General features: G+C 53.2%; 3 protein-coding genes across 5 annotated transcripts; 1 reads left to right on the forward strand and 2 right to left on the reverse strand.

Annotated features, from left to right (window-relative positions):
- Positions 1-15,916: 15,916 nt before the first annotated feature.
- Ccdc8 (coiled-coil domain containing 8) lies at positions 15,917-18,405 on the forward strand. Of its 3 annotated transcripts, none has more exons than XM_042700283.1 (3): positions 15,917-16,142; positions 16,344-17,741; positions 17,790-18,405. In XM_042700283.1, exons 2-3 carry the CDS (start codon positions 16,402-16,404, stop codon positions 18,073-18,075), a joined length of 1,626 nt encoding a protein of 541 aa, XP_042556217.1. In that variant the 5' UTR covers positions 15,917-16,142; positions 16,344-16,401; the 3' UTR covers positions 18,076-18,405. The 3 variants fall into 3 exon arrangements, with proteins under 3 accessions (XP_042556217.1, XP_042556219.1, XP_042556216.1); XM_042700285.1 differs by having other exon boundaries at positions 16,344-17,724; positions 17,797-18,405; XM_042700282.1 differs by having other exon boundaries at positions 16,344-18,405.
- Positions 18,406-21,723: 3,318 nt separating this feature from the next.
- Positions 21,724-35,359, reverse strand: Ppp5c (protein phosphatase 5 catalytic subunit). The gene is made up of 13 exons (XM_042700288.1): positions 35,138-35,359; positions 30,335-30,576; positions 26,874-27,021; positions 25,867-25,988; positions 25,638-25,703; positions 25,240-25,338; positions 24,544-24,649; positions 23,652-23,794; positions 23,478-23,565; positions 23,015-23,055; positions 22,756-22,934; positions 22,334-22,415; positions 21,724-22,252 (listed from the first exon to the last, which is right to left on the reverse strand). Exons 1-13 carry the CDS (start codon positions 35,256-35,258, stop codon positions 22,190-22,192), a joined length of 1,500 nt encoding a protein of 499 aa, XP_042556222.1. The 5' UTR covers positions 35,259-35,359; the 3' UTR covers positions 21,724-22,189.
- Positions 35,360-38,751: 3,392 nt separating this feature from the next.
- On the reverse strand, positions 38,752-59,208 carry Hif3a (hypoxia inducible factor 3 subunit alpha). The gene is made up of 15 exons (XM_042700280.1): positions 59,182-59,208; positions 53,684-53,874; positions 52,430-52,575; positions 52,067-52,151; positions 51,689-51,801; positions 51,259-51,467; positions 48,899-49,005; positions 48,595-48,742; positions 46,423-46,541; positions 45,893-46,083; positions 44,357-44,461; positions 43,043-43,314; positions 42,120-42,231; positions 39,821-39,902; positions 38,752-39,004 (listed from the first exon to the last, which is right to left on the reverse strand). Exons 1-15 carry the CDS (start codon positions 59,205-59,207, stop codon positions 38,889-38,891), a joined length of 2,022 nt encoding a protein of 673 aa, XP_042556214.1. The 5' UTR covers position 59,208; the 3' UTR covers positions 38,752-38,888.
- Between the last annotated feature and the right edge of the window lie 8,836 nt (positions 59,209-68,044).

Genomic DNA, 68,044 nt, shown 5'->3' on the forward strand with positions numbered 1-68,044 from the left:
ATTATAAAAAAAAAGAAATCTGGTAGATGGCTCCTACTGATAGATTTAAGAGTAGCAAACTCCCCTATGGTAACCATGGGAGCCACAGTTGGGCCTTCCTAACCTCACAGCCATTCCTAAATTGGCTACTTTTTTATTTTATTTATTTATTTATTTATTTTTGGGTCTGGTCGTGGGGCCTGAACTCCGGGCCTGGGCGCTGTCCCTCAGCTCTTCAGCTCAAGGCTAGCGCTCTACCACTTGAGCCACAGCGTCACTTCTGGCTTTTTTGTTTTTGCTTATGTGGTGCTGGGGAATCGAACCCAGGCCTCAGGCATGCAAGGCAAGTGCTCTACCACTGAGCCACCTTCCCAGCCCCTTGGCTACTTTTTTGTTTTGGATTTAAAGGATTGTTTTCCCACGATACCTATTCACCCTTTAGATAAGTGTGGGAGGCATTGGCTTGCAAGACCCCATCTGAGCTCCTGTGTGCTGGGAGGGTGCATGCTGGCATGCATTCCTCTGCGGAGGGGAGGGAGGGGATGAGGATGCCCCTTCCTCCTCCATGCGGGGCAAAGGCCCTGAGCCCAGTGCCAGGCTCGGGTGGTGTTTTGCTGTGTGAACAGCAACAAGTGGTGGAAGTAGAGGAAGTTCTGCTAGAAGGACTCCGTGGCCCCACAGAAGGAGGTATATAAGTGGAGTTTATACCAGAAAGTCCAGCTCAGCCGTTTGTCAATTGAGTATATTATTCTCTGGCGTTGTCCAAGAAACAACTTCTAGAACGTCTCAGTACAGTTTGTAAATACTAAATCCTTGGTTCCCTAATGAAGGAACTTTGGATGAAGAACTATGGCAGGAAGTTAAAAATAGTGTAGGGAGAGCTCACAGGCAGGGAGAGCACATTGACCCTGTTTTGGGTGGCATGGCTCTCACTCCTGCCAACACAGAGGTGATAGAAGAGGAGAAAGAAACTGTTGGTTTGGGGCTGGGAAGGTGGCTCAAGTGGTAGAGCGCTAGCCTTGAATGAATGAGGCCCTGGGTTTGATTCCTCAGCACCACATAAGCAAAAAGAAAAAGGCAGGAAGTGGCGCTGTGGCTCAAGTGGTACAGTACTAGTTTTGAGCTGAAGAGCTGAGGGATAGCGCCCAGGCCCAGAGTTCAGGCCCCACGACCGGACCCAAAAAACAAACAAAAAAAAAAAAACCTGTTGGTTTGAAACAAAGGGTAAAAGGATTACTGCGTCATTTTAAGGGGAAAAAACATAGCTAAAAGGTTTTCTGTTTTCGTGATGGCATGCTACATGTCTCTGTGTTTGTGTCCCATCTCCTGTCTGCTGAAAAGTTTTTTGTTGCTGGTGAAGTTCTGCTTTTATAACTGACCACGGGGTTCTATTATAATTAGGCAAAATATCACAGCTAAAATTCCAAAAAAATCTTCAACGGCCAATATTAAAATCTAGGCACGCTCTATGATCTGTGCACAAACATGTCTGTCTGCTGTCTATATGTAAAATGTGTAAAACAGTCACGGTTTTAAGGTTTTTAAGTATTTTGCTTGTTGAAAGATCTTTGTCCACGGGAGCTGTGTTTCAATCCGAGTTGTCTTGAAAATTCTGAGATCACCTAAATACAAGCATATTAGGCTGCATCTTCTCCCTGTGGAGGCTGCCAGAGAGAAGGGTGTGAATTTGACTCAGATGTTTGGCTGATCCTGGTGGTGTAAGAAAGTTGTAAAGTGCTCTTGTCTAAGATTGGGTAAAAGACAGAGCCAGGCTAGCTCAGTTTCAAGTGACCTTAGCCCTCCTCCAAATGAAGGTACTCAAAAAGCTAATTGGTAAGATGCCTGGCAAAATGAACAAGCCCTGGAAAAACTTAGGGCCTCGAAAAAGTATTTTGTTAAAAGGTTTCATCTTAAACTTTTGCCATCTGCAAGAGTAAGAATGGAAAAAGGTCTCTTGCTACTGAAAATTTCAGAAAGTGTACGTACAACTAATTTTCATTCTTGTGCGCTTTAAAATCTGTGTGTGTGTCTGAGTGTGTGCGTGTGAACATATTTAAGATAAAAATCTGTCAGCATGCTGTAAAATAATTGGGTGAGTCTAAGTTTAAAATTCAAAAAGTTATGAGGATTAGATATTGCCAAACATCCTAAAAATTATTGCATTGTTTGAAAGGCTTTTTGCGGATTCTTTAAATTGAAAATTAGAAATCTGGTATTCTGAAATCTGGTGTTTTGAAATGCATAATGTTGGTTATACTGTAATCAAGTCATCTGGCTTAGCAAAAAGACATGAGGGATTTGATATTTATTTTCCTTTGTCTAAAATTTGGGGATAACTATTAGAAGTCTAAGTGTGAAGGTTTGCTTACCACTGCTAAAGACTTTACCTGTTCTGTCTGTCTACAGCTGTTTGGGTATTTCAGTTAAGAACCAAGAACTAAGGAAAGGAAAAAGTTAGCCAATAAAAGATCTATCTTTGGCAGCAGGAGAGCAGCTCAGCCAGTCTACACATGGTGGGAAGGGCAAGCTGGCACAAAGGCAGCTCATCTAACCCTAAAGAGTCAGACAGGAGCCGGGTGCCAGTGGCTCACACCTGTAATCCTAGCCAGCCCGGGCAGGAAAGTCCATGAGACTTTTATCTCTATTAAAGCACTAGAAAACTGGAAGTAGTGCTGTGTCTCAAGCGGTAGAGCGCTCTCCTTGAGCTGAAGAGTGCAAGGAAAGCGCCCAGGCCCAGAGTTCAAGCCCCACGACCAACAACAACAAAAAAAGAGTCAGACAGGAAGAAGCCTATTCCATAGGAGGGGCCGAGTGGCCTATCTTTTTTTTTTTTTGTCGGTTGTGGGGCCTGAACTCTGGGCCTGGGTGCTGTCCCTCAGCTCTTCAGCTCAAGGCCACCACTCTACCACTTGAGCCACAGTGCCACTTCTGGCTTTTTCTGTTTATGAGGTGCTGAGGAATCGAACCCAGGGCCTCACGCATGCAAGGCAAGCGCTCGACCACTAAGCCACCTTCCCAGCCCTGAGTGGCCTATCTTTGTCCTGTTTCTTCTCCTTGGAGCTGGACACTGGAAACCTGATGGTAAAGTGATTTGTAAGATGATGTGATTGGCATTGCCAAAAGTTTATTTGTGTGACAAAATTTAGTTTTAAAGATTTGTTTTCTAGGGAGTGTGCCTAGTGCCTTAAGATTTTTAAAGGATCATTCGAATACAAACAAAAACTAAAGTATAAAGTATTAAAGCAGGGGTTAGTAGCTGGGCACCAGTGGCTCATGCCTGTAATCCTAGCTACTCAGGAGGCTGAGATCTGAGGATCACAGTTCAAAGCCAGCCTGGGCAGGAAGGTCCGTGAGACTCTTATCTCCAATAAACCACTTGAAAACCGTAAGTGGTGCTGTGGCTCAAGCAGTAGAGTGCTCGCCTTGAGCTGAAGAGCTGAGGGGTAGTGCCCAAGCCCTGAGTTCAAGTCCCACGACCGACAGTAAATAAATAAATAAATAAAGCAGGGGTTAGTAAAAGGCTTTTTATTTATTTATTTTTGGGTCTGGTCATGGGGCCTGAACTCTGGGCTTGGGCGCTATCCCTCAGCTCTTCAGCTCAAGGCTAGGGCTCTATCACTTGAGCCACAGTGCCACTTCCGGCTTTTTTCTTTTTGTTTATGTGGTGCTGAGGAATAGAACCCAGGGCCTCATGCATGCAAGGCAAGTGCTCTACCACTGAGCCACCTTCCCAGCCCCATCTTTGTTGCTTTTAATTGGAGTAAAAGTGGCCATTTGTAAAAACTTGTTGATCTGGGAACTGCAGTTAGAAGCCAGCCCGGGCAGACAAAAGTCCCTGTGAGATTGTTATCTCTAATCTGCCAGCAGAGTGCTCAAAAGCAATTCTGCAGAGTACTAGCCTTTAGCTGAAGAACTGAGGGACCCTAAGTTCAAGTCCAGCAACTAACCAAAGGAAATGCCAAGGGTGCACTTACCCCAGCCTGGAGAAAGGCACTCCAGGGATCTTGGCGATAATATGCTGGGCCCTTCTAAAATTGATCAGAGCTGGAGGCCATGGGAAGATAGTTTATAAGCATGCATAATTGGGCAAGAACTTGTCAATCATTTGTCATAATGGGCAGTAAAAGGCTAAGGTTGTAAAATCTGGGAAATAGTTTAAATCCAAACCCGCTCTGTATTTGCTTAAAGCCCTAATTGGCAGTATCTTTTGGGCTAGCAACAGCTATGTAAAACTCATCTGTTTCAGGAAAGAAAGTTTATTCCTTCTGTCTGAGAGTGTAGAGTGTGTTCTTTCCGTCTGAAGGCCTGCATAGGTAATTTAGGTATTGTTACAGTCACAGAGATTAGGTTCCTCAGCCAGCCAGAAAAATGCTTTTGCTTAAAACAGTGTAAAGGAAGACTTTGGAAAGAGAATTGAGGAACCATAACAATGGTTTCCATTAGATTAGAAAGGATTTGGAAAGAAAGAAAGAAAGAAAATTAAGACAGACCACAGAATGTTCAAAGTAAGATGTAGAGTAAGTAGAAGATGGTATGAGTGTGTGCTGAGTTTGAAAATAGAACTTATCCTTGAAAAAGACCTAGTGAGGGCCCGAGGAGACTAAGGCCACATCTGATGTCCATGTCTATGACTAACACCAAGGCAGTTGAGACCTCAAACTTTGCTCATCTACAGGTCTGTCAGTCTTTTTGCCTGATCTCACCAATCCTTGCCTGAAGTTTCTAAATTCATGGTGCTACATACTGAGGCTTGTCATACACCCCTGGCTAGAGAAAAAGATGAAACATTTCAAAGGTTTGAAATGTATAAGGCAGACTGTTAACTCCATTGGTCACCTGCGTGTGGCCAGGCTTGACTGCCTGGATTTTGCCTTTAAAACCCCTAGCTTCTGGGCCGTTTTGGGGCTGGCGCCAGCCACATAAATTCATTTGTTTAAGGAAAGGACGTTTGTGGACTGTGATGATCCCCCCATAAAGAAAGAATATAAAATGTGAAATTGTTAGGATCAGATCCAAATTAAGCATGTAGGGTATTATTAATTAGACCAAGAAAGGAGGAAATTTAACTGGGACAAACGAGTCCTAGGTATGCAGAGAAACATAGGTATAGACCCTGGGAATAGAACAAGACAGTGGTCTGATAATTACTGGAACTTGGCCATTTGTATTGATTACGATTTTGGCCAAATAAAGGCTTGAGAAGAGAGTTGAGTACCAAGACAGCTGCACTAGACATCTGTGTTCCAAAGGATGGCCTGTCCCACCTCTAGGCCATCTGAGGAGCTAAACAATGCTTTCCCCCATTTGGGGAGGTAATGTTTTCCTAGGACGGCAAGGGAAGACTTGTCCAACCTCCAGGGAGCTGGTACACTGCCCCCTTCCCCTGCCTAGGTACCAGGATATCTGCAGGAAATTGTTCGGGCTCAACCATCCTACTTTGCCTTGATGCCATTTGTAATCACTAACTGCTAGTTCTGCTGCTGTAACTTGTTTGCCAATTAGGAAACTGCCACTGACCACCTGCAAGTGGGCCCTGCTTATGGATCTTGCCTTTAAATATCCGGAGCTATTGGAATCTTTTGCAAACCAAAGTACTATATAGGCTGTACGGCTGCAGCCCAAGAAAAGGTCCGTACAATTATTAAAAGCTAAAAAGTTATGCCTAATTTCTAGTTTGGAGTAAAATCTGATTAGTAAAAAGCTGTCATGCTGATAAACTCTCCCACGCCATGCTTTTATAAAAGTCAGTGTAGGGCTGGGAAGGTGGCTCAGTGGTAGAGTGCTTGCCTTGCATGCATGAGGCCCTGGGTTCCATTCCTCAGCACCACATAAGTAGAAAAAGCTCAAGTGATAGAGCGTTAGCCTTGAGCTGAAGAGCTGAGGGACAGCGCCCAGGCCCAGAGTTCAGGCCCCACGACTGACCCAAAAATAAATAAATAAATAAATAAAAGCCAGTGTAGTACCAGGAAAATATTAGGGGAGTTTACTGAAGTCAGGCCCTGGGTAAAACTTCTTTAATCAATCTATGAAGAAATTTACAGACTGCTAATGCCAACTATTGACACACCCATAAAACACTTAAACTTTGGGCTGGGAAAGTGGCTCAGTGGTAAAACGCTTGCCTTGCATGCATGAGACCCTGGATTCAATTCCTCAGCACCACATAAGCAAAAAGCAAAAAGCCGGAAGTGGCACTGTGGCTCAAGTGGTAGAGCGCTAGCCTTGAGCTGAAGAGCTGAGGGACAGCACCAAGGCCCAGAGTTCAGGTCCCACGACTGGACCCCCCCAAAAAAAAACAAACAAAAAAAACCCCACTAACTTCAATTGTTAAAAAACAAAAAAATAGGGGGAATTCCCAAGGGAATCTTGTCTGAACCTTATTTACTTTACATTAAAAAAAAAAATCGGGCTGGAAAGGTGGCTCAGTGGTAGAGCGCTTGCCTTGCATGCCTGAGGCCCTGGGTTCGATTCCTCAGCACCACATAAGCAAAAAGAAAAAAGCCAGAAGTGGCGCTGTGGTTCAAGTGGTAGAGTGCTAGCCTTGAGCTGAAGAGCTGAGGGACAGCGCCCAGGCCCAGAGTTCAGGCCCCACGACCAGATCCCCCCCCCAAAAAAAAAAATCACCTCAAGGTGATCCTTACCCTGGAGCAAAAAGCATTTTCCCTCTCCAGCACCACCCACTACCATAGTCCCATATCGTTTAAAGAATTTAATCAATGCAAACCAAGACTAATGACCTGTAAGGAGAAAGGGTATGCTTCTAGCATTCCAGATGGATCTACCAACAACATGGGTTCCTCTTCCACTCTTCGGACCCCCGGAGAGATGAATGCAGTACAACCTAAAGCCGAGAAGAATTAGCACGCTGCTTTGCAGGCCTACACTTGAAGACTCCATGGCACCATTGGCCTTATCATAAAACCAGCCAGATACTGCCAACGTGGGGTCAGATTAAAAGCGCTGTCAGACAAATCAGAAGCCATTATGGGCCTACTCCCTGCCTGACGATGAGAGCACCAATCACATGGGGCTATTCAGCATGCTTTCCTTCAATTTTATTGGTCAGAATCATTCTTATACAAATAAGATTGGGCGACCCACTAACCCTGTGTCCCAGCGCATTAATTATTAGACTCAGGCTTAGGTTCTTATTCGATGGTCTCAGGGCACAGCCCTAGAGGAAAGGTTAAACGGCATAATGATAGCATCTCATTTATAGATTGGGGTCTCCATGGGCGTTCCATCGCCAATTGTTCTGAAAAGCATGTTGATGATGGGTGTACTAGTAATTCTTCTGTTAGGTGGTGTTCGTACAGTGGCGTTATCAGTCATGTAGAACCCACTGGCTTGCTCACCTGGAATGATGGAGGTCTGGCATCTCCTAGGCCACGTGTAAGTTTCAAGGGATGCCTGGCCCCTGGACAGTAGCATTTATGGAAACTAACTGCCCCATTTTATGCAACTCAGACTTGGATTGGTCATTTTACTAGAGCCCATGAGGCAAATTATACACTTTTTAGGAATCATTCTTCTACTGTACAGGCTTATGTTAAAACTCCCCTATGTGTTGGCTATAGGAACTGTGTCAATTAAAGAAGCCCTACATAGTAGCCTGGATTGTTTTGATTGTCCACTCTTTACATCTTTGAATCGTACTATTCCTTTTAATGTGTCTTTTCAGTCTTTCCTGATATTAAGATCTCGCTTAGGGGTCTGGGTGCCCGTTAACCTCACCTGATCTTGGCAGGAGAGCCCCAATATTGGTTTGTTGACAGGAGTCTTCCAGTGACTGCTGAAGAGATCTAAGAGATTCCTGGACCTGATTACAGCTGCAATCCTTGGACTGATCGCCATCACCGCAACCACTGTGGTTGCTGCATTCCACCGTCCAAATCAAGGACTTTGTAGAGAAGTGGCAACAGGATTCCCATCAGCATGGACTGGTCAGCTAAATATGGAACAGGACATTGAGTCCCGCCTGAACATCTTACAGCACATGGTGCAGTGGATGGGAGACCAGATAATTGATCTGCAGAAACAGCTAACCTTCAAATTTGACTTTGGGACCTATACCAGTTGCAGCAGGAAGTCATTGAGACTTTCTCTGCACAGCTCCCTGGGGTGGAATAGGAGGATCTGGCTGAGGGAATTGCATCTAGCCTAAACCAAATTGGACCCCGTACCTGGTGGCAGAGTTTTACCCATAGTGTTTCCACAGGATTGAGTGTGTTTCGTCTTACGATGTTTGCGTTCTTGGCAGGATATTGCTGTCTCTGCTCCAGAATAGCTAAGGTGTGTCTTCCCCAAAAGGATCTCATGCTTGCTGTTCTATGCTTAAAAAAAAAAGGGGGGGGTGGAGATGTCGGAGTCATTGATTCCCAAGACCTCATCTGAGTTCCTGTGTGCCATGAGGATGCATGCATTCCTCTGGGGGGGGGGGGGAGAAGGGGGCACCTCTTCCTCCATTCAGGGCAAAGGTCCTGCGCCCCATGCCAGGCTCAGGTGGTATTTTTCAGGCTATGCCATTCCTGCTCTTCCTAGTTAGTTGTGTAGAACTATGCATCAAGATTTCTTTGTGTTTTTTAAATAGATCTCCACGTACACCTTGCTTCCTCTTTTGTTACCCTGAATGACTCTTTTCAGTCATGGATTAAAAGTTGAGAATCCTCCATATCTAAGTGTATGATGTGTCAATAAACTTTGTCTATACCCGCATGGTATTGTCCCTTTCTACCTACCAGACACGGAGTTCCCAGGTCTCCCGTGAGAACAGCCACAGATAAAGAGCCTGCTGCATTTTCTGTTCCCTCCCTTAACCTTAAGAACCTCACTCACCATATCAATGGAAGGTTTTGCCACAAGTTGTGACTAATTCCCCCACTAAGTACCTGTTCTTTGTAGAACAGGCAATTGCTCCAACTAGACAAAAGTATCCCTCTGCACATCTTATTCACTATTTGGATGTGTCCCAAAGTGATTTTCATTTACAACAGCATCTATAGACCCACAAGGTAATGATAGCGTCTGACTCTGTGATATACTTAGGTCACGTTGAGGGACCACCAGATGCCCCCCCCCCAACTTATATAAAAATGGAATCATTTACAGATATTGAATGATTACCAGAAACTTGTGGGCAATGTTAATTGGCTTCACTCTTCCTTGGGGATCCCCAATTATAAACTTGCCAATATGTTTAAAACCCTAGAGGGGGACCTTGCTTTGGATAGCCCCTGGCAACCGTCTGCATTAGCGGAGTGTGACCTTCCTTTTTCTTAGTTTTTCTTTTCTTTTCTCTCTGTCTCTCTCTCTGTCTCTCTCTCTCTCTTTTTTGTTAGTTGTGAGGCTTGAACTCTGGACCTGGACGCTGTCCCTTAGCTCTTCAGCTCAAGGCAAGTGCTCTACTACTTGAGTCACAGCGCCACTTCCGGCCTTTTCTGCTTATGTGGTGCTGAGGAATGGAATCCAGGGCCTCATGCATGCAAGGCAAGCACTCTACCACTAAGCCACCTTCCCAGCTCAACCTTCCTTTTTTTTTTTTTAACAGCGATTACAAGAGGCCTTTGCTGTTCACTAGGACCCTCCTTTGCCGTTAGTATTGATAATTACACCCATTTTAATTAATCCCACCAGTGTTTTAACCCAAAATTCCCACCCTTTAGAGCGATTTACATCATAAAAGTCATAAGGTAGTGTCCTCTTATATAGATCAGATTGCTGCTGTGGTAACTAAGGTTAGCAAGGCTTGAGCCTAGTGTATGGATTTGACCCTGATGGAATTATTTTACTATTAACAAGTCAATAATTTAAGGACACATTTACATTGTCTTCCGCCTTGTGGTGCACATTAGCAGAATACTATGAAATTATCCGTAATCATTACCCCCCAGGAAAGCTATGGGATGTAACATCTTTTTAGCTGGCTCATGGCTGTAATCCTACCTATTCTACAGGCCAAGATCTGAGGATCATGGTTCGAAGCCAGCCCAGGTAGGAAAGTCCATGAGACTGTTATCTCTAATTAATTATCAGAAAACTGGAAGTGGCGCTGTGGCTCAATTGGTAGAGCGCTTTCCTTGAGCTGAAGAGCAGAGGGACAGCTCATAGGCCCAGAGTTCAAGCCCCAGGACCGACAAAAACAAAAAAATAGATAATGGTCCTGCTTATACAAGCACAAGTTCTGCTGCATTCTTCAGGGAATGGAAAATTACACAGATTACTGGCATTCCATATAATACTAGGGCCAGGCCATAATGGCAGCTTAAAATACTTTTTTTTTTTTTTTTTTTCGGCCGTGGGGCTTGAACTCTGGGCCTGGGTGCTGTCCCTCAGCTCTTCAGCTCAAGGCGAGCGCTCTACCACTTGAGCTACAGTGCCACTTCCGGTTTTCTGGTGGTTTATTGGAGATAGGAGTCTCACGGTCTCTCCTGCCCAGGCTGGCTTTGAACCGCGATCCTCAGATCTCAGCCTCCTGAGTAGCTAGGATTACAGGCGTGAGCCACCAGCGCCCGGCTTAAAATACTTTTGAAATACTAATTGAAGCTTAAAATACTTAAGTTTCAATTATTAGAAAACAAAGGAGGGGAATCCCAAGGGAAACTCTTGCCTTAACCTTATTTACTCTAAAATTTTTTAATTTACCTCAAGGTGGACCTTACACTAGAGCTGAAAAGCACTTTACCTCTATAGCCCCATAGTAATATTCCCATATGGTTTAAAGAATTTGAGTCAGGCACCAGTGGTTCACGCCTGTAATTTTAGCTACTCAGGAGGCTGAGATCTGAGGATCAAAGTTCAAAGCCAGCCTGAGCAGGAAAGTCTGTGAGACTCTTATCTCCAATAAACCACTAGAAAACCGGAAGTGGTGCTATGGCTCAAGTGGTACAGCTCTCGCCTTGAGCTGAAGAGCTGAGGGACAGCGCCCAGGCCCAGAGTTCAAGCCCCATGCACGACTGACAAGAAAAAAATTTTTTTCTTGATCAATGGAAACCAGGACTAATGACCCCTAGTGGGAAAGGGTATGCTTCTATCATTCCAGATGGTTCCACCAGCAACATAAGGGTTCCTCTTTGGCTCATCCAACCCAGAAGGATGAGAACAGCACAACCTAAACCTGAGGAAGAAGAATTAGCACACCGCTTTTCAGGCCTGAACATGAAGACACAATGACGAGATCATCCTGACAACAAGAAAACTAGAGAGATGCTGCCAATCTGGGTCAGATTAAGGCATTGTCAGATAAGGGAGTTGCCATACTGGTCAGTACTAAAAGCCCTAGAACATCCTGCACATCTGTTGTTGTTGTTGTTTTTCTTTTGCTGGTTTTGGGCCTTGAACTCAGGGCCTGGGTACTGTCCCTGAGGTGCTTTTGCTCAAGGCTAGCACTCTACCACTTGAGCCACAGCACTACTTCCAGCTTTTTCTGAGTATGTGGTACTAAGGAATCGAACCCAGGGCTTCATGCATACAAGGCAAGCACTCTACCACTGAGCCACATTTCCAGCCCCAAACATCTGTTCTTTGGCCATGGTCGCACTGCTTACCTGTACCTGTGTGGTAAGTAGTGAACATGGGTATTGGGCCCATGTTCCTCACCCACCATTGTTAAGATTAGTGGACAGGCTAGATCCTGGTATATACTAATGACCTCCACCGTGGGACCATGCAGGCCCCACTCATCCAGCGGTGGAAGGAATACACTACAGCATATCCTTAGAACTGTGTTTGGGAGTAGCCCCTTATTCACTAGTCAGAAGACAGGTATGGGCAAACATTTTGCCTGATCATATGGGGTTATTCAATATGCTTTCCTTGGTCAGAATCTTTTTTTTGGGGGGGGGGTGGTCATGGGGCCTGAACTCTGGGCCTGGGTGCTGTCCCTCAGCTCTTCAGCTCAAGGCTAGCACTCTACCACTTGAGCCACAGTTCCACTTTCAACTTTTTCTACTTATGTGGTGCTGAGGAATTGAACCCAAGGCCTCATGCATGCAAGGCAAGCGCTCTACCACTGAGCCACCTTCCCAGCCCCAGAATCATTCCTATACAAATAAGACTGCACGACCAGCCAACCCTATATGCCAAATCATTAAATATTGGAACTGGTTTTACACGCCTATTCAGTGGTCTCAGTGCTGCAGCCCTAGAGGAAATTTTTTGTTGGTTCTGGGGCTTGAACTCTGGGCCTGGGCCCTGTCCCTCAGCTCTTCAGCTCAAGGCAAGCACTCTACCACTTGAATCACAGCCCCACTTCCATTTTCTGAGTGATTTATCAGAGATGAGTCTCACGGACTTTCCTGCCCAGGCTGGCTTTGAACCGTGATCCTCAGATCTCTGCCTCCTGAGTAGCTAGGATTATAGCAGTGAGCCACTGGCACCGGCAGATTGCTAACTTTTATTGTCTACATTCCCCAAAAGTTGTTTAAGGTCAACTGGTGTTTAAGATGACTGTCCCATAATTGTCCCGTGACTACAGATTTACCTTCTATGCCCCTATGCAGTATATAAGCATATGACGTGTTAATAAACTTTGTCCATACCTGCATGGTATGATCCCTTTCTGCCTATCGGACGCTGCATTCCCGGGTCTTGCTGTGTGAACAGCAATAACACTCCTATTTCATGGTCTCCGTGCTGCAGCCCTAGAGGAAAAAATTATACAGCATAATAATATTTCATTTATAGATTGGGCCCCCCACAGGCGTTTCATTGCTAGTTGTTCTGGAAAACATGTTGATGATTGGTGCACTAGTAATGTGTCTGTTTGATGGCGTCTATACAATGGAACCATAAATTATGTAGAATCCACTGTTTGTAATGGGGGCCTTGTACCCCTTGGTTATGTATAAATTTTAAGAGACATTTGGGCCCTGATAATTGCATTTATGGAAACCTGCTGCCCCGTTTCCTACTGCTCAAAATTGGGTTGGTCAATTGACTAGAGCCTACGAGGTAAAGTATACATTTTATAGGAATCACTCTTCTTTTGCACAGCCTTGTGTTAGACTTCCTTATGTATTAGCCATAGGAACTGTGTCCATTGATGAAACTTTGCAAAGCTTGGATTGTTGTGATTGTCGACTTTTTTACACGTTTTCATTGTTCTGTTCCTCTGAATATGTCTTCTCGCTCCCTCCTGATATTACAATCTCGCTGTGGGGTCTGGGTGCCTGTTCACTGCCCCCGATCTTGGCCCAGAGGTTTGCGGATGGGAATCCAGCGACTGTGGAAAAGAACTGAGGTTTCTGGGCGTGATTCTCGCCGCAGTCCTGGAACTGACTGCTGTCGATGTGACCACTGGAGGGGCTCTGCACCCCGTCGTCCCAGCCCAGGGCTTTGTATAGAGTAGCAGCGGGATTCTCATCAGTGGTGAACTCGTCAGATAAATAACACACAGGACGTTGAGTCCCACAGAAACCAGCTGTCAGAGGTACAGAGCTGTGTGACCCTTCCTCAGGCTTTGTGTGCTGTACGAGGCTATGCGTGCTAGAAGGTGAGGAGAAAACAACTCCACAGTCCTGGCAAGGGTCGGGGCGCCTGGCCGCAGCCTCAGGGCGGGTGGTGAAAACTCCTTCTGATTCTGAGCAAAAGTTTGGACAGCCCGGCCACGACCTCATGGAAGGCGCCCGGATGTGCTCTCCTCCTAATGGCGCCAGAAACATAAACAACCCTGGACAGTTCTACGTGTAAAACATCTGGACACTTTTCGTATGTGTAAAACATCTGTGCCTTGTCTGTCTCTTGCTGCCTTTTGGTCGCCTCTATTTCTCTTGGCCTGGCATAGCCCCTGTAACCTTTTGGCCTTGGGAAGCTGTCACATGCCCCAGTGACAGATTTGCTTTCTTTGTGTGGAGGCCATATGTAAGTAGGTTGCTTTCCTAATAAACTTTGTCCATACCCACACAATGTGGTCCTCTTTCTGCCTACCAGACACTGCCTTCCCAGGTTGAGTTCAAGCCCCAGGACCAACACACACACACACACACACACACACACACACACACACACACACACACACACGGTTTAGAATTGTACTTCATTATACAATGTTTCCTTGGTAAATCAATGGGTGTAATTATTATTATTTTGCCAGTCCTGGGGCTCGAACTTAGGGCCTAAGTACTGTCCCTGAGCATCTTTTGCTCAAGGCTAGCTACTCCACCACGTTAGCCACAGCGCCACTTCTGGCTTTTTCTGTGTATGTGGCACTGAGGAATTGAACCCAGGGTTTCACGCATGCTAGGCAAGCACTGTATCACTAGGCCACATTCCCAATCTATAATGATAATAATAGTGAATTTTTTTTTTTGGTCAGTTGTGGGGCTTGAACTCTGGACTTGGGTGCTATTCCTCAGCTCTTCAGCTCAAAGTGAGCACTCTACCACTTGAGCCACAGTGGCATTTGCGGGTTTTCTGGTGGTTAATTGGAGATAAGAGTCTCACGGACTTTCCTGCCCGGGCTGGCTTTGAACCATGATCATCAGATCTCAGCCTCTTGAGTAGCTTGGATTACAATCATGAGCCACCAGTGCCCAGCTTAGTAATAATTATTATCAGTCATTTGTGAGGCTTGAACTCAGAGCCTGGGCACTGTCCATGAGCTTTTCCGCTCAAGGCTAGCACTTTACCACCTTGGAGCCATAACTCCACTTCCGGTTTTCTGGTGGTTCACTGGAGATAAGAGGCTCACTGACTTTCCTGCCAGAGCTGGCTTCCAATCGCTATTCTCAGATCTCGGCCTCCTGAGTAGCTAGGATTAGAATATCGAGTTACCAGCACCTGACCAGTGGATATAATTCTATTGCCTGAAAAACTCTTTTCTAAAAGGGAGGTGGGCAGGGCAAGGGTTAAAGCTTCTGGAAGTAGCAATTCCTGGAACAGGCAAGGCAAGTTGGAGGATTGAACCCACAGGCCTCAGGCTTGCTAGGGAGATGTTTTGACCATTTGAGTCACCTCCCCAGCCCACTTGCTGTTTATTTTGTTTCTTAAAAATAGTTTCCATCAGTTTGCACAGGCTGGATTCTGTCTCCACCTATACAGCAGAGATTACAGGGGGGTGCCACCATATCTGGCTATGCTGTGACTGGTAAAGAGTTGAAGGGCTCAGGCTCTAAGCAACAACTCTGAGATTAGCCTTGATGTTTTCTTGTAGCCTTTGCACAAGTGTTCAACCTATGTATTGGTGCAAGCTCTGATCCCTACACACAACTCCACATTGTTTGGGATTCAAATTCAGATTCTACCACTGCCTGGCAGCCACACTCCTATTATGTGTCTGGTGTCACAGTAAGGATTTCATGAGTTAATTGGCATAGTGCCTAGGTCATAGGAATTTCTCCCCTAACTTGCTTTAGCCTTAATCTACCTCAGTCTTTTTCATAGCTACATAGTATTTCTCTAATAGACCAAAACAAGGAGTCGGTCCTTTCTGATAAACATTTAGTTTCATGCATCTGAATATTGATTGAGCAGGCATCAGTGAATATACTCACCCACCTCCACAGCCACCCCTGCGTCCCTCTATCTCTGCTCTCATATATGAATATATGAGTGGAACTTCAAAAATGCTGTACCCTTGGCACCCCCAGAAATGAGGGTGGTGGTGGTGGTTGTTCAAACTGTGTGGATAGGATGGTAGGGTTTGAGAAGGTGCTGACGTGGGCCTCCAGGGCTAAGCTAGAAAGCTGGGGCCCCAGCGAGGCCTGGGGCTCAGCCACACCCCCGGGAGTGGGGAGGGGAGCGAGGAGGCCGCCTCCCCGGGAGTGGACGGCCCCCCTGTCACTCTCCCCGGTCCCAGAGTGTAAGAGGAGAAGAAGAAGGTGGGCCTCATGGGGAGGGAGGGAGGGCTCTGAGCCACTTCCTGCAGCCCATGCACCGCCCAGCGCTGGCCAAGGTCAGCGTGGCGCGGGTGGCCGCCGGCCCGGGGGGGGGGGTGGGGGGGGCGGGAGACCCTCCTGTGGGCCGGGCCGGGCCTGCAGGCAACTCGGCCATATTTGAGCAGCCACGCTGAGCTGCCTTTGTCCTCGTCCAGGTTCCTGCCGCCTGCCTGGTGCCTGGGGCGGGCCAGGAAAGGAACAGCTGGACCTCTGTGTCCGGGCACCCCCCCCAAAAAAAACTTCGGGGCCTCGGATTCCACCTTTCCAGATTGGATTGGGACTGAACTCGCAGTAAGCGGTGCAGGGGTGGGGTGGGGAGGGGAGGGGGCGGCCAGTGGCACCAGGCCTCGGGCTTGTGTGTGTGTGTGTGTGTGTGTGTGTGTGTGCTGGGGGACCCCCTGCTCCCCGATTTGGTCCAGACTGGTTAGGGGGGAGGTTGAAACCCCAGCCAGGCCACGTTGTTGAGGGGAGGAACTCCATCTTTCCTCGGAGGGGAGTCTGAGCCTTGCAGGGCGCGCCCGGGCGTCCCCTTCCGCGCGCAGCCGTCGCCATGGAGATCTTAAAGACGCTGGAGAAGAGCCACGTGGGGGGCTGGTTCCCGTGGGGCTTCCTGCCGGCCCCCGACGGCCTGATCCTGTGGAGCATCCCGGACGTGTGCAGGGACGTGGACCTGGACGTGCTGGTGGACGCGCTGAGGCCCGTGGGGCCCTTCAAGAAGATCGGCAAGGTGTTCCGCAAGGAGGAGGACTCCACGGTGGGCCTGCTGCAGATCGGCGACGGCGTGGACCCGCTGCTCATCCCGCGCCAGGTGCGGCTGGCGGGCGGCGTGTGGCGCGTGCTCTCCAAGCCCGCCACCAAGGAGGCCGCGTTCCGCGAGCGCCTGCTGCAGTTCCTGCAGGAGGAAGGCCGCACGCTGGACGACGTGGCGCGCGTCCTCGACAGGAGCACCCCGCACCCGCCGCCGCGGGCCCCGCGCGCCCCCGCGCGGCCCAGGGTCCCCAGGGCCGCGCCGCCGCCGCCGCGCCTGGTGGTCGGCACGTTCGACAGCAGCGGCGCCAGCGACAGCGATGACGACGACGACGTCGGCGACGCCGGCGGCCCGGGCGCGCGCGCCGCCCCCGCGCGCATGCGCACGCGCACGCGCAGGACGCCCGTCAGCTACCTGGGCAGCAAGTTCCTGGGCAGTGACCTGGAGAGCGAGGACGACGACGACGAGGAGCTGGTGCAGGCCTTCCTGCGGCGCGGGGAGCCGCCGCCCCCCGCGGCCCCCGCCCGCGGCCGCCCCGCCCACCTGCCCATGCCCATGTTCGACAACTTGGGGCCCCAGGTGTCCAAGGCCGACCGCTGGCGCCAGTGTGTCAGCCAGGTGTCCTGGGGGAAACTGAGGCGGAGGGTGAAAGGCTGCGCCCCGAGATCGGGGGTGGAGGAGGCTCGGGCTCCCCGGGCCTCCACCCCTGCAGCTGCGGGGAGAGATGAGGGGTCTTCTCAGGGCAGCGGCCCCAGGCCTGGGGGGAATGGGGGACACGTGGGAAGTGGGGGTGATGGGAGAAGGGCGGAGCCCTCGGCCCCACGTTGGAGGCCCAAGATCAGGTGGGCCTCGTTCCGGCTCCGCAGGAGGGAGGCTCTGGAGGTGGACAGCCCAGCCCCAGAGCAGGCACAGGCGGCAGATAGTCAGAGAGAAGAAGCCATAGGTGATCAGAGGGCAGAGGCTGATGATAATCAGAGAGAAGAGGCCATAGGTGGCCGGAGAGTAGAGGCTGCAGATGTCCAGGGGGCAGAGGCTGTAGCTCACCAGAGGGCAGAGGTTGTGGATAATCAGAGAGTAGAGGCTGTAGCTGACCAGGAGGAAGAGGCAGCTAATCAGAGGGCAGAGGCCCTAGCTGACCAGAGGCTAGAGACACCAGCTAATCAGAGGGCAGAGGCACCAGCTAGTCAGAGGGCAGAGGCTGGAGCCCAGGCTATCCAAGAAGCTGAAGGCTTGGTTGGCTCCTTGGCTCCAGAGACAGCCAGATCTAGAACCCGGAAACAGACCAAGACAGTGAGGTTCCAGACCCCCGGACGTTTTTCGTGGTTTCACAAGCGTCGAAGAGCCTTCTGGCACACTCCCCGCCTGCCAACCCTGCCCAAGAGAGTCCCCAGGGCCAGCGAAGCCAGGGACCTCAGGGTGCTGAGGGCCGAGGCCAGTGCAGAGGCAGAGCAGGGAGAGCGAGAAGCAGAGCTGTGAGGAAAGGCCAGGGGCTCCCCTCTAGCTGACACCCCTCCCCTGTTTCCTTGCTGAGAGATGGAGGGGGACAGAGGGGCAGACAGCGCCTGCCACATCTCCACAGAAAACGTTGTTTTCTGTTTGTGCATTATTATTTTTTTAAATATTGACTTAATAGCATCCCAGAAAATGGAAGTTAGGAAGGAAGGAAAGAAGGAAGGAAGGAAGGAAGGAAGGAAGGAAGGAAGGAAGGAAGGGCGAGCTTGGGACAGGCACTATTAGCTCATGCCTGTAATCCTAGCTACTCAGGAGGCTGAGATCTGAGAGTCATAGTTCAAAGCCAGCCTGGGCAGGAAAGTCTGAGAGACTCTTAATCTCCAATTAATCACCAAAAGACCAGAAGTGGAGCTGTGGCACCCATGGTAGAGCACTAGCCTTGAGAGAAAGAACTAAAATACGACGTCCAGATAGTGAGTTCAAGCCCCAGAGCTGACACAAAAAGAAACAGCAGGGGTTACATCCCTGGGCTTTTAACTCTCAGGTGCAAACTGTTCATTGTTGCAGTGCTTGGCAGAGCAGGGGGCCATTCTCTTTTTTTGTTCTTTTTTTCTGGGGATCTCTTTTGTGCCTGTATACCCATGTGGACTGCCCTCTTGAATTTGAAAAGAGAGCTCAAACCAACATGCAAATAAAAACATTTACAAGGTGATTTCTTGGCTTCTGATTTGCCTTGCTCTCAATGGTCAGCAGCCTGTGTTTATGCTGTCACTCTGTCTCCTCTCTCCCCACCCCCAGGGTTGTGAGATGCTACAGTCAGGCACCTGTAATCCTAGCTACTCATGGGGCTGAGAACGAGAGGATCCTAGTTCAAGGTCAGCCCTGACAGAAAAGTTTGTGCAACTCCATCTCCAATTAACCAACAAAAAGCAGGATTGGAGGCATGGCCCGAGAGGTAGAATGTGCTGAGCACCAGTGTTTCACACTTGTAATCCTAATTACTCAGGAGGCTGAGATCTGAGGGTCACAGCTCAAATGCAGTCCAGTCAGGGAAGTCCATAAGACTCTTATCTCCAAGCAGCCAGGCATAGAGATGTGGCTCAACTGGTAGAGCGCCAGCCTAATAACCATTCATGCTGAAGGCCCTGAGGTCAAATCCTGGAACTAGCAAAACAAAAAATATGCCAAGGGGGAATGTGGGGATGGAGTGTTCTATAACTGCTTGCTTTTTTCCTTCTCCCCATCTGTTTTTACTTTAAAAAACTTTTATTGTTACTATTATAAAAGTGATGTACAGAGCTGGGAAGGTGGCTCAGTGGTAGAGTGCTTGCCTAGCATGCATGAAGCCCTGGGTTCGATTCTTCAGTACCACATACACAGAAAATGCCAGAAGTGATGCTGTGGCTCAAGTGGTAGAGTGCTAGCCTTGTGCAAAAGAGCTTCAGGGACAGTGCCTAAGCCTTGAGTTCAAGCCCCAGGACTGGCACACACACACAAAATGTGATGTACAGAGTGAGGTAAAGAGTACATTTCTTTTCTTTGTATTTTTGTTAGTCATGGGGCTTTAACTCAGAGCCTGGTTACTGTCCCTGAGCTCTTTTTCTTTTTTTTTTGGTCCGGTTGTGGAGCCTGAACTCTGGGCCTGTGCGCTGTCCCTCAGCTCTTCAGCTCAAGGCTAGTGCTCTACCACTTGAGCCACAGTGCCACTTCTGGCTTTCTTTTTGCTTATGTGGTGCTGAGGAATAGAACCCAGGGCCTCATGCATGCAAGGCAAGCACATTACCACTGAGCCACCTTCCCAGCCCCATGAGCTCTTTTTCTTTTTGTCAGTTGTGGGGCTTGAGCTCTGGGCCTGGGTTCTGTTCCTGAGCTTTTCGGCTCAAGGCTAGTGCTCTACTATTTGAGCCTCCGTGCCACTTCTGGTTTTCTGGTGGTTTACTGGAGATGAGTCTCACAGACTTCTCTGACCGGACTGGCTTTGAACTGCAATCCTCAGATCTCAGCCTCCTGAGTAGCTAGGATTATAGGTGTGAGCCACTAGTGCCTAGCAAGTGACTCATTTTTAAAGCAGAGTCCCAGGCTAGCCCAGGTCCAAGCCCAGGGAGGAAGATTTAAGTTGAGATGGACAAGGGCCTAGGGCATGTTGGAGAAATCAGAGCTCTGAGCGCCCTCTGGTGACACCTGGTGGAAGCGTGGCCTGAAGTCTGAGTTGGGGAGAGGGGAGGCCCATGCATTCATGCCCCTGGGGCTCACAGCTGAACTGGTCACCCGGAGTCATCTGGATGTGGCCTCCAGACTCTCTTTCTTTCTTTTTTGATAAGTAATAGGGCTGGAACTCGGAGCTTTTCTGCCACTCTGAGCCACAGCTCCACTTACAGTTTTCTGGTGGCCAATTGAAGAGTTTTATGGACTTTGCTGCCCAGGCTGGCTTTGAACTGAGGTCCTCACTCAGCTCTCAGCCTCCTGAGTGGCTAGGATAGCAGGCAGAAGCCACTGCACCCAGCAGGACCATCCCCTTCTCTCTTGACTGAAAACCACCCTTCTTTGGGTGGCCGCCATTGCCTGCCACAAGACTAAAATAAGAGAATGCGTGGCGGCAGGGATTGAGCTGGCATCTCCTGAGCCAGAAGGGGGACAACTGGGGACCAGAGGACCCCAGGCCCAGACCTGGGAGAGGCAGATAGAGGGGGACAGCCAAGAGCCAGTGGCTCACGCCTTTAATCCTAGCTGCTCAGAGGCTGAGATCTGAGGATCACAGTTCAAAGCCAGCCCGGGCAGGAAAGTACGTGAGACTCATCTAAAACACCAGAAAACCAGAAACAGCGCTGTGGCTCAAGTGGTTAGAGTGCTCATCTTGAGCTGAAGAGCTCAGGGACGATGACCAGGCCTAGAGTTCAAGCCCCATGATCGACAGGAAAAAAAAAAAAAAAAAGAGCGCCTAGGCGTGCAGAAACAGGGTGTGCACTTTAAGCACTGCACTGCTACTGTTCATGATTAGAATGAAATCCCAGCTCTGCACAGGAGTCTGGGCAGCTTGCTTCTCTGGCGGAAGTGCCCGATCCTGGGGCGCCCCCTGGTGGGGATGAGGAGACCGAGGCGCCTGTCTTGCATGGCTGGGAGGAGGCAGCCTTACATCCCCATCTTCATTCCTTCCTGGAAGTCCATGGGTCCTGACCCTGACCTGGGTCAGTAGGAGACTCAGACCTCTCCTCATGCCCTCTAGGAGGCATGGATGGTGAAGGTAGGAGGCTGCTCATGTGGAGGCCCAGCCTTTGAGGCCCCGGGTGGCTGAACAAGGTGCTGGGCTTCAGAGAACTTCACATACCCTGCCAGCTTCTCTGGCTGAACCCCAGTTTTGCTCAAGGGCTCAGCTGTCCTTCTGTGCTGCTCTGGGAAGACCCCCAGGGACAGGAAGCCCCCACAGCCATGTCCACTCTGATGGATGGGGGGGAAATGGAGAGACTGCAGGCGCTTTACTGAATGGTGCCCAGGATGAAGGGGGCCCAGCTTGGGAAGGATCTGGGTCTGCAGGGGGTCACTTCACCACTGGCCTTGCTGGCCCATGGGGTCTTCTCATGGGGGGCCCTCTGTATCCCAGGTCTGGGCACAGCCCCCAACCTGAATCTCTAGGGAACACGTACTCAATCTAGCAGCCAGGGCCTTGAGACGAGGTGACTTACAATAATGACTTTATTTTAACATATTTAATTACAGACATAAAACAGCTGGGGGAGGGGTGGGCCTGGCCTGGCCCCACCCTTGGGCTACCAGGAGGCAGGGTGCAGGCGAGGCCTCCCTGATGACCCTCTTCCTAGGGTCTTCCTATGGCAGGGCCCTATTGCTTTAGCGGGGAGGAGCCATGCAAACGAAGGGGCAGGGAATCCTCTTGGTCCCGCCCCAGGCCGGCCTTCCTCCAGAATGCCTGGCTGTGCCCCTCTGCACCCCAGCTCGGGCACCCCCTTCCTGCCTGTGCAGGGGACAGCCGCTCTGGCCAGCCCTGCTCTGCTCTGCCCACCCCCTCTGCAACCTAAAGAGGAATAAATACAAACTTTACAAAGTAAAAGGGGGTCCAACGCTGCCCGGGGGCGGGGCTGCTCAGGTCCTGGTTGCGGGGTGCTGGCCAGGGGGCGCCCCTGCCTCACATCATCCCCAGCTGCAGCAGCGTGTTGGCGTAGGCCATGGGCTTGACGTTGGGGTGAGGCTGGAGGAGGCAGAGGGGGTTGGGTCAGGAGGGGCCACAGGGGTTGCCTGCTCCCCCACCCCCCTTGGAGTTGGGGCTCACCACTGCTGTGAACTGGTGGAACTGGGGCCGCAGGTCGGAGCCCCGGAGGTGAATGTAGGAGGCTTTGTTCCCCATCTGGTCGCTGCAGGGACAGGAGCAGAGGGGGCGCTCAGGGAGGGGCAGGAGAGGGGGAGGGGAGGACGGGGTGGGCTCTCGGTGCCAGATCTGATCCCACCACCTCTCTGGCCACCAGGACAAGCAGGTGACCCCGGGGTGCCTGCCGTGGCAGCCTTCTTCTGCAGACTAGAGGAATGACGGGATTTCCTTCCAGAAGCATCTCCAGGCACCAATGGGAGGTGTGAGGCCTGGGGGCTGGGGGCGGTGGAGGGGCTTCACTGCCTGGCTCCCCTTGCACCATCCAGTGATGGGAACGGTCCACCTCCATGCTGAGCCCCAAAGAAACAAACCCCCAGGGGACGCACCAGTAGTTGGGGGCAGAGAAGACGGTGACGCAGCGGCCGCCGTGGGCCACCTCGTAGCCCTCCGCCTTGACCTCGTGGCTGCGGATGATGTACTCCAGCTGGTTCTCCTCCAGGAAGGCCTTGGTGACATCGGGCCCGAACTGGCAGCTCACGCCCCGTTTGCTGACCGAGCGCCCATTCTAGGGGGCAAGGGGGGAACATGAGACTCCGGGTGACCAGGGGCCCCACCCTACCACCTCACACAAAACTCTGGGCTCACCTGCGGCTGGGGATCAGACCACAGCAGGTCGCACATGGGACCTGGGGAGAGGGGAGTGAGCATCAGGGCCCTGGAGGGAGGGCTCCCACCCAGCCAGGCCCCACCTTCTGGCACACTCCTGCCCAGGGGAGGCAGGGCTCAGGACATAGCCTTGCAGTTAGTTCTGAGCTACTCCGGCCTCCCCAGGACCATCACAGCCCTGGATCTGAACTGAGGCATTCAGAGCCAAGGCGCCCCCTGCCCTAGGAACAAAGACCAGTGAGCTGTCCACCCAGTGCCACCCCTGCGGCCACTCCACACCCACGTGCCGCCATCTGCCTGTCCCCAGTTGCCTCAGCCCAGGGACTGGAGAACTCCGGTGTGAACAGAGGGGTGTGTCCTCATCCGTCTGCCTTCTGGGCCCTGGACAGGCCCTGGCCTCATGGCCTCACTGGCCAGGGGGGAGCCCCAAGACCTCGCTCACCTGAGTCTGGAGGCTGCCGGTTCCGCTCGATCTTCCTAATGTCGTCCAGAGTGACACCGTCCTCGCTGAAGAGGCCTCCGTGCATGATCTGGGGGCGGGGCAGTGGGGTGAGGGCAGGGCAGCGCCCTCTGCCGTGGCCAGTCATGGGGATGTGGGGGAGCACTATGTCTTTACCAGCACTTTGCCGTTGATGCACTGAGCCAGCGGGAGCCACTCGAACACCTCGCTGAAGAGCTCGTACATCTGGGCTGTGTACTTGGCCTTCACCTCGCCCTCGAAACCGTAGATCTGGTTCATGTTGTCTGTCTCATGATTGCCTGGGCACAGCAGGGGGACCGAAGGTTCAGCCCCGGGTTCCTCAGTCTCCCTGACTCAGAAACAGACCTGGGGACGCGGTGACAGCCGAGTGCCCACCACTCCATCTTCTCGGCTGCCTCGGCCCCACAGGCTCCACCCCTCTCCCTCAAACCTGGCCCAAGAGCCCAAATCTGCCCGGGAGCCTGGGGGATGGCACACAGTGGCTCCTGGGATGCCAACATGGTGTCAGGCGTGCTCAGTCCACCCATAAGGCTGTGGCACATAGAGCGGGAAGCACGGCCTCGTGAGACATCCACCCGCCTCACTGCAATAACCCCCCAGAACCCTCCAGAGAAGTCTTTGCATAAGAAGCACCCACGTGGGCATGGGCACGGGTCCTTCTGGTCTGCAGGGATTCCTCTCTATCGGGGCGGGGCCCCAGCGAGCCCCTCCCATGTGTGGGCAGGGCCTGCCCAGGTGCTCACTAAGAGAACTCTGGGGGAGATGGGGTGTTCTTCCTTTCGGCCAGCCCCTGAGGGGGAGGTGCCCTTCCTCCAGACCCTCCACTGACACCGGCTGACACATGGGCACAGTGACCCTGGGAGGGAGGCAAGCCATGAGCCTGTCCCTAGGGGCTTCCTTACAGGACGGCCCTGGGCACCCCCAGGGTAGGCTCACTTCACCCAGTACCCTGGTTTTCTAGATAAATCACCACTCAGAGGAAAAGGGAAGCGCCCTTCTGAGGACCCCCAACTCCTCCCCAGCTCACCTCGAAGTAGGTGAAAGTGATCTGGGTACAGGAGCTTGAAGCCAAAAAGGGTGAGGATCACCTCCACGGAGAAGGAGCCACGGTCCACGAAGTCGCCATTAAATATCTGTGCTGCTAAGGACCACGCGGCGGCAGGACCAGCCAGAACCCAGCCGTGGAGGCTCCTCCCAGGCCTCCAGGCCCCCTCAAGGCTCCCATCAGCACCTCCCAAGGAACAAGGACCCGGTGGGGCTCACAGCACTCTCTCCTGTGCTGTGGCTCCGGCTGGCCACCAGTCTGCAGGACAGCAGGGAAGGCCCAACGCCTGCCCTTCCTCCAAACAGGCTCAGAGCCACAGGACAGCGGGCACCGAGCCGTCTACCCAGCACAGGCCTGGGCCCTACCCCTGACCCGGGGTGAAGCCAGTCTAATGTCAAATTCTCATGGTGGTGGCCAGGCCTGCAGTCAGCTCCTCCATGCAGCTGCAGCCATGCCCACTCCTCTCCACCTTAGCCCAAGTGACAAAGGGGGAAACTGAGGCAGCAGGTTAGATGAGCAGCTAGTTAGTGGCAGCTGCCTCTGTGCTGTGTGACCTGGCAGCAGAGGGGAACGTGGGGCTGGGAGAGCTGAGGGCACTGGCCCCGGGGACACAGTGTGGGGACTAGCCTGTCCCCTCCACCCCACGCCCAGGCCCAACTGCAGCATGGAGAAGGATACATAGGGGTTGGTCTCGGAGGGCAAGCCGTTGAGCTCGAAGATATTGAGGAGGTCATAGAACTGGCCGTGCGTGTCCCCACACACTGTAATCTTCTCTGTCTGGAAGAAAAGAGGCCACCGGAGAGGGAGGGGCCCAGAGAGAGATGTGGGGAGGGGGCAGAAGGGAGGGGTGAGGGGTCATGGCAGACCAAGAAAATCCATGTGAGACACACACAAAGCAGGACACAGTGATGACAAGGTGACAGAGAGCACGAGGCAGGACCGAGGGACATGCGGGAGACAGACGAGGAGGGGACGACAGACCACACCAGGTGGGACTGTGAGTTCCAGAGCGCACTGGCTCCTCCCCGGCCCAGGAGCCACCCACCGCCAGATGCCAATGCCCTGGCCAGCCGCACCTCTTTCAGCGTGGTCTCCACGAGCGTGCTCAGCTTACACAGGACCTCTTTCACCTGCACCAGAATCTGAAGGCAGGGCAGACTGTGAGTGGGACGGCTTTTGCACCCCACACTGCTGTGGCCCCGGATGCACGCACGCGTCCAGCACGGGACACCCGTTCCGGGAAGTAGTGGTCATCACACAACGCCCCTCTGGCTCTGCTCAGTGCCCGGGGTCCCTGTGGCTCACCTGGTAGGCACACTTCCGGTGCAGCTTCTTCTGGTCCTTGTACCACTGCATGAGCTCCTTCATGAAGGTGATTGTCACTTTGCCGTCCTCAAGCTTTGGCCCACTGTACTCGTCCTCGATGGCTGGCAGGTGAACAAGGGAACCCTGTCAGGGGGCTTGGACATGGCGGGCAGCATGGGCTACGTGGCTCCCAGGGATGGGGGACCTGGCTGTGGACACAGGCTGAGGAAGTGAGTGGGAGCAGACGCCGTGGAACTGTGGCAACTGCTCTGGGCCTTGGGGTTCAGGCTTCTAGGATGAGTACACAACTCTAAGATCTATTTCCAGATGGTCCACTCCAGCAGCGGCCTCCCTCTGCCACCCCCATTCTAAATCCTAGAGAGGAGTCCCCCAAATGACTACCAACTCAGCCCTGCCCCATCTTCCCTGTGCTCTAGGGTGGGAACCCTAGACACGCGAGACAGGGCAGGACGGTCCCGGGGAACGCCACCACATCACCCACAGGTAGAAATAGCTGCGGGACCTCATGTGAACAGGGGAAGGGGCACCACTGCATGCCACGAAAGAAAAGCACTAAACCACCCTAAATTTATCTACCAAGGGCAGGAAGGGGGAGAAGGAGGGAACAAAAGCAGCTGTGGGCGAGACCCCATTTCTGTGTTTCCTTTTTTTTTTTTTGTCTGTCATGGGGCTTGAACTCTGGGCGTGGGCACTGTCCCTCAGCTCTTCAGCTCAAGGGGAGCACTCTACCACTTGAGCCAGAGTGCCACTTCCAGTTTCCTAGTGGTTAACTGGAGATAAGAGTCTCATGGACTTTCCTGCACAGGCTGGCTTTGAACCTCGATCCTCAGATCTCAGCCTCCCGGAGTAGCTAGGATGACAGGTGTGAGCCACCGGCGCCCGGCTGTGAGACCCCATTTTTTAGGACTTGCTGGAACCTGACCCCCCTCTCTGGGCACTGCCTGCCCCTAGATGCAGGGAGGGCTGGGGTGTGCAGGCCGACTCACTCATGCTCTCGATGTCCAGTGAGTCCACAACAGAGCGCCTGTGCTCGTCCCCCGCGATGGCCCGCTCGAAGGCCTTCTGCTTCACGATCTTGCTGCACTCCTGGTACTTCATCTTGGCATCTTTGTCGTGAGGCTTCACCTTCACCACCTGGCAGAGGGGGAGGAGTCATACTCGGGAGGGCGTGACTAGCTCCTGGCACAGGGGAACTGTCAGCAGCACCAGCCCTAGGATCTGGTCAGACCCAGGGCCACCACCCATGGCCATGTTGCAATCTGGACCCTGCCACCCGGCCTGGGTTTCTGCCCCAGCACCCTGAGAAACAATCCCACAGAGCTGCGCAAGGACGGGCACACCAGTCCCCAGGGCTCTGACTAAACCAGCGCTGACCCCATCAGAGCAGAAGCGAATGAACTGCCCTTGTCAAAGGCTAGTCAGCAGCTGCCTCTGCCCTTTGGTAGGAGCTGAAGTAAGAGTCTGAGCTCCACCAAGTAAGCAACTGGGGGCTGGTTGGAGATGTGGCTCAGATGGTAGAGCGCCAGCCAATGAGTGAAAACATCAGGTACTGACTCTGGATCTCAGACCAAAAAACAACAAAACAAAACAAGGAACTGAGGGCCTTGGTCAATGCAGCACTCCACTCAGAATGTTTTCTTTTTTTGTTGGTATAGGCCTTGAACTCAGGGCCTGGGAATTATTCGTAAGCTTTTCTGCTCAAGGCTAGCGCTCTACCATTTTGAGGCACAGCACCACTTCCAGGTCTGTGGTGGTTAGCTGGAGATAAGAGTCTCATGGAGGGGCTGGGAAGGTGGCTTACTGGTAGAGTGCTTGCCTTGAATGCATGAAGCCCTGGGTTTGATTCCTCAGTACTACATACACAAGAAAAGCTGGAAGTGGTGCTGTGGTAGAGTGCTAGCCTTGAGCAAATGCAGCTCAGGAACAGTGCCCAGGCCTTGAGTTCAAGCCCTGGGAATGGCAAAAAAAGAAAAAAAAAAAAAGGTCTCACAGACTTTCCTGCCCAGGCTGGCTTTGAACTGTGATCCTCAGATCTCAGCCTCCTGAGTAGCTGGGATTACAGGCGTGAGCCTCTGGTGCCCAGTGATTTACTGAAGAGCTGGGCTGCACAGGAACTTAAAACCACCACAGCCTCACAGCCACTCAGGCCGGTGCCTGCCATGCCCGGTGCCTGCATTTATCTAACAACTGTGTTTTGCAGAGCTGCCAAGGAGATTGGAGAAGGACAAGAGGAGCCAGGTATTCACCATGCCCCGGTGTCCCAGGCAGGCCTTGGCGTGGGCACACCTGCCATCAGGCTGTGGACCAGTCCTCATGTGGCACTGCAAGACAGGTCCAACTTCTCCCTTCCTTCCCCATCAAGACATGGTATGCGCCAGCAAGGCACTGGGCTTCCCAACCACGTGCCCTCAGCCACTCATCCATCGCCCACCCACATCTATGCCCATGGTTTAAAAACTAAAAACAGTCAGGCATTGGTGGCTCACGCCTGTAATCCTAGCTACTCAGGAGGCTGAGATCTGAGGATCAGAGTTCAAAGCCAGCCCAGGCAGGAACGGACCGTCTGTGAGACTCTTATCTCCAATTAACCACCAGAAAACCAGAAGTGGCGCTGTGGCTCAAGTGGTAGAGCACTAGGCTTGAGCTGAAGAGCTGAGGGACCGCGCCCAGGCCCAGAGTTCAAGTCCCACGACCGACAAAAAAATTTTTTTTAAAGAATAAAATAAAAACACATACAACAATATATACACATACCCCAAGAAAGTGTGTTCTGTGTCTAACTGGACATGAGAAAGAACACAGTGAGGCCTGGGCCACCTCGTGTGCACCCCGAGGGGAAAGGACACCTCTTCAGCCTTCACCTCCATCCCTGCACAGCGCTCTGCTCCCAGTGGCTGAGACTGAGCCCCAGGCTCACCTGCTCCAACCAAGGTCACACCTGCCTTGGTCCCCTCCCACAGCCTGCAACCAGCCCAGAGGACAGGGCCTGGTGTATCCCCTGGGAACTGCAGCACCTGTCACTCGATGCTCTGTGGGGGCCCAATGTGGCAGGTGTGGCCCTGCCTTGGTGGCTCTGTTAAGGCTCTGGATTGCCAGCTGACCCTCATGCACACCCCAGGCCTGTGGCATGACCGTAATCACTCAGCTTCTGTCCAGGCACTCTCCCTAGCCCAAGTGGGGAAGACTCTGCCCTTGACCCGGGGTTCCTCCAGGCCCTGACTCTGTGGGCCTTGGTTACTCATTACCAGCCGTCCACCCCGGGACCTTTACCCGTCTTTAGCAAAGCCAACAGGCCTGGGCAGCCACTCCCCTACTTGCCATCTTCCGGATTAGGATGCCAAGGGAGCGGCCCTGGCACCCACGCTCAGAGGGACCCTGCTGGGCTATCCCTTTCCTGGCTCCCACTCTGATACAGGGTCCCCTGGCCACAGGCTCTGCGCAAGGACCTCACCCTAGGCCAGGCCCTGCCACTACAGACTGGCATCCGGGGCCCCAGGTCACCTCACCCTGCACAGAGGGTGCGGGCAGCAGAAAGGCTGTGTAAGTTCAACAGAGTCCCAGCAGCTCCACTCTAGGACCTCCACTTTGGGGGGACATGGGCAATGTGGGACCCTGGGCCTCAATCTCCCCTGTAGGATGGAGGTGGTCCTGCCAAGTCCCCAGGGCTGCTGCAGTAAGCACACCTGACCCTCAACCGGTACCTTGACCACCAGTCTGTCACCAAGGTAGAGAGGAATGACCCCTGTTCCCAGCCTTCCGGTCACCTCATGATACCCTGCAGGGATCCTCACCCTGAGCCACCAGAGCCACCAGAAGGTGACTGTGGCTCTTGCTAATAACTGACAGAAATGCCCTCAATGCCAGGTGCTGATGGCTCACATCTGTCATCCCAGCTTCTCAGGAGGCTGAGATCTGAGGAACGAGGTTCAAAGCTAACCTGGGAAGCAAAGTCCTTGAGGCCCTTATCTCTAATAATCTCCCTCAAAAAAGCTGAGGGCTGGGAAGGTGGCTCAGTGGTAGAGCACTTGCCTTGCATGCATGGGGCCCTGGGTTCAATTCCTCAGCACCACATAAGCAAAAAGAAAAAAGCCAGAAGTGGTGCTGTGGCTCAAGTGGTAGAGCGCTAGGTTTGAGCTGAAGAGCTGAGGGACAGCGCGCAGGCCCAGAGTTCAGGCCCCACGACTGGACCCAAAAAAAAAAGCCAGAAGTGGAGGCATGGCTCAAGTGATAGAGTGCTAGCCTTGAGCAAAAAAGGCTCAGGGACGGTGCCCTGGTCCCGAGTTCAAGCCAGACTGGCACCCCAAACCCCCAAACCCTACCCTTATTACCAATGGCTGATTACCTTGGAACCCCATGTGCCAGTGTAGCTCTAAGCAGCTCATTTAGTGCCCACAGCATCCCTGGAGGCGCAGAGAGGCCCCGCCCAGGGTCCGTCAGACCCACTTACCGTCTCGTAGTCACGCAGGGCAGCCCGGAACTTGCCCAGGGCCATGTTGCTGGCAGCCCGGCGGTAGTAGCCCTTGATGTACTTCTTGTCAATCTCCACGGCCCGCGTGGCGTCACCCAGTGCGTAGCCATAGCACTCGGTGCGCAGGTAGGCCAGGCTGCGGTTGCCATAGTAGATGGCATTGCTGGGGTTCAGCTCGATGGCCTGGCTGTAGAACTTGATGGCGTTCTCGTAGTCCTTGGCTGGGGGGGGGGGGGGGGGAGGAGGGGGAGGGGACAAGGAGGAAGAGGCATGAGGCAGCGCTGCCACTGGGCCATGTCCTCACTTACAAGATGGGGAAACTAGCCGGGCGCCGGTGGCTCACGCCTGTCATCCTAGCTACTCAGGAGGCTGAGATCTGAGGATCATGGTTCAAAGCCAGCCCGGGTAGGAAAGTTTGTGAGACTCTTATCTCCAAAAACCCACTAGAAAACCGGAAGTATTGCTGTGGCTCAAGTGATAGAGCGCTCACCTTGACCTGAAGAGCACGAGGACAGCGCCCAAGCCCAGAGTTCAAGCCCCACGACCGACAAAAAAAAAAAAAAAAGGGGGGGGAAACTGAGGCCCACCCTGGTGCTCAGACGGGTCTCCTCAGCCTGGCCCTCAGGCCACAAGCTCCAGGCCTCCACCAATCCCATGCTTCTACCCACTCGGTGCCATGCTGGACACTACTCTAGGTCTCTCCCTGAGTCCACGTGTGGCTAGGAGGGGCTATGCTAGGGTGTGCTGAAGCTGTGATTTGAACCAGGCAGCCGTAGGCCCTGAGCCCCCGGCCATCCAGCCTCCCACAGCAAGGAAGTGAACCCAAAAAGGAGGCCAAGAAGGAGATGTGTAGGTAGAAAGGGAAGGAAGCCACTCGGCCTTGCTGAGCATGAGGCCGGAGAAGGCAGCAGACTGCTCCTGACAGAACAGCAGGCAAGGCCTGAGCAGGCTGAGCCCTGGGCTGGGGCCCCGGGCCAGGTGCAGTGGCCAGCCCTAGGGAGCTGGCTGGGGGCAGGAGTGGCGGGAGTGAGGAGACAGATCCCCTGGGACTGGCAGCCTCAGCCTGGTCCCAAGTGTGGGATGACAGGAGGTGACAGTGAGCCAAGGACAAGAGGTCAGATTGTACTTGACAAGCGCTTTCCACCTGACCTGGGGTCCTAGGAAGACCATCTGAGGCCCACCTGGAAGCTGTAGAGGCCATGTTCAAGGTCAAAGGCTAAGGAGGCTGTGCTCAAGGTCAAATAACCGGATTTGAGGCCTCCCCTGTGCCCATTCCACAGGTGGGAGGAATGAGACCTGGACGGCCTCACAGGCCTGCCCAAGTGGGGCTGGTGTGCTGGACTCTTCACAGAACCCCCCAACAACCCCGAAGACAGCACATCAGCCAGGAAAACTGAAGCTCAGCCCGCGTGGTGAGGGGCAGGTGGGGCCCCTCGTACCTGCGGATGCCCTGGGGGAGCCTGGCAGAGACAGCGGCTCAGATCCACTCTGCAGCTAATCTGTCACAGCCCTTCAGGACTGGAGTTTCAGAGGCTGCGCCTCTCAACTCAGGAGCCCCCCCGCCCCCCCCTTCACTGGTGCCCAGTGAGCACAGACACCCCACCTCCTTCAGAGGCCCAGACAGCGACCACCCAAAGGACTTAAGGCTCTGTAGCCTAGAGGGTCACCCGAGTGTCCTGGAGGGGAAGTGAGTGGGGAGGGAGGGAGGCAGGAACCAGAGAAGGGAGAAGGCAGGTGGCAATCTTTCAGTGGCCTGAACTGTCCCTTCCTTACGGCAGGCCTGCTTGACTCTGATCGGGGTCTGTGAGCCCCAGGAAGGCAGGCCGCAGCACTTCCTAGAACCAAGCAAGGTGCAAGGAGCAGCCTGGCACCTTCAGAGGACTCCCTCAGCCTGGGGGCAGGCGGGGTGCCTTCCAGGCAAGGTGTGACTCAGCCAGGGGCACAGTCTGGGCTGGTGGCTGGCTGTCACCTCTGACTTAGCTCTGGCCCGGGGCTGAGGCGGTGAGCTGGGCCTGGGAATGTGCCCAGGCAAAGAGGCTGCAGCCCTTGAGTGACCAAGTGCAGAGGGGGAGGCAGGGAAGGAGGGAGGGGGAAGGGCCTGTACCCCATTCTCTGCCCCCCATCCGTATCCTGCTCTGTGTGCTGTGCCTCAAGTCTCCTTCCAGGCAGCCCCGGGAGTCAGCGATGAGGAAACAGAGACAGCAAGGTGAGGCTAGGGGTTGGGGGGGCCCCGCTGCAGAGGACTCTGGCTCTTTACTTTGGTGCATGCTTCACCACCTGGGGGACTGAGGTGTCAGACCAGCTCCCCCTCCCCCAGGACCTTCCTCACCCACAGGAGCCAGGGTGACAGGTGAGCAGAGGTGAGGCAGAGGAAATCCGGCCCAGCCCACACGCGCATGCACACACGCACGCACGCGCGCACGCACACGCGCACACACACACACACACACACACACACACCCGACCTGGGGGCCAGCAGTTCCGCTTCCGAGCCACTTCCTCCATAAAACAAACAGGGCTCCAACCCACTTCTACTTCCCAGTGTGGGGCGGGTGCCCAGGCCGCACCTTGCACCACTGAGTCTCAATTAACACGAGCTGTAATTATTCTTTTTATTGTTATTCCCTCAGCCCCTGAGCTCCTGCCACAGCCTGCCTGACAGGAGGAGGCCTGGCCTGAGGGGTACCTTCCACCAAGGACAGGCCCCTTGGGCTCCAGGCTGGAATCCCAGGTCCTGGTGAATTGAGGCTGCTCCCCAACTCTCCCTGGCATCAGCAGCAACCCCAAGACTTGCTGCCCTTGTTGAGCCCCAGAAAAGGTTTTTCTCTCTCTCTCATTCTCTCTCTTTCTTCTCCCCCCCCCCCCCCCAAAGCTGGTCCTGGTGCTTAAAGTCAAGGACTTTTTACTCAAGGCTTAATGCTCTACTACTTGAGCCACAGCTCAAGCCACTTTCAGCTTTTGGCTGGTTAATTGGAGATAAGAGTCTTGAGGACTTTCCTGCCCAGGCTGGCTTCAAACCATGATCTTTAGATGTCAGCCTCCTGACTAGACAGGATTACAGGTGTGAACTGCTGGCACCTGGCTTTAAGGACAATTCTGAGCCTGTCCTCTGGCCACTACCCAGCACCTTCAGCTGAAAGTCGAGTTGCCTCCCTATGACCCCTTACAATCTGCTCCCTACAAAGGCACCAAGACCCGCTCACCTTTGGGCCTTTGCCATCTGCTTCTTTCTGCCTTGAGCTTTCTCCACCTGGGCGTGTTTCCAACACCACTTGGACCCTCAGGATGGCGCCCACACTCCCCACTGAACTTCCTACCCAACCAAACTGCCCCTCAGGCCATGCATTTCTGGAGACCCATGCTCCAGTGGGGCCCTAGATCCTTCTACCATGCCCTCCCCTTCTCCTGAGTTGTCTGCCAGTGCAAATCTCTCCTCCCCTGCAGAGTCTACCTCGACGCTGTGTCCGTGCTGAACCACACTTGCAGAAGTGGACTAATTGCTCTGGTCAACATCCCCACCAGTATCTGCCGGCCAGACCTAGTAGTCAAGGCTTGGAGCTCATCTTTCCTAAATTCTAGAATCTACACACACTTTCCTGACACCTCTTCCCGGTTTCCCATCCACCTTCCTTGCTGACTGCTCCTCAGCACCCTACTTTAGGTCTTCTCTGTACCCCATTTCTAAGTGATCTCATCCATTCCCAACATATTTCCAACCACAGGTTGGGCACTCTCAAAGTTTTCTCCAGTCCAGACTGGCCCATCTACCTATTTCCTGTCTACCTATTTCCTGGACCAGCTGAATAAAATCCAAACTAGTCTTGGCAATGATTTATGAGACCCCAGAAAGAAGCAGCCCAGATCTGGGTCCTCCAAAATCTTTTATCCGACCCACCTAACTCTTTTTAAAGCCCCAGTCACACCATTCTCACACACATGCTCCACCCCAGGGCCTTTGCACATGCTAATCTACCCAGTAGGATCAGTCCTTCCCCTGGTCCTCTGGGTAGTTTCAGCTTAAATGTCTCTTTTTCCTTAGAGTACTCCCAGACCATCCACCATCCTATGTCTAAGGCAGCTTTCTACCTCGATTTTTCTTACCATCTTGTGCTTTTTCTCTTTCTTTCTTTCTTTCAAAGGCCTGGGCATAACTTAAGCATTTTATTTGTGGGCTTACTCCACGTGATTCCCTTGCTACTTGACAGACCACAATGTCTCCTTCCTGCTGGAGTCTCAGAGCCAAGCCCGGTGCGCCGGCTCGACCGGAGGCTCAAGAAACATGTATGCAATGAATGAATGAACGAATCCGTGACCTCACGTGTTCCCCACGCCTCAGGGACTCCCTACAGATCCTATTCTCCAATCACCCCAAATCTACTTCCTTTCCCCCCCCCTCCCAGTCTCATGATTTATTCCCCACAATTCCCTCTTCTGCTTGGGCTGCCCCCCAACTGGGGCAGGACCCCCCCCCCCGCACCTCCCCAGCCCAGGTCTCCCCTCCCAGGTAGCCACATGTCACTACTGGGTGGCGCCCTCTTAGGGGCCCGCTCCACTCCTGACTTGGTGGCGCCCGCCTCAGTTTCCCCACTTGTGAACGCACGACCCCTCCACTCAGACGCCCCCCCCATGTCGCCCCGTGGTAGCGTCACCCCGCGCCCCCCCCCGGGCCCGGTCACTTGGTAGAGGCCGCCCGGCGCCCCAGCTGCCGCTCGGCGTTGCCATGGTTCCGCGCGGGCCTGGGCTGCTGTCCGCCCTCCCTCGCCCTGTCCGGGCCGGACGTACCTTTAAAGTAGTCGTTGGCCTGGGTCTTGAGCTCCTCGGCCCGCTTCAAGGCGCCTTCGGCAGGGGGTTCGTCCCGGGGGGGCTCAGCACACTCAGTCCGTTCGCCCTCCGCCATCGCCATGCCGCAAAGCGACCCCCACCCTGGCAACGGCCGCCAGCGGCACCCGGCCGAACCGTCGCGAAGGAGCGCTGAGGGACCGCCGCCGCTGTCGCGCAAGTGTCGTAAAGCGCGGGCCCCGAAGGCGCCTTCGGCACGCATGCGCGGGGGTTCCTTGGGCCCCCGCGAGCGCGCGCGCCAGGACAAGGTGACCAGAGGGGGGCCGAGGCAGCGCCCCTCGCGGGGCGAACCAATCAGAGGAGAGAGCGGGGGAGAGGGGGCACCGGGAGAGGCGGGGGAGGGGAGGTTGGCGTGGACCTGCTCCCCAAGTTACCTGAGCCCACCGAAGTTTCTTGGGTTTTAAGGACCACCCCCCGCCCCACCCTCGGGGTCGTTGTGCCAGACAGCGGGGGGAGGGGGGGGGGATCAGACTGCCGACTTCCCGAGACCTCGGGCCACCCCTCTTCCCCGCGCCCCGGTGACCTCTCTGGAAAAAACGGTGCTCCCCGTGTCCCCACGACCCGGGGTCTCCCCGGGGCCGAGCGGTGCCCGGCCACTCCGGCCTTCTCCTTCCTGTCCCCACGCTCCCGCCCCCCCTGCACCCGCAAACCGGCCCTGCCGCGGGTCCCCACAGTCTGCGTCTGGGCCACCGCTTCTGCAGCTGGACCCTAGACCGAGGATCGAGCTGGGGGACTGGCCTGCACCCCCGTGCGGCCAGGGCCCCCCCCAGCACCCTTGTTTCCGGCTCTGCTCCCTTCCCTGCCTCCCCCCTCTATTTATTTGAGATAGTGTTCTTGGTATATATAGCCCAATCAAGATCTTCCAGCCTCAGCTTCTGCAGTGCTGAGATTACAGGCTGGGGCCAAACCCCGGGTTCCCACTCGGGCAGAACTATAGCATTAAGCCAGGCACCTATGGCTCACCCCCATAATCCTAACTAGTCAGGAGGCTGAGATCTCAAAGCCAGCCCAGGCAGGAAAGTCATCTCCAATGACCAACCAGAAAACCGGAAGTGGAGTTGTGGCTCAAAGTGGTAGGGCACTACCCTTGAGCAAAAGAGCTCAAGGACAGCGCCCAGGCCCTGAGTTCAAGCCCCAGGCCCGACAAAAAAAAAAAAAGTGGATGTGTCATATGGAGACCAATCACCCACTATACTACCCACCCCCAAAGGGACCCCACAAATGAGTCAACACGCATTCTCCGGTGCCCATCCAGGCGAGGTCTTTATGGTGTTTGGGAAAAGCCAGCATGGCTGAGCCAGGCCTCCCCCTCCCCTAGGCGAGCGCACCTCCCTTAGCACCAATCTGGACAGAATACCCAAAGATGGAGTGGTGGCTTCCAAGGAGGGGGTGGATGGGGCTGAGGAGCTTTTTTTTTTTTTTTTCTTATGGGAGTCCAAGAGTAGCACCATCGTAGATGAGCTGAGAGGGGACAAAGCTGGTGGCAGAGAACTGTGAACTCCTCTCCTGAGACAGGCAGTTTGGGCTGTGCGTGTGCCTATGCGGCTGGAGGCATTGCCTGGATTGTGAACCACTCCCTTGGGGATAGGGAACCCCAGGACCCCAGACACATGGGGGCAAAGTCCAGGTGAGTAAGTGCATGTCTGGAAGCTTGGGGTGGGGAGGAAAAGGGGTTCCTCTTAGGACTGGAAGCGTAGAGGAGCTTGAAGTTCATGAGCAGGTGGGCTGGAGATGAAGATGAGGGGTGGCCAGTCCTGAACTGAGAGTAGGAAGGAGGCAAGTTGGGTGAGCCTGGGGAAACTCGGAATGGAGGTCAGAAAGGAATTAGGGAGGGGGTGTTAAGATTTCATATCAGAGCTAGCACCGGTGGCTCACACCAGTAATCCTAGCTACTCTGGAGGCTGAGATCTGAGGATCACGGTTCAAAGCCAGCCTGGGCAGGAAAGTCCGTGAAACTCTTATCTCCAACAAACACTCAGAAAACCAGAAGTGGCGCTGTAGCTCAAGTTGTAGAGCACTGGCCTTGAGCTGAAGAGCTGAGGGACAGCGCTCAGGCCCAGAGTTCAAGCCCCATAACTGACAAAAAAAAAAAAAAGATTTCATATCAGGGAATCTACAGGGGGAGTGGGTAGATTCTAGAATCGGAAGCATTTGGAGATGGGGGTTCTAGCACCTCAGCAATTTACATATGCAGAGGCAGTGGGAAGCTGTGAGGCCTAGATCTGGAGGAAAAGATGCGATCAGGGTTGGGAGGGGAGGAAAGAGCTCTAACTGAGGGAATCCTGGAACCAGAGGAATTTGGTGGCTTTGGGCCCTGAAGCCAGAAGGTATAAGTGTGACCCCAAACCAAAGTGTTGAGGGATTGTGAAGTTTAAAAACAGGCCAAACCGTGAGGTTTCTCAGGCTGAGAAAGAACCTCAGGATGATGACGTGTGCAATCAGAGGTACTGGAAGACGTGAGCTCCAGCACCCCATGTTGGCGATGGGACAGTCTAGAACCAGGAAAGGCCGGAGGTGGTAGAGTCTAGTGTCAGGGCACAGAATCCAGAATGGCAGGAGGTCAGGGCCCAAGCAATCTAGAACCAGGAAAGCTGGGGAGCTGTAAAAATCTAGAACCTGGAGATACAGAAAGCTGCATGGTCTAGAACTGGGGAAGACTAGAGGTAACAGGAAAGGTCAGAGGTCACACAGTTTAGAACCAGGGAAGGCCAGAGGTGGTGTGGCCTAGAACCATGGAAGACAAAAGGCCGCACAGTCTAGAACCAGGAAAGGCCAGACGTCACACAGTCTAGAACCAGGAGAAGTCAGAGGTCATGGAAGTGGAGGAAGCTTCAGTATCCCTCTACAAGAGGACGATCACAGATCGTTGCTGTTACTGTACCACCAGGGCTGGGTGGCAGCCTGGAAGGCCAAGCCCCCCCCCACACACACTCCCTCAGTCCCACGTTTTCATGACCTCCATAGTGATTAAAAAATATATTGTGAGCCAGGCGCCAGTGGCTCACACCTGTAATCCTAGCTACTCAGGAAGCTGAGATCTGAGGATCACGGTTCAAAGCCATCCCGGGCAGGAAAGTCCATGAGACTCTAATCTCCAATAAACCACCAGAAAACTAGAAGTGGCACTGTGGCTCAAGCAGTAGAGCACTTGCCTTGAGCTGAAGAGCTGAGGGACAGTACCCAGGCCCAGAGTTCAGGCCCTATGACCAGCAAAAACCAAAAACAAATCAGAAAAACATATCATGAAACAAGATATAAAGAATAATTGTGGGGGGAGAGGAGAGGGGAAGAAAGCAATCTGACCATGGCTGTCCATGCTCCCTAGAGCTCAGGAACACAGTTCTGAGCCCCACTTCTCTCCCCCATGCACCTAGCCCCCCAAAATAAGGCTGAGAGAGTCAGAGAGAGAGAAGTGAGGTCACCAAGCCTGGAGAACCCCGAAGGAAGTCCTGAGAGAAGGAGAGGGGGCCAGAGACTCCCCCTCCCAGAGGTCACTGGGCTGACACCAACCCAGGGAGCCCCAGGCCAGGTGCAGGCAGAGGGAGGGCGGGGGGGAGGCTGAGGTAGGCCCAAGGCTGTGGGGGAACACTCCGCAGAGAGAGGCCCCCCCTTCCTGTGCAGAGGTGCTGTCGGTGTGGAGTGTGGCTGAGGTCCTGTGTAAGGCAGGAGGAGGGAGCTGGGAGGAGGGCTTGGCTCAGCGGGCCTGAGCCAAGCCCACAGCTGCTATGGGTGGTGGTGATGCCAAGTGGCTCCTACGCTGGGCAGTGGCCTCCTCCTCAGGGTACAGAGAGAGCAGTGAGGGACCCAGGCCTGTAGGGGAGACAGAAGGGAGACACAGAGAATGAGTGCCATCTGCCCACAGAGAACTCATAATCAAGTATAGAACCAGCACAGTGGCTCACGCCTATAATCCCAGTTATTCAGGAGGCAGGGTTCTAGGAGGATTGTGCTTCAATAACAGCCCTAGCCAAAAGAAAATTCCAAACACCCTATATATCTCAATCACTACACCACGTGTTCAGGTGTGCATCTGTCATCTAGTTTCTCAGGAAGCTGAAATCTGAGGACCTCAGTTCAAAGCCAGCCCAAGCAGAAATGTCCACGAGATGCTTTTGTCAGTCGTAGGGCTTGAACTCTGGGCCTTGGTGCTGTCCCTCAGCTCTTCAGCTCAAGGCGAGCGCTTTACCGCTTGAGCCACAGCACCACTTCCGGTTTTCTAGTGGTTTATTGGAGAGAAGAGTCTCATGGACTTTCCTGACTGGAACCATGATCCTCAGATCTCAGCTTCCTGAGTAGCTGGGATTACAGGCGTGAGCCACCAATGCCCAACTTCCATGAGACTCTTATTTCCAATGAACCAACACAAAGCCAGAAGTAGATCTGAGGCTCACATGGTAGAGTCTTTTGAGTGAGAAAGCTAAGGGACGGCATCCAGGCCGAGAGTTCAAACCCTAGTACTGGCACAGACAAACCCGGCCCTCCGCAGAGAAGGAGGCAGCATGTGTCCCCACCAAGATCACCCAGCTTACCCACAGACAGCGGATGCCCCTGCTGGGAGGGCTCTACCCCCCCTCAGCTGCATGGGGAGAAGACACCAGAGCTATGGTATACCCATGGGGGACTCACCCACAGGCTCAGGCACATTCAGGAGTAGGCTGCTGACATCCTGCCGGCTTCTGGAGGCTGGTGCTCCTGTTAGAAGGAAACTCTAGGGGAGAAAGGCCAAGCTGCCATCATTGTTACCTTCACCACCATCACCACCACCATCATCATCCTCATCATCATCATGATCACCACCATAATCACTATCACCACCACCACCATCATGATCACTACCACCATCATCATCATCACAACATCACCACCATCATGATCACCACTATCATCACATTCTCACCATCATCATCCTCATCATCATCATGATCACCACTATAATCACTATCACCACCATCACCATCATCATGATCACTACCACCATCATCATCATCACAACATCACCACCATCATGATCACCACCATCATCATCATCTCCACCATCATATCACCACTATCATCACATTCTCACCATCATCATCATCATCATCATGATCACCACTATAATCACTATCACCACCATCACCATCATCATCATCACTACCACCATCCTCATCACATCACCATTACCACCATCACCATCTCACCATCACCACCATCATGATCACCACCATCATCACAACGTCACCATCAGCACCATCATCATCATCACAACGTCACCATCAGCACCATCATCATCATCACCACTATCATCATCACCACCATCATCACAACGTCACCATCAGCACCATCATCATCATCACCACCATCATCATGATCACCACCATCATCAGAACGTCACCATCACAACCATCATCATCATCACCACCATCATCATCACCACAATCATCACAATGTCACCATCATCATGATCACCACTATCATCTCACCACCATCACCATCCAAGAAAGAATGATGAGCAGTGGCAGGTCCAGGCGCTGGTAAAGACCAGTGGCCATGCGTTTTGACACGGACAAGTCATAGTCCAGCTCCTTCTCCTCCTCTTCCTCCTCCCTCCTCTTCCTCCAGATCCTTTCTCTTCCTCCCCCTGGGCCCAGCAGGTACTCTGCCCTTGCTAGGGTCCTGGGTTCAACCCTAATCAGGACACCCTTGCTCTCTCTGGGTTGGGGGCGGGGGCGGGGGGGAGACTGGTGGTACTGGCGCCCCTGGGGGCAGCCCCAGTGCTGCTCCAGCCCTATGGACTTCCTCACACTCACTCACCCCTTGGTCTGCAGCGTGTTGTCAGCTAGGCGTCTGCCTAGTCTGACTGATAACATGCACCTTCTCGTGCGGGTCTAGGATCATATTTACAGCATTTCAAGAATGCTCAACTGGGCACCAGTGGTGCACACCTACTATCCTAGTTACTCAGGAGGCTGAGATCTGAGGATCATGGTTCAAAGCCAGCCTGGGCAGGAAACTCTGAGACTCTTATCTCCAATTAGCCACCAGAAAACCAGAAGTGGCGCCATGGCTCAAGTGGTAGAGTGCTTGCCTTAAGCTAAAGAGCTGAGGGGTAGTGACCAGGCCCAGAGTTCAAGTCCCACGACCAACCAAAAAAAAAAAAAAGAGAGAGAATGCTCACAACAATTAACTACAGGATTCCAGGCATGTGCCTGAAATTTTAGCACTAAGGCAGAAGCATGGTGAGTTCAAGGTCAGCCTGGGCTAGAGTGAGAAACTGCCTTGGCAAAAACAAACAGGAAGCCGGGTACTGGTGGCTCACACCTGTAATCCTAGCTGCTCAGGAGGCTGAGATCTGAGGATCATGGTTCAAAGCCAGCCTGGGCAGGAAAGTCTATGAGACTCTTATCTCCAATAAACCACTAGAAAACCAGAAGTGGCACTGTGGCTTAAGCGGTAGAGCACTCGCCTTGAGCTGAAGAGCACAGGGACAGCGCCCAAGCCCAGAGTTCAAGCCCCACGACCGACAAAAAACAACAACAACAACAAAAAAAAAAAAAACAGGAAATAAGCATGTGAGGCACTTACTGTGTCAGCAATAAGGCGCACAGTGGGCACTTAATAAATATGAGGTGTAGACATTATCAACTACATCCTTTTCAGGCTGAGAAGCCATAGCATTCCTCTGCGGGGCCCCCGGGGAGTGGAGGAGACCCCTGTGACATAACCCCACGTGGCCCCTTTGACCTGGCTTGATGCTTTTGTGTCTGTCAGCACACATCCTCCATTCGCAAAGCCTTTCCAAGCCCATGAAGGGCACTGGAAGGTCAGCTGACCTTCAGCCAGCCCTTGGCCCTCTCCGGTTTCCTCATCTATAAAACAGAAGGTTGAAGCCTGCTACGACATTCTGAGGGTCAGAGAATGTCCTCCCCACAAGCTCCACACATACCAGGCTGAGGGGAGGCAGGAGGAAGTTTCCAGGGCCTGGGCTGGGGGGCCGTTTGGGGGGTCTCACTCCCAGTAGCTCGACCCCCTCATCCTCTGAGCTCTGGGCCAGGGCCCTGGAGAAGAAGAGACAAGAATGAGAACACATTAAACCTGAGTGGGTGAGCAGGCACTGGTTTATGCTCCTGCCTCATGTCCACCAAGCTACCAGCACCCCCAATTAATCTTCCCATCTACCTGCCAAAGGCCCTGTCTATCCACCTGTCTACCCATCCATTCATCCACCTAATCTGTCCATCCACCACCCATCCACTCATCCATCCATCCACCTATCCGTCTATGCGTGCATGCATCCATCCATCCACCTATCTATCCATCTATCACCTATCCATCCATCTGTCCTTCCATCCATCCACCCACCCACCCATGCATCTACCTATCCATCCATCCACCCACCTATCTATTCATCCATCCATCCACCTATCTATCCATCTATCTGTTCATCCATCCATCTCCCCACCTATCTCTATCTCTATCTATCTATCTATCTATCTATCCTTCCATTCATCCATCTACCTATCTATCCATCTGTCCTTCTATCCATCCACCCACCCATCCATCTACCTATCTATCCATCCATCCACCTGTCTATTCATCCATCCATCCATGCATCCACCTAGCTATCCATCCACCTATCTATCATCTACCTATCTATCCATCCATCCATCCATTCACCTATTTATTCATCCATCCATCCATGCATCCACTTATCTATCCATCCACCTATCTATCCATCTATCTGTTCATCCATCCATCCATCTCCCCACCTATCTATATCTATCATCTGTCCATCCATGGTTGGGAATGAGGCAGAAGCCACCCGGGCAGGTAGCAGCCTCCTCTCCACACTCACTAAGTCCCTCTTACCTCTTCCGAGCCCCAGCCACTAGGGAGGATGCAGAGGGGTCCCCTCTGGAAGGGCTGGAGCAGTTGAGCCTGGGGTCACTCCCCCAGCGGGGCAGCAGGGAGGGCTCTGGGGTTGGGGGTGACAAGCCGTGGAAGCTCCGAGCACGGGGCCGGCGGACTGCAGCTTTGGGTCGGTGGTAGATCCTGGGAGTCTGCTCTGTGGAGGTGAGCTGGAAATCATCATCCATAGAGATGTAGGGGGCCAGCATCTCCAAATCCAGAGCATCAGCATCCTGTGGAGGATGGGCACGGGGAGTCAGGGCTGGGCCAGGACACGTAGCCTCTGGAGAGCCCCATGAAGTGAGGCAACAAGGCTTCCAGACAAATCCACTGAGGCCCAAACGGAGCAGGTGCATGCACATGGAAGCAAACCTCAACCCCAGGAGACCCCCGCCCGGGCTGAGAGCTGATTCTGCCTCTCGAGACCCTGAGGAAACAAGCTGGGTGGGGCACCTTGGACACCAGAGGGCACGGTGGATGCAGTATTTAAAGGTGATGACTTCTGGGATTTTCTTTTTTTCTGGTCAGTCATGGGGCTTGAACTCTGGGCCTGGGTACTGTCCCTCAGCTCTTCAGCTCAAGGCTAGCACTCTATCCCTTGAGCCACAGCACCATTTCCGGTTAATTGGAGATAAGAGTCTCAACTTTCCTGCCTGGACTGGCTTTGAATCATGATTCTCAGATCTCAGCCTCCTGAATAGCTAGGATTGTAGGCGTGAGCCACCGGTGCCCAGCAGAATTTTAGTTTTATCCAGCCACTCAATCAAGTATGCATCTACCCAATTATTCCTCCAACATCTATCTGTCTTTCTGTCTATCCATCCATTCATCCATGTATCATGCATTCATCCATATGTCCATTTACCCATCCATCCATACGTAATTTATCCATCTACTCATCTATCAATTCATATATCCATCTTTCCAACCAGCAGTCCATTAATTCATCCATGCTTCCACCAATCCATCCATCTGCCCAACCATCCATCCATCCATCCATCGGCCATCCATTGATCTGTCCATCCATCTATCGGCCATCCATTCATCCAGGCATCCACCATCCATCCATCCATGATTGGCCATTCATCCACCATCCCATTATCTATTGGCCAATCCATTCATCCATCCATCTACCACTCAGGTACTTGCCTAAACATCATCTGTCATCTACCATTATCCACCTAATGAATGCAATGGTTCATCCATCCAACCACCCAGCCATCCCCCAGCCTTCTCTTAAGCTGAAGCAGATGGGCCCTCCGTGCCAGCCCTTACTTGTGTTGTGCTGAGCTCCGTCTCAGCTGTCTTTCCACCCCTCCCGGCAGTGAAGAGCCTGTGTGCTCTCTCCATGCCCACAAGAAGCCGGTCCGGGAGATCAGCCTGCGGGAAAGGGGGCAGAGACAGAGGGGCTTTTGACCCTGGGGAGGTAGTCAAGTGTAAAATAATCTAGAGCTCAGGCCAGAAGTGGGTGTCAAAAGTCAGAAGCTGGGAGACAGGACGGGTCAGGTCCCAGAGCTGCTACAAATGAGTTCCCATCCTGAGTGTTTTGACATCAGAGTGCCTCAGTACAGAAAGCTCAGCAGGAGCCTGGCACTGGTGGCTTGTGCCTGTAATCCCAGCTAATCAGCAGGCTGAGATCTGAGGATAGAAGTTTGAAGCTAGCTCCAGCAGGAAAGTGTCAGTTGTAGGGCTCGAACTCTGGGCCTGGGCACTGTCCCTCAGCTCATCAGTTCCAGGTCAGCTCTCTACCACTTGTGCCCCAACACCACTTCCAGTTTCCTGGTGGCTCATTGGAGATAAGAGTCTCACAAAGTTGGGTGCCGGTGGTTCAGGCCTGTAATCCTAGCTACTCAGGAGGCTGATCTGAGGATCATGGTTCAAAGTCAGCCCGGGCAGGAAAGTCCATGAGACTCTTAGCTCCAATAAACCACTAGAAAACCGGAAGTGGTGCTGTGGCTCAAGTGGTAGAGCTCTGGCCTTGAGCTGAAGAGCACAGGGACAGCGCCCAGGCCCAGAGTTCAAACCCCACAAGACAAAAAAAGCTCAGCAGGGAAGATGGAAAAGGTTGAAGAGAACAAAGCCTGAACCCAAGAGGTTTAGGGGTCATGGGTCTTAGGCTCTGAAATCTGGGGGACCACAGTTTTGGTTTTTTGAGGTATTGTCTCGATGCAGCCCTGGCTAGCGTTGAATCAAAGAGCCTCCTGCCTCAGCCTGCCAGGTGCTGAGATTACAGGCATGCACCACCTCACCCAGCTGATTCTCCTCATGCTGCAGGTGAGGAAATGGAGGCCTTAAGAATTCTCTTACCCACATGACACAACTGGTAAGGATTCCAGTCAGGATTTGAACCCAGGGCTGTATAAATCAAGATAGCATGCACTCCTGACTCTGAGGGTGAAGTTCAGAGAATCCAGATGCTTGCTCCCAGGGAGGGCTTGTCCCTCCTGCCTGATGGAACATTCAGGATCTTCTCAATCCTGATCTGCAGCCAGACTCTGGAATCCTAACCATTGGAAAATCTACCACCTAGGCCTTTAGTAATCTCACTTGGCTTTTGCACTCCAGGCGGGCACTATACCACTTGAACCACAATTCCACTTCTAGCTTTTTTCTGGTTCATTGGAAATAAGAGTCTCATGAGCTTTCTTGCCCAGGCTGGCTTTGAACCACAATCTCTAGATCTCAGCCTCCTGAATCGCAGGGATGACAGGCGTGAGCCACCGGCATCTGGGTTTGGAATGGATCTCTTACCCCAACCTCCTCACTCCACAGAGGGGTACACTGAGGCTGGAGGGGGGTGGGGCTGCTTACTGGGACAGGGCTCTGGGGACGGGGCATAGCCTGTGGCATGCTGGGTGTGGCTGCTCCAGGAGGCCCATCCAGGATGGGTGCTAGGAGACGCCGGAGGTCCGGGCTACAGAATCGGCGGGGGTCAGCGGCCAGGGTGGCCTCACTCAGGGCCGGAGGGTGCAGAAAGGCCAGGATCCGGGGACCAGGGGTGTCTGCAGGAGGAAGAGGACACAGGTGGTCATCTAGGGAGCAAGCCAAGAAACAAAACAGCCCATCAGGATGGGGCACTAGGAGGGTGGCCCTTGCGAGGTACAGCAGGAAGTGGCTCAGGAGAAAGGGGAGGAGGAAGCATGAGAGAAGAGCATTCTGGGTAGCGGGGGTGGGGGTGTATGTGCAAAGGCCCTGGGGACAGAAAGAGACTGGCTTGTTCCCAGAGCTCTGAGGATGCTGGTGTGGTTTGAGGGGGTGACACTGAGCAGGAGGGAGGTCCCACAGGGCTAGGTGTTGAACTTTTTTCAAGGGTCCAGAGACACAACGTTCTTGCTGCATACCTGTCTTGTCCCCAGGATTAGGGGTGTCCTTCTGAGAGGAGGCCCCTGGGTGGCAAGGTTTCCGGGAATGTCGCTCTGTCTGCTCCAGGGACAGGACCACCCCTGTCTCCTCTACCCGGCTAGGATACAAGGCACAAACAAACAAACAAACCACACATGGAATAAAAACAGGAGGTGGAGGTTGTGGCTTAAGTGGTAGAGCGCCAGCCTTGAGGGAAAATGCAGGGAGAGCTCATGGCCCTGAGTTCAAGCCCTGGTCCCTGCTAATCTCAGGCTCACCATCCTCCTCCTCCTCCTGAATTGCCGGGATTACACACATGCATCGCTGCACCAGGCAGGAAGTATATTTTTAACAGAATCTTCCTTACATTCCCAAATATGAAGAATTCATAGGGTGATATTTTTATTTAGGAAGTTTCTATTCATAGAGGTTTCCCTCCTCCAGGGAACGAGTTTATAAATACATTCTTGCCGCTCCACACCTCTGGTCCCACAGTCTGTAGCTACAGAGACACCCCAAATGCGTGCCTGGCAAATTGGCTTCTGTGGTACTGGGGATGGAAGGCATCGCTAAAAATGCACTCGACCACCGGGCCACGCCTCCAGCCGTCTGTTTTGGTGTTTAAATATGGGTCTTGTGAACTTTATCGGGGGTAGGCCATAAATTGCAGTCCTCCAACCTCTGCTTTGAGTGTCGCTGGGATTACAGGTGTGCACCACTATGCTGGGCTTAAACTGGCTTTTGGAGAGTGGGTCTGGAAACTAAGGATCAAAATCTCATTTGCATATCATTAGCATAAATCATTTTAAGCGACAAACTGCCACCGTGTGTGTGTGAGTGTGTGTGTGTGTGTGTGTGTGTGTGTGTGTGTGGTGGTCCTAGGGACCAAAAACAGTATTAGCCGGGTTGTAAGCCAGGCACTGGTGGCTCATGCCTATAATCCTAGCTACTCAGGAGGCTGAGATTGCAGGACGGTAGTTAAAGACCAACCCAAGCAGAAAACTTTGCCAGTATCCATCTCCAAAATAACCAGCCAAAAGCCAGGCTGGGGGGTGTGACTCAAGTGGTAGACCGTCGGTCTGAGTACTATGGAGGCCTTTAGTACAAACCCCAGTACTGCCAAAAAAAAAAAAAATGGCAGGAAGGGCGTGAACCCTCAAGGCTCTCACCCAAGGCTGCTACAAAGCCAGGAGGCCAATTTAGAAAACAACATGGCAGATTCTAAAAAAGCTAAACATATACACTTACCCCAGCCTGCCCAGCCCACCCCCAGATGTTCACCGCAGAGGAATGAACGTGAAAAGGAGCACTCCCTCAAAACCCGGTAGGAAGATGTTCACACTGTTTCTGTGATTGCCCCAAACAGGAAACAGCTGGGGAGAGAATACATTAACCCAGGCCCACACACTGCAAAACACGACTCAACAGTAAAAAAAGGAACGCCTGAGCTGGGTGCTGGGCCTCACGTCTGTAATCTCAGCTGCTCAGGAGACTGAGGTCTGAAGATGCTGGTGCAAAGGCAGCTCAGGCAAAGAAAGCCTGTGAAATTCATGTCTCCAGTGAATTGACAAAAAGCCAGAAGTGGCGCTGTGGCTCAATGGTAGAGTGCCAGTCTTGAGCAAAACAGGGATAGGGATACTCAGGGATAACGTTCAGGCCCTGAATTCAAGTCTGGGACTGGCACACACACACAAATTAGTTTATATGCTGGGTGTCAGTAGCTCACGCCTGTAATCCTAGCTACTCAGGAGACTGAGATCTGAGGATCACAGTTCAAAGCCAGCCTGGGCAGGAAAGTCTGTAAGACTCTTATTTCCAATGAACCACCAGAAAACCAGAAGTGGCGCTGTGGCTCAAGTGGTAGAGCACCAGCCTTGAGCTGGAGAGTTGAGAGACAGCGCCCAGGCCCAGAGTTCAAGCCCCACAACCAGAAAAAAAAAAAAAAAAAAAAATCAGTTTATCTTGTCAAGCTGGGGATGGGGCTCAAGGCTCCCTCTATCACTGAGCTGCGATCCTAGCCTAGAGTCCTCTTTCATTTAAATTTAATTAACTAAATGAGATTTCAGGGGGCCACTCGCGTTCATTCACAAGGCCACACAAGTTCCACGTCCACAGGCACGATTACACACCCAGACTCAAGTTCACATGTCCCCCAATGCCCCTCAGCTCACCTGATCAGGAAATGCACGCAGACGATGCTCTCTGACTGAGGGCCCCGGCCCCCCGACACCACCGTGGCCTGGGTCTGGGTCCACAGATAACCACCGCTCCGGGCCAGGAAGCGGTACTGGCCTGTCACCGCCTGGCCCTTGCTCAGCACTGGGGGAGGGAGGGAGTGGTGGATGAGGGTCAGAGGCATCTGCAGGGTGGGGGTTGGGTATGGAGGAGTGGGAGGGGCTCTGGGACTTGGGAAGCAGGAGCTGGGGCGGGGCTCCTGGGGCTGCTGGCTCAAGCCTGGATATTCAGGTCACCTACGGGTGTGGATGGTCCTGCTCACGTTGTCCGAGTCCAGGGCGTGGATGTACTCGTAGGCGGAACAGCCAATCAGGTCATCAGGACTGTAGCCGGCCACCTCTGCGATCCTGGGGTGTGTGGAGGGGGTTCCATTCAGGGGTCAGGGCCAAGGGAGAAGGAAGGGGCAGGGGACCCGGGGACGGATGAGGCCAGGGAGATAACAAAGCAGAAGGGAGAGAGAGAGATAGAAAAAGAGAAGCTGAGTGTGAGGGTGAGGCAGGAGGAGCCAGAGTTTGAAGACAGCCTGGGAAAAGTTAGAGAAACCCTATCTCAGAACAATAATAAAACCAAATAAAAATAAAAGTGCTGGCCGGGCGCTGGTGGCTCACGCCTGTAATCCTAGCTACTCAGGAGGCTGAGATCTGAGGATCGCGGTTCAAAGCCAGCCCGGGCAGGAGAGACCGTGAGACTCCTATCTCCAATAAACCACCAGAAAACCGGAAGTGGCGCTGTAGCTCAAGTGGTAGAGCGCTCGCCTTGAGCTGAAGAGCTGAGGGACAGCGCCCAGGCCCAGAGTTCAAGCCCCACGACCGACAAAAAATAAATAAATAAAAAATAAAATAAAGGTGCTCAGTCAGGTGCCCATGGCTCACTCCTGTTGTCTTGGCTCCTCGGGAGGCTGAGATCTCAGGATCACGGTTTGAAGTCAACACCAAACAGGAAAGTCTGTGAGACTCTTATCTCCAATGTCCCACCAGAAAACAGGAAGTAGCGTCATGGCTCAAAGTGGTAGAGAGCTTGAGCAAGAGGGCTCGGGGCAGCACCCAGGCCCTGAGTTCAAGTCTCATAACCAACCAAAAAAAAACCAGTTCTTCTACAAGATAGTGCAGGATAGCTGGGCGCCGTTGGCTCATACCTGTAATCCTAGCTACCCAGGAGGCTGAGATCTGAGGATTGTGGTTCAAAGCCAGCCCGAGCATGAAAATTCATGAGACTCTTATCTCCAATAAACCATCAGAAAACCAGAAGTGGAGCTGTGGCTCAAATGGTGTAGGCTCACCTTGAGCTGAAGAGCTGAGGGACAGCGCCCAGGCCCAGAGTTCAAGCTCCATGACCAAAAAAAAAAAAAAAAGACAGTGCAGAAAACTGTGCCAAGAGGTGGAGTCATTTGACCAAGGACAAACAGCCAGTATTGAAACACAAGCAGGTTAAACCCAGTTACTGTTTCTGAACACACCTGGGGGTGGGTGGGAAGGAAGGAGAAGGAAAAGACAGAAGAAAGAAATGGGTAAAGGGGGCTGGGAAGGTGGCTCAGTGGTAGAGCGCTTGCCTTGCATCTATGAGGTCCTGGGTTCGATTCCTCAGCACCACATAAGCAAAAAGAAAAAAGCCGGAAGTGGCATTGTGGCTCAAGTGGCAGAGCGCTAGCCTTGAGCTGAAGAGCTGAGGGACAGCACCCAGGCCCAGGGACAGCGCCCAGGCCCAACGACTGGACCCAAGAAAAAAGAAAAGAAATGGGTAAAGGACATAGAAAGTAGAGAAAAATTTAATAACCATTTACTGAGTACACATCCTACATGTGGATACCCTATTAACTGCTGAACATGAGGTTTATTTACTTATTTAGTCGGTTGTGGGGCTTGAACTCTGGCCTGGGCGCTGTCCCTCAGCTCTTCAGCTCAAGGCTAGTGCTCTACCACTTGAGCCACAGCACCATTTCCGGCTTTTTCTGCTTATGTGGTGCTGAGGAATTGAACCCAGGGCCTCATGCATGCAAGGCAAGCACTCTACCACTGAGCCACCTGCCCAACCCATAAATTGAGTTATTTAAGAAAAGCAACCACGCCAGGCACCAGTGGCTCACCCCTGTCATCCTAACTACTCAAGAGGTTGAGAGCTGAGGATCATGGTTCAAAGCCCAGGCAGGAAAGTCCCTGAGACTCTTTTTTTTTTTTTTGGTCGGTCGTGGGGCTTGAACTCTGGGCCTGGGCGCTGTCCCTCAGCTCTTCAGCTCAAGGCGAGCGCTCTACCACTTGAGCTACAGCGCCACTTCCGGTTTTTTGGTGGTTTATTGGAGATAGGAGTCTCACGGTCTCTCCTGCCAGGGCTGGCTTTGAACCGCGATCCTCAGATCTCAGCCTCCTGAGTAGCTAGGATTACAGGCGTGAGCCACCAGCGCCCGGCTCATCCCTGAGACTCTTATCTCCAATGAACCACCAGAAAACCAAAAGTGGTAGTGTGCCTCAAGAGGTGCCTGTCTTGACAAACAAAAGAGAAAAGCAATAGGAAGAGAGGAAAATGGGGGGAGGGAGGGAAGTGGAAAGAAAATTCCAAGACGGGGTGCGAGCAGAGGGGGCAGCGAGTAGCCAGGTTGGGCCTACCGTTCATCGCAGTAGGTGAACTTCATGTCCAAGCTGTGGCGGCTGAGGAAGGCCCCCCGGCCCAGGGGAGGCTCCAGGCTGCTGGGGTGGGGGATGGCTTCACAGATGAGCACCAGGCACTGCAGGGGGGGCTCTACGCGGGGGCTCCCTCCTGGGGACATCTGCGTGGGGGGCTTGTAGGCCCTCATGTGTCCCGAACAGTGCAGTACCTGGGGGTGGGAGGCAAAAGTGGGGTGGTGGGCATCACTTGGGGCTTGGGCTACCTCCTCTCTGGCCCCCAGAGACAGCTGGGAGAAAGTCCCCAAGGACTTCCTGGAGTAGGCTCTGGGAGATCCCCGAGTGAGTCGAAACCTCTGTGGGACCATCAGAAGCCAGGCCGCACCCCAGCAGCCTCAGAACTCTCCCCTTCGCCCTGTTAGGCATGGCTCACCTTCCAGGTGGCAGCCTTGAGGTTGAGTGTGCGCCCGCGGCTGGTGAGCGTGCTCTTCATGCGCAAGGAGAAGCGGCGCTGGGTGAGGGCCTCAGCCTTCTTCTTGGACGGGCCTGAGGGGGTGGGGGTGGAGCATAAGATGGGGAGCAGGTCACCAGATATCTGCACAAGGGTCCAGTGTCCCCCAGCACTGTAGTTGATCCCCAATGCTGAGGGAACCCCTCTCCCAGGGTTAGGAAGGGTGTGATACCCCAAACCCCCAGGGCAGAGCCATCTCCCTTCTTTGCCATGCTGGAGAGGCCACGAGGACATGGCCCTCAGCGTCCACCCCCCAACCTCCCACCCTGGAAGTGGGAACAGGGCCTGCAGGGTGCTCACTGGGCCTGGGAGTCAGGGCATCCTGGAGCTCCTCCTGGTCACAGGGATGGACAAAATCAAAGATGCTGTGTCCGATGAGCTCCAGCTGTGTGGAGGGGTGCAGGGGGACTCTGTGGTCAGGGGAGGCCTCTCTGGCCAGGGCCCCCCCACTCTGCTCCCCCCTGGCTGTCTCCGCCCCAATTCATAAGCCTGGACTACTCCATAGTCACCTCATTCATCTGCATCCATTCATTCACCCTCTCATTCATTCCTCCACTGGTTCATTCATTCACCCCTCATTCATTCATCTATCCATTCATTCATTATTAGCAGAGCAAAGGCGGAGCTGGGCATCTGCGTATCCCCAGGGAGCTAACCGCTCACCTGACTGAGGCCCAGGTGCTTGCTGACGTTTTCCGAGAGGTAAGCCATATCTCCCTCAGCGGTGAGCACCATGACGAAGCCCTCCAGAGCCTTCAGGTAGCACGCATCCAGTGGTTCGCCCCCTGCTCCCACCTGGTTCCACTCCCCTGGTGCCCGGAGTGGGGTGATGGGGGTGTCACCAGTCAGTTGTCGCACTCGAAGGGACTTACAGAAATGCCCAGGGGGGGGAGGTGGCAGAGGGAGGAGGTGACATTACCCACCCACAATTCTTTTTTTTTTGGGAGGGGGTCCGGTTGTGGGACCTGAACTCTGGGCCTGGGTGCTATCCCTCAGCTCTTCAGCTCAAGGCTAGCACTCTACCACTTGAGCCACGGCGCCACTTCCGGCTTTTTTTCTTTTTGCTTATGTGGTGCTGAGGAATCGAACCCAGGGCCTCATGCATGCAAAGCAAGCGCTCTACCACTGAGCCTCCTTCCCAGCCCCTACCCACCCACAATTCTTAGAGGGTGGGCCTCCTGGGCAGGCAGAGGTCTACAGGAGAGACTGGGGGGGGGGGGGGGAGAAGAGGTGATGGTTCAGGAGGGTTCAGGGTCCCCCTGAGGGTAGTGTGACTAGAATCCAATCATCCTATCACAAAATCTTCCTCCATAGTAAAGTCTTGGGTTCCAAGAGTGTGTGTGTGTCTGCCTGTGTGTGTGTGTGTGTGTGTGTGTGTGTGTAAGAGAGAGAAAGAGAGAGACAGAGAGAGCGCGAGCAAGCTTCCTCCAGAGTGGAATTGAACTCTTAACAGGAAACAGGAAAGAATGACTACTATGGAAATAAAAGGGAAGGGGAGGGAGAGAGGAATTCACAAGGAATTAAAAGTTTTGGCGGCAGGGCTTCCCAAGGGGAACTTTTACGTGGGACAGGGCGGGGCCTACCTACGAGAGTCTTCCCCGGCAGTCCCAAAGGGGAGGGGCCGCACTAGGACGCGTGCCTTATCAGAGATAAGACTGCGACGGCAGGGGCGGGACTTTAAGAATCATAGACTGCTCCGGATTGGCCCGGTGCTGGAAGAGGCGGGACCTCTCTGCAGAGCTGATTCCAGGGAGGCGGGGCTGTGACCAAGAAAATTTCCCAGGGGGCGGGGCCACCAGGGGACAGTAGCCCTCGGGAGGCGTGGCCTCATCCGGGAGGGGCGTGGTTTGTCGGAGGCGTTTCGGGGCGGGGTCCTGCGGAGGGGGCGTTCCCGGGGCGGGGCGGGGCGGAGCTCACCTGCGGCGCAGAGGCGGTGCATGCGCAGGTAGCTGATGGTCAGGCGCATGATGGAGGCCTTGTCCAGGTGCGCGCTGACCCCGCGCGCGAAGGGCAGCGTGTGCGCCAGCTGGTACAGCACCTCGGTCTCCTGGCTGCGCCGGCTGCGAGCCGCATCCCGGGACTTCTCCTTGCGCAGCTCGGTGGTCGACCTACGGGGCATGGGCGGCCTTCACCGGTGGCGCCCTCCCCAGCCCTCCCTCACCCTCCAGGGGCGGCCGGGGCCTAGCACGTGGAGTGTCGCCGCCGGGGGCCCCCCTCGAGTTGCAGGAAGGATGCACCCGGGGGCCCCTCCTGGGTTCGGATTTTTACCTGTCCACGCGCCAGCTCATGCTCGCACCCCCTCGGGGCCTCGGTCCTCTCTCTAAGGGCAGATCTGCTCCCCTTCTGGGTTTATCTGCAGTCTATTCCTCCGGAGCTAAGGAATCTTGGGGGGACAGGGGGCCCCCCGGGCGGGAAGGGGGGGCAGAGGAAAGAGGGCCCCCTCCCCTGCCCTTTTCCCTCCCTCTGGGGCTGAGCTGAGAGGCCTCAGACTCTTGGGGAGAGATATCTCAACTGTCTAGCACCCGCCACAGGGGCCCCCCAAAGGGGCAGGGCCCCAGCGGGGTGACACAGCAAAGCCACCCCTGCCTTCTGTCCAGCCTCTGCCCTTCCATCCACTCCGAATACCAGTGAGCAAATGCCTGCCACCCACCCCAACTCTCACCATTAGGTCAGTTTCTGTGCTGAGCATGGAACCCATTTAAGACAGGCATAACCCCAGAAGGGAGTTGGAAAATGAACCCCCACTCAACAGAGGAGGAAACTGAGGCCTGAGAGAAGCCAGGATTCAACACTGGCCGGCCTGCTTTTTTTTTTTTTTTTTTTGCCAGTCATGGGGCCTGAACTCTGGGCCTGGGCACTGTCCCTCAATTCTTCAGCTCAAGGCTAGAGCTCTACCACTTGAGCCACAGCTCCACTTCTGGCTTTTTCTGTTTATGTGGTGCTGAGGAATTGAACCCAGGCCTCATGCATGCAAGGCAAGCACTCTACCACTGAGCCACCTTCCCAGCCCCCCGGCCTGAATTCTTAAAGTTCTCTGTCTCTATGGCCCTGGTTCGTGAATGGCCACGTTTTAGACCACTGTGCTTTATTTCTGCCACTACCGTGACTCTCAAACTGCAGGTCTGTAGGAATTTTTATTTTATTTATTTATCTTTTTTTTTTTTTCAGGCTTAGGGCTTGATCTCAGCGCCTGGGCACAGTCCTTGAGCTTCTTTTGCTCAAGGCTAGCACTCTACCACTTGAGCCACAGCACCATTTCTGGCTTTTTCTGCTTATGTGGTACTGGGGGAATCGAACCCAGGGCTTCATGCATGCAAGGCAAGCACTCTATCACTGAACCACCTTCCCAGCCCCTCACTTTTGTTTTCTAATTAACAAAAACTTCAAGGATATATTATTCCATCTGGCATCATATACACGGCCTAATGTGTGGAGCTTTTTGCTGTTTGATTTTTTTTTTTTTTTAAAGAGAGAGTCCAGGCTGTCCTTGAACCTGTGATCTTTCCGAGTGTGGGGATTACAGGCATGCACCACTATGCTTAGGTTCACCTATAATATTGCCAAGAAAAAAAAAAAAAAAAAACAGCATGCAGCAACTCTCAAAGAGCCTGCAGCAGGGATGGAAGGGGTTTTAAATCTCTCCACTTCACAAAGGGGAAACTGAGGCTCTAAAAGGGGAAATCCTTTGCCCAGGAAGCCACAAAAAAGCCAGTATCTGGCTGAGCTGGGATTCCAAAGCCTCTTTTTTTTTTTTTCTGAACCTCTCTCCTCCCCTCCCGGGGTGCCTCTTCCCCCCTGTCCTAGCAGGATGTCTAGAAGAGATTGTTCCTTCCTAAATTCTGCAATCAGAAGAAGCCACTTCTGTAATGGCGCTTAACCCATCCCCAGACAGGAGCATACAAGGGAATTTTCCTGTCTGGTTACTAAGGGGGGCGGGGGGAGTGTCAGTACAAGAGGTGGGAGGCCTGGAAGAACTGAAGTTTGGGCCCCCCAACCCCTCCCACTTGGCTGGTGGGGGCAGGGGCCACCGTCCTGGCCGCCCCTAGGACATTCCGTTCTGTTCCAGCCCTGTTTGTCTTCCTGCCCAGAGGGTGGGGGTGGGCGGGCCTCACGGAGCTGGGGGCCCAGACGGAGGGGAAGGAGAGCAGGGGAGAGGGAAAGGAGGAACAGGGGCGGAGCCTGCGCCCCACCTCCCAGGCAGCTGGGCTCTCGGGGCCGACTTCTTTTCTCAGTTACAAGGAGCCAGCTGGTGGCAGGGGACCTCCCAGTTCCCACTCGGTTCTCCGGATGCTGGGAGGGAAGTGCCGCGAGCTCCCTGGTTTTTTTTTGTTTTTGTTTTTTTTTTGAAACATATCTGTGATGCAACAGTGGGGAGGGGAGGGGAAACGGTGTCTCTGGTTCTGGGTTCTAATCCTGACTGTTACTTCTGAGCTGTGTGACTGTGGACAGGTGGCATAGCTTCTCTGAACATAGTTAATAGCATCACCTCTTAGGGGAGCTTTAGAAATGGCTAAGATCTGAAGATCACGGTTCAAAGCCAGCCCGGGGAAGGAAAGTCAGTGAGACTTTTTCCAATGAACCACCAGAAAACCAGAAGTGGCGCTGTGGCTCAAATGGTAGAGCACTCGCCTTGAGCTGAAGAGCTGAGGGACAGCACCCAGCCAGAGTTGAAGCCCCATCACACACACACACACACACACACACACACACACACACACACACTCAGTGAATGCCCAAATACACAGGGGGATAGAGGAGCAGTTTGTGAGAGCAGCCTGTGGGATTTTGCTGTACCTCTGTGGTGTGTGTACAATGAAATTCTGTGCCTGGGGTGTACACCTCTCCACGGGAGGGGGCCCATCCCACAGCAGTGGCAGTCATAAGGAAGGCTTTGGTATGCCACACACACAGTGAGCTAAAAACCAGGCCTAGTAGTGCACACCTGTAAGTCCAGCCCTGGGAAAGGATGGACAGGAGCATCTTGAATTAGTTCTGGGCTATTGCAGCAAAGCAGGAAACAGCACTGATGAAGTCCTCCAATGCTCGTCACCCATTAGTTACCCAAGCTTACACCTGCATTCACCTGGCGGGATTTCCTTTCCCAAGGAGGAAGCAGGCCCCAGGAAGTGACAGAATTTGCCAGAAGCCACACAGTGCTGGGAAGCAGAGCACGGTCTCTTTCCTTCCGACCCTCACTGGGACTTGCACACCTTACACGTCCTGTCCCCTCCTCGCTCCTCCCCTCCCATTTCCTTATGGGCTCCTCATGTTGATCTGAAATCGTGAGGGGAGGGTTGACGCCCCTTTTCCAGGATGCCCAACGAGGGCTCAGAGACAGCAATCACTGGCACAAGGCCACCCAGCCAGCAAGAGGGTGTGCTGGGATTTGAACTCTTGACTTTGGGGCCTGCGTTCTTCAATGCCAAACCCACTACCTGGGAGACCCCTGCCTTGCTCCTCTTGGCCAAGCGTCTCCCCAATTCCTTCCCTGATCTCACCACCACCACCACCACGGCTGGAGCCTCTGGAGCTCCCCTGCTGGCCCCACGCCCAGCGCGGGCGGCCCCTTGGCCCTGTGCCCATGCTGGGACGTGCAGCTGAGACCCAGCCACCCTTCCTCCCCGTTCTCGCTGAGAACAGGGGGTGGAGCCAGGAGGCCCCGGGTGAGGCCTGGGAAGGGGGGGGCTGGGAAGCGGCACACCCCCAAGCCAGGAGGGGGGGAGAAGCCCACCTCTCTGCCTGGAAAACTCGCCCCCACTCGAAGGCTGGACAGAAGGAGGGAGCCTCGCCTGGTCTTCTGTCTCTCCACTGGGTATTGGGGGACTTGTAAAGCTTGAGGATTTGTGGGGGGACCCTTTCTGGCAGGGCCTGGAGGCAGCCCAAGAGGCTTCCAATTCAAGAGGGAACTGGAGTATGTGGAGGGTGTCAGGAGTCTTTCTGACTTGACATTTTCCCAATGATTGTAATTCAGTGGGGTGCCAGTCCCCCAAGTTCTATCCTGAGGAATCCCAGAGCACTGGGTCCATGGGAGCATTTACCCCTGACAGGGTCTGGGCGGCAGGAAGCCCGGGCTGGATGATGGGAAGGCGGTTTGGGGGGCAGGAGGTACAATCTCCATCACTCAGGCCCCTTTTGGCTGCGCCCCCTGGGGGCGCAGAAGGGAGCCCCCCTGGGATCTGGGTTCAAGTGATGGTTGAGCAGTAGTAGGGAGACACCACAGGAAAGGACTAGCTTTGGGGGCCAGGGGGAGCACCCCAATTCTGCCAGTACAGGTTCCCCCCAGTGGGGGTGGGTGGGAGGGGCGGAGTCCATGGGTCCAAAGTGTGTGTGTGGGGGGGGGGGGATGGAATGGAGATCCCCGTGGGCTCAAAGCCAGCACTGGAAAAGAGTGGGTGGAAGGGGATCCTGGGGAGGGAGGGGAGATGTAAAAACATAGGGGTGCAGACAGATCTAGCCTGATTCACAAAGCCAGGAGAAGAGGAATGGGGGTGGTGGAAAAGCTGGAGGCCTCAGGCTGGACAGGGAGAAGCAAGGACCTGGGACACTCTGGGGGATCTCATGGGACCTCACTCTGGCAGTGGTGCCAGAGCACAGTTGGCCTCTGCCCCCCACGATCTGCCCCAACTGAGAGGTGAACCCCCACACTGCCTTTGCCCAGGTGAACCCCCAAAACCATCTCTGCCCAGGATGACCCCGGCTGGGGCTTGCTGCATCTCCCCCTGGATCAGACACAGACCTTCCCAGAGGGTCTCCCCCAGACGAGGCTCCCCCAAACAAGAGTCATGTGGAGTCCTCATTCCTCAGTAACAGGGTCTGGATGGGGGAGGACACGTGGGACCCAAGGCCAGACTATGGGAAGAGGGTCCTCTCGTTCCCGTTATTGAAGGTGACCCCACTTTTTTTTTAAAGGCTCCTGAGAAAGGCCTCAGACATTCTAGAACCTTCTCTGCCCACATCCAGGGAAAGTCAGGCAGGGTCCTATCAAAAGTGATCTCTTCTGGAACTCAGGAGCTGAATCCTCCCGAGGGGATTCCTTCTAGCTGGAAAATCTTAATTTTGGGGTACCCTATAGGAGGGAACCATACATGGACGGCAGAAAGCCTCCTACAGAATCGGGGTGGACCCCTAGGGGGTCACACACACCCCCAGCCGGGGAATCAAACCTGGGGTAGCAGGAAATGGGGGATCACTAACTTCCAAAGCTGGTCCTGGGAAAGGGGCGGGGCAGCCAGGGACTTGGGGGACCCCACCCCCCACCCCCGTCCCCAGGAACCCCAAAGTGGAGCGTGGGGCGGTGGAATGGTGCCTCCCATGGCGAGCTCCGGGTGTCCCGAGCTCGCGCCCCAGAACCCAAAGCGCCCCCCCCCGAGGAGGAGCCCCCCAAATTCCCATCTCTGACCCCCGAAGCCCAGTACCTTGCACGCTGCAACCCCAGCGCCATGGCTCGCGCGTCGCTGCTCCGGAGCCCTCGGAGGCCTCGAGCCCCCTCCCCTGGCCCTGAGAGCCCCCTCCCCAGCTCCGCCCCCGGCGCGCTATTGGCTGTGCCGTGCCAGGCCCGCTGCTCTCATTGGATGATGGGCCTGACACTCCCGAGGGAGGGGCGGGACCAGAGGGGGGAGGCTCGGAGCCCTAAGGGAGGGGGGAGTGCGGTGCGGTGCACACCCCCGCCCCGCCCCACCCCGCCCCGCCCCGGCCGCGACTTCCTCCGGGCTCCGCGGGCTCCGCGCTCGCGCCGCCGCGGGCCTCAGGGTCCCGGCGATGACCTTCCGACCCCCGCGCCCCAGCCCCGCCCCCGACTCCCCAGCTTCTCCCTGTCCGACCGCAGCCCCTCTCCCCTGCACCCTCTTTTTTTATGGGGGGGGTGTCTCCACTCACTTTTGCACCCCACCCCTGGCTCGCCCGGACCCCGGTCGCCCCCAGTTTTCCAGTGAGTGCTCCCCCTCCCCTCCCCCTGACCCCTTGGCCTCGGTAACTCCCTTTTCAGGTTCTGGCGGATGAATAATTAAGCTTACTTGGAGTGACTGTGTTTTGACTTGGCCACACCCCCCGTTTGTGGAGGAGCTGGAGGGGTGCACGTGTGTGCGTGTGCGTGCACGGTGTGCCTGACAGCTGCTCCGTGCCCCTTACAGCTTGGAGAGACCAATATTCAAGAGGCAGCTTTGGAAGATTCCAGAAGTGGACTACATCCTCAAACAGAGGAGGCGTGCCCCACCGGGCCTTTGCACATGCAGGTGCTGCAGCTTCGACTTTCCCTTCCTCTTCACATCCACACGGCGGCTCCCCACTTCACCCCACCCCACCGTGCCACTCAAGTTTATGAATTTGAACGGGGCTCACTTACCCCTCTTACCCTCACCGGCTCCATGGAGGGCCCAAGGATCCAAACCCAAAGCCATAGGTTCAAAGAAGGCTGGTGGCCCCATCACGCCTGGAGAGGACCAAGGCTGGGATATTCGCTATGAGGGCTAGCAAAGAAGCTTTCTGTATCTGCTCCCTTTGCCAAGCCGGAGCTGAGGGTTCTCACCCCACCAGGAAGAGAGTTGAGGCCAATAAAGCGAAAACAGACCTTTGTGTTACTAATTTATGCCAATTCAACGATTTTTAAAGCACACTGGGTCTTCAAGAACTTCAACACAAGCAATAAATGTTACAATGACGACATGTGAAAAAGAGAGAGAAAGAGAACAGAAAGACACAAGACAGTCCTGACAAACAGCACTCAGCTTCCTGGATACAGCCAGACCTGAACTCTACTCAATTCAATCTTGGACTTTCATGTCAACCATAAAAACTGGATGATTAGCTGAGCACTAGTGGCTCACGCTTGTCATCCTAGCTACTCAGGAGGCTGAGATCTGAGGATCATGGTTCAAAGCCAGCCTGGGCAAGAAAATCCATGAGACTCTTATCTCCAATAAACCACTAGAAAACTAGAAGTGGTGCTGTGGCTCAAGTGGTAGAGCGCTCGCCTTGAGCTGAAGAGCTGAGAGATAACACACAAGCCCAGAGTTCAAGCCCCATGACTGACCAAAAAAAAAAAAAAAGACTGGGAGATTTGTTGGTGGTGGTGGTGGTGGTGGTCATGGGGCTAGAACTATGGGCTTGGGCGCTGTCCGTGGAGGATTGTGGGATGTGAGACAACTGGAGGTGGGAATTAGAAACAGAGGCAGGGGAAGCAGTGTTTTCTTATTGCTCCTCAGGGTTGAAGAATGGGGATGGTTGATAACCCAGTTAGGAGAGTTCTAGAGGGTGTGTTGGAAGAATTTGTGGCAAGAAGGATCAGAAGAGTGACTCACTGGAAAGTATGCATTGGTAGTGGGACAAGAAAGTCAACCTGAGGGTGTCCTGGTGCCCAAGAAAAACATACTTGTTACATGTTGAAATAGAAGAAAACCTTATATAAATGGACACATCAGAAATCCATGATGTCAGCAAGCATTCAACTTTACAGAAGAGTTTCCTGGCAGCTAAGGCAATAAGGGAAATGCGTTTGTTAAAATGATTTCCAGCTGCGGGTGTGGCTCAAGTGGTAGAATACTCGCTGAGCAAGGACAAGACCCTGGGTTCAATCCTCAATGCTAAAAAAGAAAAAGGTTGGCCAGGCACCGGTGGCTCACACCTGTCATCCTAGCCACTGAGGAGGCTGAGATCTGAGGATCTTGGTTCAAAACCAGCCTGGGCTAGAAAAGGTTTTGAGACTTTCCTGATCTCTAGTTAACCAGCAAAGAGCCAGAGCCCTGCTAGGCGAGAGCTCAACCACTGAGCTACCATCTCAGCCCAAAGACCCCTGACGGGTGTGGGCACAGCAGCCGTTGGGCCAGCTGGCTTCGTTCGTGGGCATCCCGGGCTCTTCACCATGATTTAGGTGCTGGTGGCGGAATAGGCCCAGTGGAGACCAAGGCTCAGGATCCAGCTCCATTCCCAGCGCACCAGCGCCCCCTGGTGGAAAGCTCCATTCATAGCACACCATCGCCACCTGGTAGACAATCTGTCAACTACACTCTAGGTGTCTAAAGGGCCCCCCTCCCTGGCACCTTGCACCCCCAACTACTGCATGGGCGTGTCTCCTGTCTGGCGGCATGACCATCCTGCCTTTGGCAAACAAAGCTTCTTTCAGACAACAGAGGTGGTGCACTTCTAAATTCTCATGAGGTGGTCCCAGCCATCAAGTGAGCCAGAAGTAAGAGGCCTTTGGTCTGCATAGCTGACATTCTCCACCTTATTCCTACCTCAGCCCCGGGAGGGGCTAGCAAAAGCCAGGTGAGAATCACAGCCACATGGGAACAAGAGGGAGTGACGCTGTCATTCCTGTGAGGAGGGCAGGCAGGGAAGGGCTATATAACGGCTTGAACCAGGAGCTTCATATTCACTCAGCTCCCTTGCATGACTGGTGCTCTGCCGCTTGAAGCATGCCTCCAGTCTGGAATTTTGCTGGTTAACTGCAAAAAGAGTCTCATAGACTTTCCTGGCTGGCTGGCTTTGAGCTGCAATCCTTAGATCTCAGTATCCTGACTAGCTAAGATTACAAGCGGGAGCCAAGGGTGTCCTTAAACTGAGCATGCTCAGGAATAGGCCACACCCCTATATGAAGAGATATAGGTCCCACCAAAAAAATCCCCTTATTTGTTTTATGAGGGAAGTGAATTACTTTGGAAAAATTCCCATGCTGGGCTGGGAAGGTGGCTCAGTGGTAGAGCGCTTGCCTTGCATGCTCCAGGCCCTGGGTTTGATTCTTCAGCACCACATAAGCAAAAAGAAAAAAGCCGGAAGTGGCGCTGTGGCTCAAGTGGTAGAGCGCTAGCCTTGAGCTGAAGAGCTGAGGGACAGCACCCAGGCCCAGAGTTCAGGCCCCACGACCGGACCCAAAAAAAAAATTCCTATGCTCTCCTTAATTAACTGCAGGCAATGTTTTTTTTTCCCTCTATGATTTTTTTTTTGGGGGGGTACAGGTCCTAGGTCTTGAACTCAGGACTTGGGTATATCCCTGAGCTATTGTACTAAAGGCTGGTGCTCTACCACTTGAACCAAAACTCCACTTCCAGCTTTTTTTGTCATGGGGCTTGAACTCAGGGCCTGGGCACAATCCCTGAGCTTTTTCTCCACTCAAGACTAGCATTCTGCCACTTTGAGCCACTGTGCAATTTCTGGTTTTCCAGTGTTTAATTGAGATAAAAGTCTTAGGGACTTTTATCCTAGGCTGGCTTTGAACTTTGATCCTCAGATCTTAGCTTCCTGAGTAGCTGGGATGACAGGCATGAGCCACCAGTGTGGGGCTTCTCCAATCTTTTCTTAGCAATTCTTGTTTTTCTTTTTTTCTTTTTTTTTTGGGTTGGTTGTGGGGCCTGAACTCTGGGCCTGGGCGCTGTCACTCAGCTCTTCAGCTCAAGGCTAGCGCTCTACCACTTGAGCCACAGCGCCACTTCTGGCTTTTTTCTTTTTGCTTATGTGGTGCTGAGGAATCGAACCCAGGGCCCCATGCATTGCAAGACAAGCGCTCTACCACTGAGCCACCTTCCCAGCCCCCAATTCTTGTTTTTCTTTCTCTACCCACGATATAAACAGAGAGGGTCGAGATTCAATGCCCTGACCTGCATTCATATCGTGCTCCCCACCAAAGGACATATGTCAGCTGGGCACTAGTGGCTCACCTCTGTAATCCTAGCTACTCAGGAGGCTGAGATCTGAGGATCGTGGTTCATAGCCAGCCCAGACTAGAAAGTCCAGGAGACCCTTATCTTGAATTAACTTTGAGAAAACCAGAAGTGGCGCTGTGGTTCAATGTGGTAGAGGGCTAATATTGAGCTGATGAGCTCAGGGACCGTGCCCAGGCACAGAGTTCAAGCCCCACCTCCCACCACCGCCCCCACACGAACTTGTAATAGGAGGATGGGGGGCTGGGGACACCTGGGAGCAGCCCAGGTGAGGACAGGAGAGGACCCTAGAAGTGCCTGGGTGGGGGAGATGGAGAGGGACAGGAAGGCAGGCCCCTTGCTCAATACAAAGCCAGGAAACTTGCTGTTTCTATTAGGGCATTTCTCAAATTGCTGGGGAGAGAGTAGAGAGGGAGGTGCAGGATATTAAAATATGGGGTGCTCAGTGCATCCACAAAAACTGACCCCGTTCCCCAACCCCTTGTACTTGGGTGAAAAAGAAACCCATTCTGAAATGACAGCACTGCCCACATTTATTTGGGGGTGATGGGACATCCGGGACACACCTGGGCCAGCATAGTCACCCCAGCTCCTCCTTTCCCCTTCAGCATCCTGGATTGTACAATGCCATACCTTATCATCCTCCACACAGACTGCATTGTAAAGTAGGAAAGGTATTAACTGAAATTACATGGGGAAATTTAAGACTGTGGTTTGTGACAAATCTGAACAGGAAATGGGGCAGGGAAAGCAAATAGAGGAATTGTTTTCTCCTGTAGTGTAAGCTGGCAGAAAGAAGGTGTCACCTTGAGAATGCAACAAGCCGGGTGAGGATTTCCCCTGTCATCCCAGCTACTCAGGAGGCTGAGATCTGAGGATCACAGTTCAAAACCAGCCTGGGGCAGGAAAATCGGTGAGACTCTTATCTCCAATGAACCTCCAAAAATCAATCTGGAAGTAGAACTGTGCCTCAAGTGGTAAAGCACTCACCTTGAGCAAGAAAAAAACCAAAAACACAACCTCAGGGACAGCCTCTAAGTCCTGACACACACACAAGCCTCAGGACGGACACACACATGCACACACACACACAAAAGCAGAAGGAAAACCAAGACACTCTTACCTCTTACATAAGGTAAGGGAAGTGGTCAGCAGAGTCCAATGCTACCCAGTTGCTCAAGGTCATGGAGCAGCTAGTATGGGGCAGGATAGAAACTGAAGACCAAGTAAATGTATGATACATGACACTGAGGTAAAGAGGCCCTTGGGAACTCAGTGAGACCCCTGCATCACACGACACACAGTTGTAATGTTAGAGATAGGGTAAAGGTCTGAAACAAAAGTAACACCATCTACTATTATTATTTTTTTTTTGGTCAGGTCGTGGGGCCTGAACTCTGGGCTTGGGCGCCGTCTCTCAGCTCTTCAGCTCAAGGCTAGCGCTCTACCACTTGAGCCACAGCGCCATTTCCGGCTTTTTTCTTTTTGCTTATGTGGTGCCTCAGGCATGCAAGGCAAGTGCTCTAGCACTGAGCCACCTTCCCAGCCCCATCATCTATTATTATTATTACTATTATTTATCATCTGCCATGGGGCTTGAACTTTGGGCCTGGGCCGCTGTCCCTCAGCTCTTCAGCTCAAGGCGAGTGCTCTACCACTTGAGCCACAGCATCACTTCCGGTTTTCTGGTGGTTTATTGGAGATAGCAGTCTCACGGACTTTCCTGCATGGGCTGGCTTTGAACCACAATCCTCAGATCTCAGCCTTCTGATTAGTTAGGATTACAGGCGTGAGCCATCAGCACCTGGCAATCCATTATTATTATCACTATCATTATTATTTTGTTGGTTGTAGATCTTGAACTCAGGGTCTGGGCACTGTCCTTGAGCTCTTTTGCTCAAGGCTCTACCACTTTGAGCAACAGTGCCACTTCTGCTTTTCTGGTGGTTGATTGGAGATTAGAGTGTGATGGACTTTCCTGCGCCTGGCTGGCCTTGAATTGTGGTCCTCAGACCTCAGCCTCCTAAAATTAGGATTATAGGCATGAGCTACCAGCATCCAGCAGCCTTTTTTATTATTTTTAATTTTTTTCGGTGGGTTTTGTGGCTTGAAATCAGCTTTCGTGCTCAAGGCTGGTGTTTGCCCACTTGAGCCACAGCTCCACTTCCAACTTTCTAGTAATTCATTGGAGATAAGATTATCACAGGGGCTGGGAAGGTGGCTCAGTGGTAGAGCGCTTGCCTTGCATGCAGGAGGCCTTGGGTTCCATTCCTCAGCACCACATAAGCAGAAAAAAACAGAAGTGGCCTGTGGCTCAAGTGGTAGAGCGCTAGCTTTGAGCTGAAGAGCTGAGGGACAGCGCCTAGGCCAAGAGTTCAGGCTCCATGACCAAAAAAAAAGCATTACAGACTTTCCTGCCTGGGCTGGCTTCAAACCACTTGCCATCCTAAGATCTCAGCCTCCTGAGTAGCAGGAGCTGCCAGTACCTAGTTTCTGTTTTTTTGTTTTTGTCGGTCGTGGGGCTTGAACTCTGGGCCTGGGCGCTGTCCTTCAGCTCTTCAGCTCAAGGCGAGCGCTCTACCACTTGAAACACAGCGCCACTTCTAGCTTTTTCTGCATATGTGGTGCTGAGGAATGGAACCCAGGGCCCCATGCATGCAAGGCAAGCGCTCTACCACTGAGCCACCTTCCAAGCTCATTATTCTTTTTTTTTTTTAATGGACCCATACTATAAAGAAAAATAATTTACTGCCAGGCACTGGTGGCTCACGCCTCTAATCCTAGCTTCTCAGGAGTCTGAGATTTGAGAATTGCAGTTCATAGCCAGCTCGGGCAGGAAAAGTCATGAGACTCTCATCTCCAATAAACCACCAGAAAACCAGAAGCAGCACTGTGGCTCAAGTAGTAGAGTGCTCACCTTGAGCTGAAGAGCCCAGGGACAATGCCGAGGGTTAGAGTTCAAGCCCCTTGACCGACAAACAAAAACAACTACTTGATTGTTATTGTAGAGGTGATGTACTGCAGTATTATAATTACACGAGTTAGGTAACAAGTACTTTTCCTTTCCCATAATGTCTTTTTTTTTGGCTGGTCCTGGGTCTTGAACTCAGGGCCTGGGTACTGTCGCTGTGCTTTTTTGCTTAAGGCTAGTGCTCTACCACTTGGGCCACAGCACAACTTCTGGCATTTTCTGAGTAGTTTATTGGAGATAAGAGACTCACAAGCCGGGCCCCAGTGGCTCATGCCAGGAATCCTAGCTACTCAGGAGGCTGAGATCTGAGGATCGTGGTTCAAAGCCAGCTCAGACAGGTGAGACTCTTATCTCCAATAAACCACTAGAAAACCGGAAATGGTGCTTTGGCTCAAGTGGTAGAGCGCTCGCCTTGAGCTGAAGAGCTAAGGGACAGCACCCAAGCTCAGAGTTTAAGCCCCATGACCGAAAGACTTTCCTGCCAGAGTTGGCTTTGAATCAGGATCCTCAGATCTCAGCCTCTCAAGTAGCTAGGATTACAAGCGTGAGCCACAGGTGCCTGGCTTTGTGAAATTCATCTCCAATTAACTACTTAAATCCATCTGGAAGTAGAGCTGTGCCTCAAGTGGTAGAGCACTAACCTTGAACAAGAAAAAAAAAATCCCCAGGGACAGTCCCCAAGCTCTGAGTTCAAGCCCCAGGACACACACACACACACACACACACACACACACACACACACACACACACAAACAGAAGGAAAACCAAGACACTCTTACTTCTTACACAAGGTAAGGGAAGTGGTCAGCAGAGTCCAATGCTACTCAGTTGCTCAAGGTCGTGGAGCAGCTAGTATGGGGCAGGATAGAAACTGAAAACCAAGTAACTGTGTGATACATGACACTGAGGTAAAGAGCCATTTGGGAACTCAGTGAGACCCCCACATCAAATGACCCACAGTTATAATGTGAGCGATAGGGTAAAGGTCTAAAAGTACAACAAAATAATAGTATCTTTTATTGTTGTTGTTATTATTATTATCATTATTTTGTTAGCTGTTGGGGCTTGAACTCTGGGCCTGGGCACTGTCCCTCAGCTCTTCAGCTCAAGGCTTCATTCTACCACTTGAGCCACAGTGCCACTTCTGTTTTTTTTTTTTTTTCCTGGTGGTTCATTGGAGATAAGAGTCTCATAGAGGGCTGGGAAGGTGGCTCAGTGGTAGAGCGCTTGCCTTGCATACATGAGGCCCTGGTTTGATTCCTCAGCACCACATAAGAAAAAAGAAAAAAGCCAGAAGTGGCGCTGTGGCTCAAGTGGTAGAGCGCTAGCCTTGAGCTGAAGGGACAGCGCCCAGGCCCAGAGTTCAGGCCCCATGACCGGACCCAAAAAAAAAAAAGAGTCTCATAGACTTTCCTGCCCTGGCTGGCCTTGAATGGTGATCCTCAGGTCTTAGCCTCCACAGTAGCTGGGATTACAGGCATAAGCCACCAGCCTACATGCCTTCTCTGGGCTTTTGTGCTCAGGAGTGGTGCCTACCCACTTGAGCCACAGCTCCCCTTCTGCCCCACGACTGACCAAAAAAAAAAAAAAAAGCAGCTGAGGGACAGTGCCCAGGCCCTGAGTTCAAGACCCAGGACTGGCAAAAAAGAAAAATAG

Source organism: Dipodomys spectabilis, unplaced genomic scaffold (assembly GCF_019054845.1).
Source record: "Dipodomys spectabilis isolate Male_0828 unplaced genomic scaffold, ASM1905484v1 ptg000266l, whole genome shotgun sequence".
NCBI classification, from domain to species: domain Eukaryota; kingdom Metazoa; phylum Chordata; class Mammalia; order Rodentia; family Heteromyidae; genus Dipodomys; species Dipodomys spectabilis.

Coding starts and splice junctions, on each gene's coding strand:
- Ccdc8 (XM_042700282.1), top strand. CDS start 16,402: ATGGAGATCTTAAAGACGCTGGAGAAGAGCCACGTGGGGGGCTGGTTC.
- Ppp5c (XM_042700288.1), bottom strand. CDS start 35,258: ATGGCGATGGCGGAGGGCGAACGGACTGAGTGTGCTGAGCCCCCCCGG. Junction 27,022..30,334: donor CCCTGCGTGACTACGAGACG/GTAAGTGGGTCT, acceptor CCCCTCTGCCAG/GTGGTGAAGGTGAAGCCTCA. Junction 22,935..23,014: donor GGTCTGATCCCCAGCCGCAG/GTGAGCCCAGAG, acceptor CTTGCCCCCTAG/AATGGGCGCTCGGTCAGCAA.
- Hif3a (XM_042700280.1), bottom strand. CDS start 59,207: ATGGCGCTGGGGTTGCAGCGTGCAAG. Junction 52,152..52,429: donor AGCACCTGGGCCTCAGTCAG/GTGAGCGGTTAG, acceptor CCCTCCACACAG/CTGGAGCTCATCGGACACAG. Junction 48,743..48,898: donor GAGCAGGACCATCCACACCC/GTAGGTGACCTG, acceptor TCCCTCCCCCAG/TGCTGAGCAAGGGCCAGGCG.